Below are 72,089 nucleotides of genomic sequence, written 5' to 3'. Positions count from 1 at the left end.
GGCCAACCACTAGAGTTATGGCCAAGAGGATCCAAGAAGACGTTCTTTTACATGTTCAAATGCCATAAACTCTAATGTAGATTAGATTTTAATTTCTTGTCAAAATTAGCATAGGAACTTTATTTGTAATTTTTCTTAGAATTAATTTTGGCACCTAAAACACCAACCTAGGTAAACTTAGAGTTTCTAAAAACCTCTGAATTTACCTAGGCCGGTCTAGAAAGCCCATGGAGGGGGTGAGCATACAAACTAGACACACCCCTCCCCATGTGCTCATTTAGGCTCCACTTTTGGGAGGGAATTCATTTGAATTTCCCTCCACTTTCTTTTGAATTTCTAGCCCTCTAAACACTATAAATTAGAGGGTTTGGCTCATGTATTTGCAAAATTAATATACTTAGTGAATTGCTGTCAAATTGTGCCAATTTCACTTCTTGCCCAAAACCTCCTAGGTTAGGCTTTTAATCTTCACAAATTTCCCTTTTCCAAGTAGAGTTGGCCTCACCACTCTCAATCCCTACCTCTCATGCACCTTCAAGGTCACCACCATTCTTAGGAGGACCTTGCTTCATCTTCAATCCATGATGCTTCCGCCATTCACCAACAAAATTCGAAAACTATGAAGGCACATCTCCATTATTTGGTATTTAGAGCCATGGTCTTCAAGAGCTAAGTGCCTTATTTTGTTTTAATTTTTGTGTTCATCTTGTTTTCGTGTTGTTTTTCAATTTTCCATATTTTCTTGCTGTTTTTTTACATTTTAATTTGATTTAGGTGTTGTTTGGAGAAATCCAATCGGTACATTGTGTTCAAATTGTTCTTGAGCTTCTAATTGTCAAATTTGTGTAGGATACTACATAGATTTGTGTTGCTGTTTTGTTTTTGGTTTATTTGAGTCTTATTTGCAATTCTAATCGGTTCATATTGTGTGTTTTGAGTCATTTTAATTTTTGAATCCAATTGTGTTTTGTCTAAGTCATGTTTCTCCTAAATTGTCATCAATTCCATGTAGTGCTGTTTTTGATAATTTTGGTTTCTGGATTTGATTTGAGTCCAGTTTTATTCTGAGTTTGTTTGATCCTTTGGTGCATTTTTCTTTTTAGATTTGAGTTAATATTTGTGTGTTAGATCCATACAAATTCATATACATCCATTCCTTTGTGTTTTTGAAGTTTCTTCAAAGTGTTTTTAATTCCATAATTAAGATTACTCTGTTTTTCAATTCTGTGCTGGCTATTTTTTATTATGAAATTAAAATATGTTGAAGAAAAATTATGAAAATTTGGATGTATTAGAAAATCAATAAAAAAAGAATCAGATCAAAAGACAAAATAGAAAAAAATGATAAATCAAACAAAAAAAGTGAACATCCTGGCGCCAACAGAAACGGTAATTTGACAAGAATTTTGAAAAATTTATCACAATTATTTGGTGCATAATTTTGGTGTGAATCCAGCGCCAAAAGTTTGCTAAGATCTTGAATTGTTTGTGGTACAAATTGCAGAATTAGATTTCAAATAGCCAGCTCAGCATAAATTTTATAAGTCACGCTTTTTGTACCTAAAATTTCCAATTGTACTGTTTTGTTTTTTTTTAATCAATTCTAGTGCCATTCTCTAGGTTCAATTTGTGTGCCACCTTTTGTTGTGTGCCTATTTGATTGCTTGTCAAATTTATTCAATATTCCTTCTAGTTGTGTCCGATAAATTAATCCATTTTCTATTGTCCTAATTTTTTAAATTTGCATTGTTCTTTGCTTTCATTTCTTGACCTCTAATTGTTGGTGAACAAAATTCAAATTGGTGCTTGTTAAGTTGGAATTAACCTTGTGGTGAGTCCATCCATACTTAGTAGGTACTGTTTTGAAGATTTTAATTGGCTAACCAGAAGAGGTTAAGGCAAGGAGCTGCAGCAAATATAAATACAAACACATACACATTATAGAACACATCAAGGAAGATCAACCACAAGCCAAGGAGTGCATAGTTTAGGAAATATGAATTTTACTTTTGTAATTCAATTTCTATTGTATTTCTTTTTGAATTGTAATTACATTCAACTTTGATTAATTAGTGGAATAATTACGTATTGGACGATGAGTGTGTCTTCAATGACTCTAAGTGTCTAGAAGCCTTACCTTAGGATTCGTCTAGTTTTAAACCTTTTTAGTTAGTAATCTTTAATTGTGCTTAGTAAATTGTTTTGCTTTAATTACTTGTTTTGTATTGTTAATTTTTTGCATTATTTTTCTTGCATAAACAAGTGTTTTTTATTCTTTATTGTGATATAAGTAAATTACTTAGAAAAAGATTTGTGAAAAGTCTTGAGGGATAGATTTTGGCAAGGAAAGACTTAGTACTTAAGAGATCCTAGTGATCCACCTCTCTTTCCTGGAAAGCTACCTTCATTACTCTCCTTGTCTTTTTTGGGATAAATTACTTTTAACACAAAGCTTTAACCATGTCTTCTCATTCTTGTCATTCTAATGAAAGTGAGGGAACATCTATCAAATCTCTTTTGGAAAAAATAGCACAAGATGTTCAAGCACTTTCATATAGACAAATACAATATGAGGCCCAACTTAAAGAAAGTGATACTCATTTTTCTTTGATGCAAGAAGAGTTGAAAATGGTTAAAGAAAGGAATGAATACAAAAAATCAAAAAGAAGTTATCATGCATCTAGCTCTAAGGTAGACAAAACTTTTGGGGAACAAAGCTTTAGAATTAATGAATATTATCAACCACCCCCTAGGAGAGCTAGAAAAGAAAGAAAAGAAAGAAAAGAAAGCACTAAGGAGGTTAGGGTAGATCTACCTTATTTCCATGGGAAAGAAAATGTAGAAGCCTATCTAGATTGGGAAATGAAGGTAGAATAATTGTTTGCTTGCCATAGAGTATGTGAGGAAAGAAAGGTACCCTTAGCCACCCTAAGTTTTCAAGATAATGCTATGTATTGGTGGAATGCCCTTGAGAGAAAAAGGCACCTTCATAAGGACCCTCCCATAGAGTATTGGAATGATCTTAGGGGAGCTTTAAGACGCCGCCATATTCCCTCCTACCACAATAGGAAGTCAATGGACAAACTCCAAGGACTTCATCAAAAAAATCTAAGTGTAGAAGAATATTGGCAAAAGATGATGCTATATATAATAAGGGCAGGGATTAATGAAGACAACCATACCACCATATCTAGGTTTTTAAGTGGTCTCAAACTAGAGATAAGAAACAAAGTTGAACTTTTACCCTATAAAGATTTAAATGACTTGATTCAACTTAGCATTAAAGTTGAAAAACAAATTTTGAGAAAACAATCAAGTCAAAATTAAAGTTCAAACTCTGTATCTTATGACAAGGAAGAGGTCCAAAGAGGGGAAGAGCATATAAAAGAAACATCTCTAGAACCTTCCCAAAACCTACCCAAATACGAGCATATCTCACACACTCAAACTAGAGAAATTCCATGTTTTAAATGTTTTGGTAATGATCATTTAGCATCTCAGTGTTCCAATGAAAGATCTATGATCTTAAGGGAGAAAGATAACAATAATAGCCAAGACAAAGAAACTAATGAGAGTGAAGAAAATATGAAAATAGAAAATAATCAACAAGTGAAGGTCGAGTTATCTATAGGCACCTACAAAGATAAATTTTTATGTGATGCAGTGCCTAAAGAAACTTGTCATGTCTTATTGAGACGACCATTGCAAAGTATTAAAAATTCCATGCTCCATGGTCGTACCAACGAGACTACCTTCACACATAAAAAAGAAATTTTTCATGAAGGAGAACTTTTGGGTCAATTTGGAGTTGATAAAACTCTAGAGCTTTTAAAAAGAAAATTCTTTTGGCCACCCATGAGGAAAGATGTTCAAAGACATTACCCTAGATGCATTTCTTGTTTTAAAACTAACTCTAAGGCAATGTCTCATGAACTCTATACTCCTTTACCTTTTGCAAATGTTCCATGGGAAGACATAAGCCTAGATTTTATATTAGAGCTTCCTAGGACAATAAAAGGTTTTGACTCCATTTTTATGGTTGTGGACAGGCTCTTCTTTAGAGAAGCGATAAGATGTCATGGATTACCTAAAAGCATAGTTTTGGATAGAGGTCCAAAAGTTATAGGCCATTTTTTTGAGGACTCTTTTGGAAAAATTTGGAACTAAGTTGAAAAATTCAATTTCTAGTCATCCTCAAACGAATGGTCAAAACAAAGTTGAAAATATAGCTTTTTCTACTATGCCTAGGGTAATCATGAGAGACAACCACATGAGTATCTTTTCCATATTGAGTCTGCATACAATAGAGTAGTTCACAAGACTACCAATATTTCCCCATTTGAAGTTGTATATAGATTTAACCCTCTTACTCCTTTAGATTTGTTACCCCTTCCTAACCCACAAACTTTTTTGCATAAGGAAGGCGCTACCAAAGCTGAATTTGTTAAAAAAATGCATGAGAGGATTAAAGAACAAATACAACAACAAATAGAGAAATATTATGACAAGTTGCCAAAAACAATAGAAAAACAAAAAGAATGTCAACTTAATAGAATTGATTTTTATACAACTTCTCAAACTAACTCATTTGCTTTGTTTGATGACTCCCATAGATGAACATTTGATCCAGGAGGACGAGCATAGTTGTTAACGCAAGAATAAGGTTGTTATTCAAGATCGACCCTATAGATCTGAGGATAGATCCTCTCAAGAAGGAGGAGATGATGGACACCATCCAGCCGCATACATCCCCCTAACAATGAAGAAGAAGAAGCATTGGATTTGAGGACAAATCCTTTTCAAGAGGGAGGGGATGATGGAAGAGGCCCAAGCACAAACCCACATGCAAGCCCACCAAAGGGTAGATTTGGGCCAACCACTAGAGTTATGGCCAAGAGGATCCAAGAAGACGTTCGTTTACATGTTCAAATGCCATAAACTCTAGTGTAGATTAGATTTTAATTTCTTGTCAAAATTAGCATAGGAACTTTATTTGTAATTTTTATTAGAATTAATTTTGGCACCTAAAACACCAACCTAGGTAAACTTAGAGTTTCTAAAAACCTCTAAATTTACCTAGGCTGGTCTAGAAAGCTCATGGAGGGGGTGAGCATACAAACTAGACACACCCCTCCCCATGTGCTCATTTAGGCTCCACTTTTGGGAGGGAATTCATTTGAATTTCCCTCCACTTTCTTTTGAATTTCCAGCCCTCTAAACACTATAAATAAGAGGGCTTGGCTCATGTATTTGCAAGATTAATATACTTAGTGAATTGCTGCCAAATTGTGCCAATTTCACTTCTTGCCCAAAACCTCCTAGGTTAGGCTTTTAATCTTCACGAATTTCCCTTTTCCAAGTAGAGTTGGCCTCACCACTCTCAATCCCTACCTCTCATGCTCCTTCAAGGTCACCACCACTCTTAGGAGGACCTTGCTTCATCTTTAATCCATGATGCTTCCGCCATTCACCAACAAAATTCGAAAACTATGAAGGCACATCTCCATTAGTAGCTCTACCTGGTCTCCCGCAAAACCATACAGATAGCCATCGTAAGGCCTCAACCGGTCAGGAGACAACTACAGCTTGTTGAAGGTCGACCAAAACATCACATCGGCTGAGCTTCCTTGGTCGACGAGGACGCGTTGTACCTTTCTGCCCACCGTCACCACTGTGATCACTACTGGGTCATTGTCGTGTGGGACCACATCCTGCAAGTCGGTCTTGGTGAAGACGAGGTCGGGTTCGGGTGTCTGGTCCGACTTCTGCGCTTCTACTGTCATCACTCCTCTGGCATATTTCTTGCGTTAGGAGGCGGTGCACCCTTGATATGAGTTGGATTGACACTAACTAGATACACAACATTTAAGGAGGCTTAAGGTCATCTTAATGGAGGATAATGCCATCCAAAAGAGAGGCCAAACTCATTGAACAATGAGTGCCATGTTCTTATCACAAACACTTGGCGGAATTGAAAGGAAAACAAGAACAAATCAAGAACACAAATAGAGACACATTTGAAATATGTAATTAACTAAAACTGGACAGAGTTGAAAGAGGAAACATATCTACCGATTAAAATCATCCGAAGAACACAATGAACCGATTAGAACACATTGAAGAACAAGAATTAAAAGCTGAAACTACCGAATGAAAACAGCAAAGGAGATGAAAAGGATTGTGACTTAGATGGTTGAGGACTGACTGGAATGGAATTGGAGAATGATCACGCCACTTGGTAATGGAGTTCCAAGATGAGTGAAGGAAGCCGCCACTTGTAGCTCTCCAAAGGCACACAAGATGAGACTATGGTAAGGAGATCAAAATCTCACAAAATGCTCTCTCAAAATGAGTAGAGTTTCTCTATATCAATTATCCAAATCTAAATTTTACAAGAGCACACACCTCTATTTATAGCCTAAGAGGTGCTGAAATGTAAAGCTAATGAAATTCAAATTTCCCTCTAATTACACTAAATTTCGGCGCCAACTAGACCATGAGGAAGGTGTGACCTCGTTTCTAGTTTTGGCACCTCCTATGATGGAAACCAAGTAGAGGATGCTCAAGGCCATGAAGCCCAAGCCCAACAAGGGGCCCAAGCCCATCAAGGGGTCCAAGCCCAACAAGGGGCCCAAGCCCAACAAATTACTAGGAGCATGGCAAGAGCTTTGGGACAAGAGTATAATAAAATGGCTCTTCTTATTTCTTTTGTAGAATAGGGGTGTGAATGTAATAAAAAGGTGTAAGTAGTAAGGGAGTCTAGGGGGGAGTGTAGATAGGAACCTAGGGGGTGCCAATCTAGGAAGGAAAGTCACACTTCCTTCATTGTCTAGATTGGCGCCGAATTTCATTGCATTTGTGTGCCATTTAGCTTGCATTTTCAGCACCTCTAGGCTATAAATAAAGGTGCTTAGCTTGTACAATTCAGATTGGAATTTTATAGTAGAGAGACTATACTCAATTTTGGAGAGAATTTGTGAGTTTTGGGTCTTCCTCTTCTTTGCCTTATCTTGTGAGCTATGGTGAGCTTCAAGTGGTGGCACTCCATCACTTATCTTGGGTCAAGGTTCCAAGTGGCGTGAATGGCTTCTTCCAATCCTCAAAATCCAGCAAGCATCTTCCTATAAGTGTTCTTCTTCCCTTTTCTTCAATTTTCCATTCGGTAGTTTTGATTCCTAGAGTTTTACTTCTTTTTCTACCGTTTAATTTTGTGTTTCCAGCATTGTGTTCTTAATTCTGTTTGGTTCAGTAGCTAGCTTTTAAATTCTGTCCAGTTTTAATTCTTGTTCTTCTTTCCTTGTGTTATGGTTCAATTTGACAATACATGGACTTCCATATGAGTCTTGGTTGGTGCTAAGTTTTGGTGAGTTCTTGAATTTAGAACATTGATCCAATTCTAAAGTAAAGTGCCTTTCAAATCCAGCTCAAGTTGTTCCTAAGAATGTCAAGAATCATGTGTTCTTGTAGTTACATTCACATCATCCTATAATACACCTACACCTTGCCCCTAAGTAACATGGACAATGTGACTTTATTTTATACATTCACACCTATTTATTTAATATCACACCTCCTACAACTATACAAGAGTAATTCAAATGATTCTCTTTTATTTAATGTTTGGCCTTGCCCCTCATGGGATGGACTTGGGCTTCTTGGGCTTGGGCCTCCATATTAAGAATACTAATAAGAACTTCAAGTAGTGGTCCTTGACCATTCCTCCTATTAATATCATCTTTTTTATTCCTCCTGAGAATCCTCCAGATGGTGCTGATCTCTCCGTGGATGGGCACCTCGTGCCCCTATCTCCTGCTGGTATTCCTTCAAGAAATCATTCCTTACCAGTTCATCTAATTGGAATCCCAACGCCAAACAGTTGCGCAGGTCGTCGCCAAAGGCCTGGTGGAACTCACACCAGGTTGGGCCCTAGCCTCTTGTCAGTCTTCGATGGAGACTTCAGTCTGTCTGCCATGTTAGGGATGGCGATCAACCCTTTGAGGTCCATCTGAAAATTGTACCTGGTGGGGGCGTTCTCCCTCGCACGTGCCCGGGTTTGATCTTCCTTCCTTCATATGGCGGTTGTTTCCCCAGGGCTCTCTTCTTTGTCGTGGTCGCATGTACCCTTAGGGGCTGAGGACGACCAATTTCTCGAGGTTCGACTGGGCCGATGCTTCCGCGCTTCTCTGTGACCTCTTCTTCTGCAACGATGTGGGCGACGACTCTGTGGTGGATCTTTCTGAACGTGTTTGGGCGACACCTTATCAGTGAATCACTAAGGCTTTGTTTGGATTAGAGGGTGTGGGGGAGTGGAAAGTTGAGGGTGTGGGGGAGTGGAAGTGTGAAGAAAGTTGAAGTTGTTTGGATTGAGGTAGGTTAGAGTGGACGTGTGAAGAAAGTTTATTGAAATATGTGAGTGATTTGATGGTTGTAAGGATATTTTGAATTATTTTTAATTGTATAAATTGTAAGATTACAAATTTACCCTTGTGTATAAAAAAATAAAAATAAATGATAATTACTTTATACACATTTTATTTAATTAAAATAATTTAAAATTTTAACTATAAATAAAAGAATAAAATAATGTAGAATTTAAATAAATAAATAAAATATAAAATTTAATTCTAATTAAATTATTTTTCAATTTATTATTTTAATATTTATATTGTTAATATTAATAATACTTTTTTTTATTATAAATATATTTATGTTTTAAGGTATATAAGTATTTTTTATTAAAAATATATTTAATATTTTTTTATTATGAATATATTAATATTTTTTGGATATTTACAGTTTACTTGAAATAAAATTTTCTATCAAAATGGAATTCTATTATTTATATTTTTAGAATTTAAATATTTAAATGGATTTTGTATTTTCATTAATAAATCAAAATCTAGATTATTATAATATATAATTGAATTCTATTATTTATACTTTTAGAATTTAAATATTTAAATGTATTTTTTATTCTTATTAAGGGTAAAAATGTAAATGCTCAAAAGCCTATGTGGTTTTCTCTTCTCTCATTGCACTTTCTCTTCATACATGAGAGGCACCAAAAAAGCTCTATCTTCTCCTTTCCACACACCTCCCCCCTCACCAATCACTAGAAACAAACGTGGGGTGCACTCTCACATCTATCCGCGTGAATAGTGCACCCCTCAATGCAAACAGGGGCTAAAAGGTCCCGGAAACACCCCTCGTCTGAAGCCGTGTACTGTCATATCTTCATCTTTGGAGTGCAACTTCACCACCAAGGCCCCGAACCTGGTTAAGAAGTCCTTCAAAGGCTTTCCATGGTATTGCTTTACGTCAAAGAGATTGTAAGAGACAGGAGGGGGAGCCTGGTTGACGATGAATTGTTCCCTGAATAACGTTGAGAACTAGTCGAAAGAGGTGATGTGTCCATTAGGGAGACTGACGAACCAGACCAACGCTGTGCCTGAGAACGTAGTCATAAACAGCTTACAGTGCATAGCGTCGCTGCCTCCCGAAACCATCATCTGGGTGTGGAAAGCCGTGATGTGGGCTTCTGTGTCCTCTACACCTATGAAGGTGATCTTTGGACCTATGAAGTTGGCTGGTATCATAGTGTCCATGATTGCTTGTGAGAACGGCATGGGGCGAGCCCTAACTGGTACGGGCGGGGTTCGCTCACCAGTTGTGCGCTCACCCATGCACTGCAAATCTCTGCGTAATTCTTCACTGGTTGCATGCGACGCTGCCAAGTCGTTTTGGTAGCGGTTTTGGCTAGCCGCCTGCTCGACTCGCACTTCAGCCAAAATCCTATCCTGGTCAGCTTTGGACGTCGCTACAGTCTGCTGGAGAGCGTGAATGGTCTCCATCAGTTGTTGTATGGAGACGCTATCTCCTCCTTCTAGTGCAGATGCACCTTGCCTCGTACTCCTCATGTTGCTGGGTGGCTCTCAACACGATTGTGAATGAGACCTAGTTTTATCGGGCCTCACGGTGGGCGCCAAATGTTCTCGCCGGTTGACTCAGTCGATGTTGACTTGAAAGGCAGATGGTGGCTCCTCCTATCTCCTGGTGGTTTCCGCTCTCTCTCTGGGTAGCTGAGAGTGGCTCCGTTGAAACAGAGGGGGGAGCTACCTGTTGATTGCACTTCGACGATCAAGTCACTACTGGGCTAAGAAACAGTAAGTATGTAAAGCAGTTTCAGTCTTAGAAATGGCGTACCTTTTCTAGGGTTCTTACCACCCTTTATATAGGTTGTATCTAGGTCAACTCCCTGTCCCACGAGGATCTTTCCTTTAGTGGAATTAGGGTTACTAGCGAGGCATCCTGCGACGCGTTGCACAATCTTAGCACAGTAAAGTGGGATTGCAATACTTAGAACTCTTCTTTTTCAATTATATAATGCTCACTCTTCTTTACAAAATATTCAAAAACCAAACTTTGTGATGTTGTTACGTACCTTGGAAAATAAACAACACAAAGTGAACAAAAATATTTTTGAAAGGGGTCTTATGTTATTTTTTAAAAGGATTTTTAAAGATTAAATTTTGTTTAGTTTTCTCATGTTTGTTTGATGTTTACTGTAGATTGACATTTGATCCTGGAGGACGAGCCTAGTTTTCAAAGCAGGAATAAAGCTGTTGTTCGAGATCAAACCTGTAGATCTCAAGAAGGAGGGGGTGATGGAAACCATCCAGTCACACACAACCCCCATATTAATGAAGAAGAAGAAGCATTGGATTTGAGGACAAATCCTTTTCAAGAGAGAGGGGATGATGGCAGAGGCCTAAGCCCAAGCCCAAATACAAGTTCAAGCTTTAGCTCAAGCCCAACACATAGAAGATCTGGGCTAACTAAGCATCATTGGATGTCTCTTGTTGTGATTACTTTTGAGTAGTTTTTAGTAGAACATAAAGGGAGGTGTATATATAGATATAAGAGGTGCAAATGTATAAAGATAAGTCATACCTTCCATGTGACATAAAGAAGGTGTAGGTGTAGATTTAGGAGGTGCCAAAGAAAGAAACCAAGTCACACTTCCTTGTGACTAGGAATTGGCGCCAAATTCAAATGCTTCTCATTTGAATTTTCCCACTTTAATTTCAGCCCTCTCACACTATAAATAAGAGGGTTTGGTTCATGTAATTGAAGATTAATCAATGAGTGAATTGTTGCCAAATTTGTGCCAATTACACTCTTGTTTCCTACCCTCCCTAGGATAGATGTTTGATCTTTAATTTTCCACTAGACCAAGTGATTAGGCCTCACCTATCACTCTTGTTCTAGCCGGTTGACCTGGGTTGTCTTTATGCGTGGCTTGTTCTAATGAGCTAGGGCACCTTCGTTCTGCCTCGTCTATGTGTACCTGAAAAAGAAGAACAAAGGGGCGCCCTCGCGGCCGTTTGCACTCCGACGATCAAGTCAGCTAGCAAGAAACACCAAAGTAACTAGAAACTGTATAATAATCTCAATGACTGAAACTGTGTGGCTAAAACTGTGTTGCCCTAATTGTCTTGTGCTCTCAGCGGATGCACCGTCAAGAACAATTAGGGGTTGTGCTCTGTATGTCTATCTGAGAACTAGGTTAAAACTCATGTAACTGTGAAAAACGTACCTCTCTAGGGCTTATTCGTGCCCTATATATAGGTGAAAAACTAGGGTTTACCTCTGCGTTGCTTGCTATTATCTAGGGTTCCTTGGAGAAGGTCCTTGCGCCGCTATCTTTAGGATCTTAGCGTATCTGGCCCATGGACTTCCCTTATCTGGAGTGCAATGTATAACCTTATGGCCCCTTGGGCTCTAACTTGAGCGTTGTATTCATCGCGCCATCGTACTGTTCGAGTGCCCTAATTAAACACGTGTCATGCATGCAGCCTTCCCTGGATACCTTTAGTGAGCACGTGGGCATTGCCACGTGCCCTTTTGACTTGATCATTTATTCTGTGCATAGGGACCCACAGTGCCGCCACCCAACTTAGGGTTATCCCATCGTGTGGGCCCCCCTCTCTGTGAAATGCTTACGTCATGCGGGTTGACTCTTCGAGCGATGTCTTACTCAGGCGATGTCTTACTTAGGCGACGTCTTACTCGGCGACGTCTTACTTCTGCGTGATGCTTCTCTTGGGCGATGGGCGATGATCCATCTTGGTGGTGACACATCTCGGCGATAACCGTTTATTTATATTGTAGAACGCCGCTTTTACATACGGCGACTACGTTGACTTCTTGACTACCTACCTTTCTCTTATCCACGTCATCACACCCGATGACCTGGTCGGTACACAAGCCCCCCAGTCTTGAGCTGATAACTTGCTTTCAGCGAAAAGACTAAAGCTTGCCCCCTACTGCCCTTGCGGCGTTTTGATGACATGTCATCCTCCGATCGATTGACGTGACATTTCTGTATCACCGGCGCAACGTACCCTCAAGGACTCTGACGATGTGATATTCTCTGAGTGAGACAGATGACACTTTAATCCGTACTTTTACCTCGCGACACGTGGCCCACTCATGAGGCGCTTGCTTTACCGCTTCAATCATGAGGCTCGAATCTTGAAAACCCCGCATCTCAACTTATTGACTCTACTTCTTTCGTATCTTCCTTGCACTATTCATCTTCTTCCCAAGAACTCCTTGCTCCACGTTCTTTCTTTGCGACCTTTCCTTTTGTTGCGTTACTGAACCCTTGACCTCCAGTTTCCTTACTGTCAGCACACACTAAGATGTCCACCAACCCATCTTCCTCCCGAGTGAGTCACAAGGACCTTTATCCCTGGGCTTCGAGTGAACTCCTCGACGAGTACTCTTGCTTACTTTCTACTAGGGCCCTGAGGGAACACGTGGGGGAAGCGTGTTCCTATGACCATCGTGCCTTCGCAAAGAGGCACGATGATGACATCGTCGTGCTCCCTTGTTCCATGGGGGAGCCGGTGTGCGGGGATGAACGATCCAATAACGGGGTCCCCTTTTTCTATTTTTACCAAGTAGTTTTTAAGTGCGTTGGCGTACGCCTTCCCTTTTCCAGGTTCGAGAAGGAGCTGTTAACGGAGATGAACACCGCTCCAGCCCAACTGTACCCTAACAGTTGGGCCTTCGTGAAGGCCTTTGACATTTTGTTTGGCTTCCTTGGATGTGCGCCTTCTGTGGACATCTTTCTTCACTTCTTTGAGGTGAAGAGGCAGAGAAACAATCTTTGGGTAACTCTTAGCAATGTCCCTGGTAGGATTCTGTTGACTCCTTTTCAGCAAGCCTTCACAGGGTTGAAAGGCAGGTTCTTTAAGGTATGCTGTTCCAGCTTGGTGCCTTCTGCTCTGGACGGCTTTCCTTTGTACTGGACAAAGGACGCCGGAGCCTTGAAATCTAAACCCCTTAAGAAACTGTCTTCAAGGGATCAGGAAGCTTGCAAGATCCTGGCGGGTGTTGGAGGATTTGATGCGGCTGCTTTAATAAGCTTGGAGTATAATGCCGAGCTTTTGGAAAGATATATATGTGCGTGAGGCTTTTCTCATGACCTTCCCACTTCTTGTTGGATCTCTTGTATGATTTCGCTTAGAAATACTTTGTTTCACATATGTCTCTTACTATACTTTACCCCTTTCTTTCACGTAGGTTCAAAGATAAACGATCATCAGAGGACGCTTCTGACTTGGGCTTTGCGGTTCGGAGATGGGGCCTTTTCGTCGTATTGCTCGAAGCCTGGGGCCACTGATGAGTGATGTGTTCTTGCTTTTTGTGCAGATATTAGGATGTGTATAGGACTATAATTCCATTTTGCAAATGTTACAAACTTCGTCTGTAACCCTAACATTGGTTCTACGCTTTTCTTTATGTCGAATGCTGTTCAAATTATCTTGCATGCTTGCGTTCTTTGCCATGCCGCGCGCGTCACTTCGATATTGCCTTTATGCTCGGCGTGAATTTCTTAGATAGCATTTGTTTGTTTCCCATTCCTTAAACATCCTGTTTCTGGTTGCCTTGTTTATGGCTCTGCTGGGCCTTCGCTTTTGTGAGGGATACCTTTCCGTTTGAGCTTTCCTATTCGAACCTTCAGCATTATCGCGCCCGAGCTCATTGGAATGGTTGGCGACGTACTGCTTGTAGCGATGTCAGACCGCCTAGTCTTTCGTTTGACGACGACCCCGTCGGCGGTCGTGTACATTTTGCAGACTGCCCCTTCACACTACCTGATCACGTCATCGCCCTTGGTGACTCGAGGAGGATAACTTAAACTTCGGCGATCTACGTGGCCTCGCGCGCTAATGCGCACACCGGTTACTGATTTGACACTTCACCAACCCCCTCCCATCAAATGACATGTGGATTCATCGATGGTTGTTATTTCGTGTCGTTTGCGCTTCCCGTAACCTTCGAAACTCTAAACTTCTCGCGCCACTCCACTGTTACATTATCTTTCTGCTCCACTTTCAAACTTTCGACACGCTCTGGTGAACGCTTCGTCTCCCTAATCATCATTTCCTCGCGCGCTCCTTCGATCATAAGAAAGGTAAACCTTTTATCACTTTGTTGGTGCTCACCGCATTTTGATCGACTTGCATCATCCCTAAACTGCTTGACGCATACGTTGTGGGCTGTTTGTTCTCTGTTTTGCTTTTTCCTGCGTTTTTAGGTTTTTCTTTCCTACGACCCCCGTTGTTCATGCTGATTTCCCTTCCTATTTTTCGAATCGAATCGTTCTTTTTAGCGACCCTCCGCTTTCCTTTTCTTACTTTCCTTTCGTCTTTCCTGCAGTTCTCGATGGCTCGTACAGGTGCCACCCCTGCCCCCTCTCGAAACCCTCCTTCAAAATCTCGCAAACAACCTTCGTCAGGAAACCCCTCCACGTCTCGTAACCCACCTAGGGATCCTGGCATCCTTTCAAACCGGGCTCAGAGGCCTGCGCCTTCTCATCCCAACCAATCGCAATCAACTCCCCCACAAACTAGCGCCACCGCCCGCCCCATTCCTGATTACAAACTGTTGTACTCATGGGCTTCTCCAGCTCTGCTGAACGAGGCTTCCTTGATTAACTCTGAGGCCGATATTCTTCGCTTGAGAGATAAGACCCATCTCACATTCCATAAGGAGCATGATGACAAGGTTGTTATTCGTCCTAGTCCTCCCGGGGAACCTGTTTGTACTGATAACGATGGCAACGATGGTCACCCTTTCTGCTTTGTTTATGCAACCGTGTTTAAGAAGGTTAAGCTCCGGTTCCCCTTTACTCGCTTTGAGAGGGAGCTCCTGACCGAGCTTGATATTGCCCTTGCTCAGCTGCATCCCAACGGTTGGGCGTTTGTCAGGGCATATCAAATTGTTTGTGCACATCTAGGCCATCCAGCCTCTGTAGACGTGTTCTTATTTCTGTTTGAGGCCAAAAACCCGGGGGACCGCCTATAGGTAAGCTTCAATGGGATTGCTGGGAGATCCATCCTTTCCATCTTCCAACAATCTTATAAAGATTGGAAAGGTAAGTTCGTTCGTGTTTGCTATAATGATCAGAGTCCCACACTTCTCGATGGGTTCCCCTTGTACTGGGTTAACTAGGGAAAAAAGGATTCCCAGGATCATTTTCGGAAAGCTAGGAGTCCAGAGAAGATGGGGGAGCTCGATAGAGACTTGTGCAACTTCTGGAAGGAAGTTGCCTCCACCAATACTACCTTACCCACCTCCTCAATCATCAAGTTCGAATTCTGTGAGGATCAACTAGACTTTTACATAGGTCTGTCCCTCCACTCCACCTGGATTTTTCTTCCTGTGCCAAGTCTGTTTTACTTTTTTATCAAATTTGTTCGCATTACACTGTCCTGCGCTTACCCTTGCACTGCTAATTACCTGTATCTGTAATTGGATTGATTTGTGAACATTGATCACTTCGTGCAGACACAATGCTGGGAAAAGATCATATGGCCAGACTGCGTTCTATAGTCAAACGCCACAAACTCGCTGCGGGTTCTCAAACCGTCCCGAATTCTGTAGCGGAAGCCGCCGTTGCCCGAGGCGAGCTTCCTCCCGTGGGCTCATCTTCCCTTATCGCCCCTCCTGCCCCTGCGAGAAAGAAGCTGCCGCCGAAGAGGGCCAAGAGGAAGAATCCCACAATGGTGTCGGATGAGGAGGATGACGAGAGCACTGAAGATGGACTTATCTGTAAAAGGAACAGGGCAACCGTCATCGAGCTACCCACAAACGAGAGTACGGGCCCAGATTACGCAGAGAATCCCCCCAGCGTCTCTACACCCTTTGAGAGCGCTGGGGATGCTCTACCATCAAACACCTCAGCTGCTGGAGGCGTTCTGGAGCAAACTGCGGACATTCAGTGGTCTCCCCAGCCTGTAGAGGAGCCAGACGTGTCGCCGCCATGTCCTGATGTTCCCCTGGTCATCCACGTCCATACTTATGAAGGTGGCGGCGAGAACCAACCCCCGACTCCTCTTCCAATCCCTGCTCTTCCAGCCCCTGTCGAGGAGGTCTTGAAAGCCCACGCCGCTTACCTTAGCGCTATGACTACCGAGTGCGTAGAGAAACGCCTTTACCAGATGATGGGCGAGGCTTTAAGGAACTCCTTGAGCCAATATGAATCCGAAGCCAGTGTTGCGAAGGACCAAGTCCAACAACTTAAGCGTGATCTTACGATGCGGGGATTGGAGTTTTCGCGATTAGAGAATGCTCTGAAGGAAGAGTTGCAGAGCGAACATAAAAACAACGCTGAACTAGACCAAAAGCTCAACGCCAAACTCTTAGAGGTCACCGAACTCGAGGGCAGACTCGTGCATCAGCAGGAGAATATAGCGGACCTTGAGGAGACTCTCAAGGCCAAAGGGGCCTACGCGGATGAGATCGAGGCCAAGTCAATTGAGAGGGAGGATCTGCTGGGTAAAGTCAAAGCTGACATGGATCAAAAGGTCAAGGAACTGAGCGAGAAAGATAAGGAGCTGAACGAATCTGCAGCAAAGCTTGCCCAGGCGCTTGGGGAGAACGAAAAGCTGAAGAAACAAAGTGAAGAACTCGACCTCAGCGCCGCAAACGTTCTGACTTCCGGGTTCGGTGCGGCCTTGGAGCAGTTCGCTTGTGCTTACCCCGACTTGGACCTCTCCCAGTTCTCAATTTGCCATGAAGTGGTAGACGACAAAATTGTACCCTCCGATTAACGTTTTCATTTGACGTCTTGTTTAGAAACATTCTGAAAGACTTACATATTCGACCTCTGTCTATGTACAACGAATCTGTTTGTAATGACTTCTTTATTCGGACCGTGTTAACACATGCACATGGTTTATCTTTGATCTGTTGTGCGATCACTTGATAATTTGGTGGGCTCTCACTTAACCCAATTAACTTAGCGCAAACTAATGCTTAATTTTCTGGCAATCAACTTATTTTAAACAAACGGTTAGTCTATAGCAATAACATTTGTCACGAAATTACTTACTGAGCAGTAGGCGAGAGTCGTTTTTAGTATCTGAAATCTCGCTTGCCTGATCTGCCAAGTGACATGTGTATTTCAAGGTCATCGCCTAAACTGGGCTGGCCTGATTCTGCACTGAGGACTTTCGAACTTGCCTCAACTTGCTTAAGCAAAGAGGTCTTGTACTCTGTTCTTGCCTGAACTCACTCTGAGGTGAGAAGGACTTTATCTGGCCTGAACTCGCTCGCGGGCGAGAAGGACTTTATCTGGCCTGATCTCGCTCGACGGCGAGAAGGACTTTATCTTTCATGAACTCGCTCGACGGCGAGAAGGACTTTATCTGGAGCCTCAACTTGCCCAGGGGCTACCTTTTCCCTGAATGCACTGAGGACTTTTAATCTCATCTTGCCTGAACTCACTCGAAGGTGAGGAGGACTTTCTCTGGTACCGGGGCTAGCTATTCATACTTGAGGAGGGGGCGTCCCGAAGGAATCCTTTCACCCCTGCTCAAGGACTAGGCACCCGGATTTGAACTGTTATCTGGTACCGGGGCTAGCTATTCATACTTGAGGAGTGGGCGTCCCGAAGGAATCCTTTCACCCCTGCTCAAGGACTAGGCACCCGGATTTGAACTGTTATCTGGTACCAGGGCTAGCTATTCATACTTGAGGAGGGGGCGTCCTGAAGGAATCCCTTAACCCCTGCTCAAGGACTAGGTGCCCGGATTTGAACTGTTATCTGGTACCGGGGCTAGCTATTCATACTTGAGGAGGGGGCGTCCCGAAGGAATCCCTTAACCCCTGCTCAAGGACTAGGCGCCCGGATTTGAACTGTTATCTGGTACCGGGGCTAGCTATTCATACTTGAGGAGGGGGCGTCCCAAAGGAATCCCTTAGCCCCTGCTCAAGGACTAGGCGCCCGGATTTGAACTGTTATCTGGTACCGGGGCTAGCTATTCATACTTGAGGAGGGGGCGTCCCGAAGGAATCCCTTAACCCCTGCTCAAGGACTAGGCGCCCGGATTTGAACTCATACTGTACATATCTGTCATCTTGTACTGTACATATCTGTCATCTTGCTCTGAACTCTCGCCTATACTCGTTCTTGGCGAGTAGGACTTCTTAATCTGTTCTCGCCTAAACTCGTTCTAGGCGAGTAGGACTTCTGATCTGTTCTCGCCTATACTCGCTCTAGGCGAGTAGGACTTTTTATTTTGTTCTCGCCTATACTCGTTCTAGGCGAGTAGGACTTAAAACTTAACTTTCACCTCCGATTGCCAGGTGGTGGCAAGGATTCGAAAACTTTATACCTTTGCCTATGATCGCCAGGTGGTGATGAGGGTTACAACTTAACTTGTGCCTCCAATCGCCAAGCAGCGACGAGGACCCAAAACTTATCTTTCACCTCCGATCGCCAACTGGCGATGAGGGTTTACAACTTTATACTGGTGTCTCTGGTCGCCAAGCGGCGATGAGGACTTTAAAAAACTTTATACCGAATGCATGCGATCTGAATCTGCCCTAAGTCTTTTGTTTTAAAATTTAAAATGATAATCATACAAACTCAATAACTGGGAAAACTTGATAGACTCAAACTTTTCTTTATTGGGTGGCCTCATTAAAAAACCCTTCTTAGGGAAAAAGAGCGCCACCTTGAAAAATTGTTTTCACTTAATTGTTCGAGTTAACTGCTACTTACAATGCTTCAACTGTAATAAAACTTGAGATGGGTAGCGTTCCAAGTGCGAGGAATCGCCCCTCCCTCCAGTGTTTCCAAACGGTAGGCGCCGTTCCCGAGTGCTTCAGTTATTCTAAACGGTCCCGTCCATTTGGGTGACAATTTATTCTGCATCTCGTACAGGTGGGCCTTCCTCATTACCAGGTCGCCATCTCTGAACTGCCTTGGCCTTGCCCTAGAATTGTACTTGCGCTTGACTCTTCTCCTTATTGCTTCAGCCTTTACCCTTGCCTCCTCCCTGACCTCATCCAACAAATCTAAGTTCATCCTCCTTTCTGCATTCGAGTCTTCTGCCACGAAGTTCTGGAATCTCGGCGAGCTTTCCTGGATTTCAATTGGGATCATCGCATCGCACCCGTACACCAAGCTAAACGGGGTTTCGTGGGTTTCTGACTGTTCAGTGGTATGATATGCCCATATTATACGGGGAACTTCCTCAGCCCAAGATCCTTTGGCCTTCTCCAATCTCCTCTTCAAACCTCTTAGTAAAACCCGATTAGCCGACTCCACCTGCCTATTCGTTTGTGGGTGTTCCACAGAAGCGAACACCTGTTGAGTTCCAACATCCTCGCACAGCTTCTTCAGCAGGTGACTTGCGAACTGAGTCCCGTTATCCGATACCAAACGCTTGGGCACACCGAAACGACACACAATATTCTTCCATACGAAATTCTAAATCTTGTGCGTGGTGATCTGGGCTACTGGTTCTGCTTCAATCCACTTCGTGAAGTATTCGACTGCCACAACCAAATACTTCATCTGCCTAATCGCCAATGGGAAGGGTCGCAAGATATCGATTCCCCATGTGTGGAAAGGCCAGGGACTGTAGATTGATCTTAACTCTTCCGGAGGCGCCTTGTGCCAATCGGCGTGCTCCTGGCACTGCTTGCAACGTTGGGCATATCTCTTGCAGTCTTCCCTCATTGTCAGCCAATAATAACCTGCACGGATGGTTCTTGTCGCCAAGGCTCGACCTCCGATGTGACCCCCGCAAATCCCCTCATGGAGCTCGGCCATAATTCTCGTGCTCCTCTCTCCATGCACACATACTAAAAGGGGGTGTGTGAACCCAAACCTGTATAACTCGCCATCGATGAGGGTGAACTTGCTGGAGTTCTTTTTTACCTTCCTAGCTTCCGTCGGGTCCATTGGGAGTACGCCATCTGCCATGTAGCGCTGGTATGGCGTTATCCATGTGTCCGGCTCGTGGATGGCGCAAACTTGTGTCATCTTTGTCTCTCCTACTGGGTGCGCTCTAACCCTTGGCGTCCTCAAGGTCTCCTGAGATAGAGACTTATGACCCCTCGCCATCCCTTCCCTTGACTTGCAGACTTGGAGAACTTGGTGGTCCGCCACGAACGCTCGAGGTGTCTTCAGGGTTTCTTGTATGACGGTCCTCTGCCTGCCCCCCTTGCCCGAACTGGCGAGCTTTGCTAGCAAGTCAGCTCGGGCGTTCTGCTCTCTTGGCATATGCACTACTTCGAACGAAACAAAAGACTTCCTCAACTCCTGCACATACTCCAGATAAGCTGCCATCTGCGGATCTTTAGCCTGGAACTCGCCAGTTACTTGGCCTGTGATTAGCAATGAATCGCTCTTGGCCATCAGCACCCTTGCTCCCATCTCCTTTGCCAACAAGACACCAGCGATCAAAGCCTCATATTCCGCTTGGTTATTGCTGGCTTTAAAGGCAAACTTTAGGGACTGTTCTATCAACACGCCGTTGGGTCCTTCCAGAATTATCCCGGCCCCACTGCCCAACTGGTTAGAGGACCCATCCACTGAGAGCACCCAACGAAAACCATCTCCGGCGTTTTGCACTGTTTCAGAAGATAGTTCGACCACGAAGTCAGCGAAGATTTATCCCTTGATCGGTCCCCGGGGCTCATACTTGATGTCGAACTCCGACATCTCTACCGCCCATTTTACCATTCTTCCAGCCACATCTGGTTTCTTTAGAACCTTCTGGATAGGTAAGTCGGTCATCACCAACACTGTAAAACTCTGGAAGTAATGGCGCAACCTCCTCGCCGAAAACACTACTGCCAGTGCTGCTTTCTCCAAAGCCTGATATCTCACTTCTGGGCCCTGCAACACCTTGTTGACAAAATAAACGGGTTTCTGAATTTGATCTTGGTCCTGGACGAGCACCGCACTCAGCGCCTTCTCGGTTACGGCGAAGTATAACCTGAGGGGCGCTCCCATTTGAGGTTTGCACAGAACCGGTGGGCTCGCCAAGTACTCTTTGAGTTTCACGAAAGCCTCTTCACACTCCTTCGTCCAGACAAACCTATTATTCCTTTTCAAGCACTGGAAATATGGGTGACCCCTCTCTCCACTGGCAGACACAAATCGCGACAGGGCGGCCATCCGACCCGTGAGCTGCTGCACCTCCTTAACCGTAGCAGGGCTCCTCATCGCCAAAATGGCCGCACACTTGTCAGGGTTTGCTTCGATCCCTCTTTCGGTCAAGAGAAAATGCACTTCTCAGGGTTCAGCTTCAGTTTGTATTTGGCTATCGTAACGAACAGCTCCTCCAAGTCGGCTATATGCTGGTTCTTTTCCAGGGATGTTACGACCATATCGTCAACGTAAGCTTGCACGTTCCTCCCAAGCATAGGTGCAAGCACTTTATCCATCAGTCTCTGGTACGTGGCTCCCGCGTTCTCAGCTCAAAAGGCATCACCTTGTAGCAATAACACGACTTCTCTGTCATGAAGGCAGTTTTTTCCTCGTCCATGGGGTGCATCTTAATTTGGTTGTACCCCGAGAACGCGTCTAAGAAACTTAACAACTTACACCCTGCTGCGCTGTCCACTAAGGCGTCTATACTTGACAAAGGATAGGAATCCTTTGGACAGGCTTTGTTTAGATCTGTGAAGTCGACACACATTCGCCATTTCCCATTGCTCTTCTTTACCAATACAACATTGGCGAGCCATTCCGGATACTGTATCTCCTTGATGTGGCCCGCCTCGAGGAGATTTTGCGTTTCATCTCTGATCGCCTGTCTCCTTTCTTCATTGAATTTTCTTCTTCTTTGTCGGACTGGTCTGACTTGAGGGTCCATTGCTAGACGATGACATAAAAAATCGGGGTCGATTCCTGGCATATCCGAGGCAGACCACGCGAACGCGTCTAGATGCCTGCCTATCACCTTGGCGATCTGTTCCTGTGTCTCGCCGTCTAAAGTTTTCCCCAACTTAAAAGTTTTGCCGCCGATCTCCCTCTCGAGCCAACCTCCAACTGAGCGAGGCCTCCTTTCACTAGCGAGCAATGCTCTCACAATGCTTGACTCCCTGGCGGCTTCCGGGCAGCTTTCCTCTTCCTCTACTCCAGTGTTGCTCTCAGGCTTCGGCTCGACATCTTCCATGGTTACGTCGCCCTTGGTGGCTGCTTCCGATGCCACATCCATACCCACGTCGCATTCGGCGGTCCCCTCTGGCGCTGCATCCATAGCCCATCGGCTTTCCTGCGCATTCCCCGCACCAAGAGGTGGTGTTGTGGTCACATGGCACACTGGTCGCCTGTTCTTGAGGCTCTTTTCGTAACATCTCTTTGCCTCCTCTTGGTCAGATCGGATGGTGACGATCACCCCTTCCATTGAAGATAATTTGACCTTCATGTGCCTCGTGGAGGGTACAGCTCCTATCCTATTGAGTGTTGGCCTTCCCAATAGGATATTATATGCTGAGGGGGCGTTCACGACAAGGTATTTGATTTTCTCTGTGCGCGAGGCGGCCCCATCTGTGAACGTTGTTCTTAACTCAATGTATCCCCTGACTTCGACTTGATCGCCCGCAAAACCGTATAAGCAGCCCCCATATGGCCTCAACTGGTCTGTAGATAGTTGTAGCCTTTCGAAGGTCGGCCAGAACATCACATCTGCCGAGCTCCCTTGATCGACCAAGACCCGATGAACCGTTCTTCCTTCCGTGACGAGCGAGATCACAATGGGATCGTTGTCATGCGGCACAACATCCCTGAGGTCTTCCTTAGTGAACGTGATGTCCACATCGGGCGAATGGTCCTCAAAAACTTCTACTGACATTACGGACCTCGCATACCTCTTACGCTGCGACGTTGTACACCCGCCACCCGAGAACCCACCAGCTATGGTGTGGATTTCACCGAGGACGGGCGCCTCGTGCTGCTGCCCCTCACTGCCCCCCGGTTGCGAGCCTGACGGTCGTCTCGCCTGTTTCTCCATCAAGTAATCTTTCAGGAAACCATTCTTCACGAGCTCATCCAACTGATAGCCAAGCGCTAGACAGTTGTTAATATGGTGCTCGAATGCTTCGTGGAATTCGCACCATGACTCCTTGCGAGGCCCCAGCACCTTGTCAGCTTTAATCGGCGGCCTCAACCTGTCGGCTATGCTGGGTATCGCAATCAGATCTTTGAGTTCCATCACGAAGTTGTGCCTCGGCGGCTTGCTTGCTTCTCTCCCTTCCTCTACTCGACTCTTAGGTTGGGTCCTTCGTGGCTCGTAAGCGCGTTTCCTGTCAAAGTGTTTCCTTTCTGTGACGGCTTGGTGAACCCGAACAGATTGCGTGCGTATCTGTGCCTTGGGGCGTGCTGGCACACTGGTTGTGCATTTCTCGTACGTTTCACCTTCCGAGGCAATATGTTCTACCGCTTGTCGCCTTATCTCGGCGAAGGTTTTGGGGCGACTGCGGTTAAGCGTTTTACTGAAAGATCCGGGACGCACCCCCTTCTTGAATGCGTATACAATCATGGGTTCCTCCTTGGTGCCTACTTTCACTACCTGTGCCCCAAAGCGGCTTATGTACTCTTTTAGAGTTTCGCCTTGGAACTGCTTGACGTCGAAAAGATCGTACGAGACTGGGGCGGGAGTTCTGTTGGCTAGGTACTGTTCTCTAAATAGTTGTGAAAGTTGGGCGAAGGACGTGACGTGGCCCTTTGGGAGGCTGATGAACCAGTCCATGGCCATCCCTGTCAGGGTGCTCATGAAAAGCTTGCACCTAATGGCGTCTAAACCACCTACCAGCAACATCTGTGTGTGGAACGCCGTGAGGTGTGCTTCGGGATCCTCCATTCCCGTGAAGGTCGCTTTGGGTCCTGTGAACGTATTGGGAATTGCCGTCTCCAAGATTGCCTGTGAAAATGGTGTTGTGAATTCCCTGGGTGGGGATGCAGCCTCCGGTTCGTCTCTGCCACGCCATCTATGGCGTAACTCCTCGTTGGTGCGGTGGAGTTCCTCGCTTCTTGCTTGAGAAGCTATCAGGTCCGCCTGCATGCGTTCCTGTTCTACTTTCGAGGCTGCCACTGCGTCTTGTACCCCGTGCACCATGCCCATGAGCTGTTGTAGGGTCATCTCTTCACTCCTAGCGCGTGTTGGTCAGGTGGTCATGGCTCTCTGGGGATCCTCTAGACTTATCTAAGTGTTGGAATCTGGAACTGAAAGCTTGTGTGGTGGAATCGATGTTTATATTGGCACCACGGTGGGCGCCAGATGTTCTGGCCGGTTGACCTGGGTCGTCTTTATGCGTGGCTTGTTCTAATAAGCTAGGGCACCTTCGTTCTGCCTCGTCTATGTGTACCTGAAAAAGAAGAACAAAGGGGCGCCCTCGCGGCCGTTTGCACTCCGACGATCAAGTCAGCTAGCAAGAAACACCAAAGTAACTAGAAACTGTATAATAATCTCAATGACTGAAACTGTGTGGCTAAAACTGTGTTGCCCTAATTGTCTTGTGCTCTCAGCGGATGTGCCGTCAAGAACAATTAGGGGTTGTGCTCTGTATGTCTATCTGAGAACTAGGTTAAAACTCATGTAATTGTGAAAAAAGTACCTCTCTAGGGCTTATTCGTGCCCTATATATAGGTGAAAAACTAGGGTTTACCTCTGCGTTGCTTGCTATTATCTAGGGTTCCTTGGAGAAGGTCCTTGCGCCGCTATCTTTAGGATCTTAGCGTATCTGGCCCATGGACTTCCCTTATCTGGAGTGCAATGTATAACCTTATGGCCCTTGGGCTCTAACTTGAGCGCTGTATTCATCGTGCCATCGTACTGTTCGAGTGCCCTAATTAAACACGTGTCATGCATGCAGCCTTCCCTGGATACCTTTAGTGAGCACGTGGGCATTGCCACGTGCCCTTTTGACTTGATCATTTATTCTGTGCATAGGGACCCACAGTGTCGCCACCCAACTTAGGGTTATCCCATCGTGTGGGCCCCCCTCTCTGTGAAATGCTTACGTCATGCGGGTTGACTCTTCGGGCGATGTCTTACTCAGGCGATGTCTTACTTAGGCGACGTCTTACTCGGCGACGTCTTACTTCTGCGCGATGCTTCTCTTGGGCGATGGGCGATGATCCATCTTGGTGGTGACACATCTCGGCGATAACCGTTTATTTATACTGCAGAACGCCGCTTTTACATACGGCGACTACGTTGACTTCTTGACTACCTACCTTTCTCTTATCCACGTCATCACACCCGATGACCTGGTCGGTACAACTCTCCATACCTTACCTTCACCTTCAAGGAATTCGCAAGCTCTACGTGAGCTCCTTATCCGCTGCAATCCATGAAGCTTCCGCCAATCCACCAAAGAAATCTCAACGGATGAAGGCACTCTTCCATCAGGTATAATCTTTCGCATATAAGGCCTGGTAGGTCTGAAAGTGTGTTAAATGGGCCTAGGGGTGCATATAGTGCATTTGGGTCTAGTATAAGTAAAACGTACTCTGTCAACTTAAGTCCAAGTGCGTTAGGGTTTAATAAAACATCGACATATAGGATACGTAATGGCATATGCAAGGTACAGTAACACGTTAAAGCATGTAAATGTGCTTTAAAACAAATTTGATCCTGGGGAACGATACCCAAGTGGGTATCCAGGTGATTATTTTGTTAAGATTTGATACACTCCTAGGAGATAAGATTTTATGCAACTGTGCTGTTAAGACTACACACACTGAAGCGGGATCTTCTCCCATTGAATATGTCCTTACTCGAGATAAGATTCTCGTAATAGAAGTTGTTACCGTAAGAGGTAACCTAGCGGCACTCTATAAAAGGGACTCAAGATCCCTGATTACAGTATAGTGTTTCTAACACTTGGCTAACACTTTACTAAGCACTAAATTAGATACTTCTTGTTTATTATAGCCTTGTACTGACTTGACCATCAAAGTGCGACCGACCATCAGGGTGCCTTTTTTCTTAACAGGAACAACATCCAGACATTAGGAAAGCACGAGTTCCACCATGAGGCAGACGGAGTTTGAGCTCGCCTGCAAAAGTCTACCGGCAACCAAGTCAACCGGCAGGAACAACTTTCATAAGATACAAATCACATGAATTTAAGAATTTGAAAATTCAAATTTTTTATTTAAAATTTAAAAATTATCTGTCCCGACCAGTCCTCGGTCATCGACCCAGAGACTGACCTCAGACATCGCGCACTGATGCTTGGCGATGGAAGGGGGCCACGTGAGGTGGGCCCTAGACTCACCTACCAAAGAATTGGTTAAACTTTGATATCCACATCCTAAGCCCCGATGTTCGAGATCGAGATCGAACCCCACTAGTAGGGGAAGAGGATCGGACATCGTTCGTCAGGACGTTGTAGAGGGCCACGAAAGGTGGGTCGTTTCATTCAGATAACAGTTAAAGACAAGAGGTGTATGGGAAGCCTAAGTCGCGAGGGATCCATGCACGAGGTGTGTATGATACATGAAGGCGCAACACGTGTGGACAATCCTAGGAGGCGTTAAGGCCCATTAGGGTTAGGGTCTCCAGGGAAATCTGCATGCATGGCACGTGAATACTTAGTGATAGAGATGTGCCTTCTTATTTTCGGATTTATTGATGAGTTGCGGAAGCTTCACGGATTGAAGATGGAACAAGGTCCTCATAGGAGTGGTGGTGACCTTGAAGGTGCATGAGAGGTAGGATTTGAGAGTGGTGAGGCCAACTTTACTTGGAAAGGGAAAGTTTGTGAAGATTAAAAGCCTAACCTAGAAGGCTTTGGGCAAGAAGTGAAATTGGCACAATTTTAGCAGCAATTCACTAATGTATTAATCTTGAATTTACATGACCCAAGCTCCTCATTATATAGCAAGTGAGGGCTGGATTTGAACAGGAGAATTGAAGGGAAATTCAAATGCAAAAGAAATTGAAATTGGCGCCTATTTTACACTTAGCACATGGAGAACATGAAGCATATTTAACATGTGATGGAAAACGTTTAGCACATGTTAAATATGGAATATGTGGAAAATGTGTCTTGGTTAAACATAACCGGCCTTGGCTAAAATTAGGTGTTTTAGAAATCCTAATTTAACCAAGGTTGGTTTTTAGGTGCCAAATTTCATCTAAGGAAAAATTACAAATAAAATTCCTAATCAAATTTTGACAAGAAATTAAAGTCTACTCTACACTAGAGTTTATGGCATTTGAACATGTAAAAGAACGTCTTCTTGGATCCTCTTGGCCATAACTCTAGGGTTGACCCAAATCTACCCTTTGGTGGGCTTGCATGTGGGCTTTGTGCTTGGGCCTCTTCCATCATCCCCTCCCTCTTGAAAAGGATTTGTCCTCAAATCCAATGTTTCTTCTTTTTCAATGTTAGGGGGATGAATGTGGCTGGATGGTGTCCATTATCTCCTCCTTCTTGAGAAGATCTATCCTCAGATCTACAGGGTTGATCTCGAATAACAACCTTTTTATTGCTTTGACAACTATGCTCTTCCTCCTGGATCAAATGTCAATCTACAATAAACATCAAACAAACATAAGATAAATTTCTTTCTTAAAAGAAAATTAAAACAAAAGAAAGCTATACAAAAATAAGGTCCTTTATCTTTAAATTTCTTTTGAAAGAAAAACATAAGGCCCCTTTCAAAAATATTTTTATTCACTTTGTGTTGTTTATTGCCCAAGCTAGGAAACAACATCACAAAGTTTGTTTTTTGAGATTTTTGTAAAGAAGAATGAACATTATATAATTGAAAAGAAGAGTTCAAAGTATTGCAATCCCCCTTTAAGGATTTTTTCTCAGCCATGCTTTGAGGGAGTGTCACAAAAGACTCTTCTTCTTTGTGGGTTTCCTCTTCTTCTTCCTTTTCATTCAAACATTCTTCTGTATTTTTGGTGGAGGCAATATTTATATCTATATCTGGTTCAGCTCCAAACATAGATTTTTCTTCAAGCACATCCTCACAAGGTTTTTCTAGAGAAGATAAAATGTTATTGATATCTAATTCAACTTCAGAAAAAGAGTTTTTTTGTACTTTCCTTTTCTATCATCTTTTTCTCTCTCTTTTCTTTCTCTTCTCTAGCTTTCCTTTCGTCTTCCTCTCTTTCCCTTTTTTCTTCTCTTCATCCCTCTTTTGTTTCATTTGTACTTGATCTCTTACCACTTGTGAATGTGGTAAATGATTGAGTATAAACTTCTTTTCATTATGGGTGAGGGTAATCTCGTTGGTTAGACCATTGTGCATAGTTTTCTTGTCAAATTGCCAAGGTCTACCCAATAAGATGTGACCAGCTTCCATGGGTACTACATCACATAAAACGTTATCTTTGTAATTACCCACAGAAAACTCGACTTTTACTTGTTTGTCTACAATTAGTTCCCCATCTTCATTGATCCATTGAAGTTTGTAAGGTTTTGGATGAGGGACTACTTGTAGTTGTAGCTTTTCAACCATCCTAGTGCTACAACAATTGCAGCAAGAACCACTATCCACAATGAGAGAACATATGTTTTCAAAAACTTTGCATCTTGTATGAAAGATGTTCTCCCTTTGTGTTTCTTGGTTCACACTAGTTTGTTGAGGGTCCTCCTAATCATCATTAATTCCCCCTCATAAGGATATACTCTCTCATTTTTCTCCTCCTCTTCTTTCCCACTAGGTGCATCATCACAAGTACTATACTCATCTACCCCCTTTAAAAACAAAGTTCTTTGGTTTGGGCATTGAGCTTGTACATGACCTCTTCCATAACATTTAAAGTACTTGACATCCCTAGCGTGAATAGGTGGAGTGAGCATATCTTTTCCTACATTTTTGGGAGTTTCTCTTGGTTTTTCTTTAGATACACTTTCCTCCCCTTGATACTCCTCTTTGGGATAAGAGTTAGAGTTTGAGCTTTCCCTATGACTTGAAGTTTTCCTCAAAATTTGTTGTTCCACTTTGATACATAATTGAATCAAATCATTCAAGTCTTGGTAAGGCAAAAGTTCAACTCTATCTCTAATCTCAAGGTTAAGCCCACTTAAAAATCTTGCAATGGTAATGGATTCGGATTCCCTAATGGAGGCTCTTATCATATATAATTCCATTTTCTGTCTATATTCCTCTACACTCATGGTCTTTTGTTGGAGTTTTTAAGTACCAAGTCTTTCCTTGCCAAAAACTATCCCTCAAAACTTGTCTCACACCTTTTTTTCTAAGTAAACTACGTGAGTCACAAGTAGAATGAAAACACAATTTTATGCAAAGAAAACAATGCAAAGCAATTAACAATACAAAACAAGTAATTAAAGAAAAAAAATTACTAAGCACAAATTAAAGATTGCTAACTAAAAAGCTTTAAACTAGATGATTCCTAAGGTGAGGCTTCTAGACACTTGGAGCCATTGAAGACACATTCACCGTCTACACGTAATTATTCCACTAATTAATCAAAGTTGAATGTAGTTACAACTCAAAGGAAATACAAAGAAATTGAATTACACAAAATAAAATTCAGATTTCCTAAACTATGCACTCCTTGGCTTGTGATTGATCTTCCTTGTTGTGTTCTACATTTGTATTTGTATTTGCTGCAGCTCCTTGCCTTAACCTCTTATGGTTGGCCAATTAAAATCTTCAAAACAGTACCTACTAAGTAGTTATGGACTCACCACAAGGTTAATTTCCACTTAACAAGCGCCAATTTGAATTTTGTTCACCAACAATTTAGAGGTCAAGAAATGAAAGCAAAGAACAATTCAAATTTAAAATTAGGACAACAACAAATGGATTTGATTTATAGGACACAACTAGAAGGAATATTGAATAATATTGGACAAGCAATAAAAATAGGCACTCAACAAAAGGTGACACACAAATTGAACGTAGAGATTGACACTAGAATTGATTAGAAAAACCAAAACCGTACTACTGGAAATTTTAGGTCCAAAAAGCGTGACTTATAAAATTATGCTGAGCTGGCTATTTGAAATCTGATTCTGAAAATTGAACCACAAACAATTCAAGGTCTTAGCAAACTTTTGGCGCTGGAATGAACACCAAAATTATGCACCAAATAATTGTGATAAATTTTTCAAAATTCTTGTCCAATTACCGTTTCTTTTGGCGCCAGGATGCACACTTTTTTTGTTTGATTTATCATTTTTTCTGTTTTGTCTTTTGATCTGATTTTTTTTTCTTGATTTTCTAATACATCAATCTGTATAGATCCAGATTTTCATAATTTTTATCCAACGTATTTTAATTTCATAACAAAAAACAGCCAGCACAGAATTTGAAAAATAGAGTATTCCTAATTCTGGAATTAAAAACAAATTGAAGAAACTTCAAAAACACAATGGAGTGGATGTATATGAATTTGTATGGATCTAACACACAAATATGAACTCAAACTAAAAAGAAAAATGCACCAAAGGATCAACAAACACAGAATTATAAATCTGGACTAAAATCAAATCAAGAAACCAAAATTATCAACAAAATCAGCACTACATGGAATTGATGACAATTTAGGAAAAACATGACTTAGACAAAACACAAATGGATTCAAAAATTAAAAAGACTCAAGACACACAATATGAACCGAATAGAATTGCAAATAAGACTCAAATAAACTAAAAACAGAACAACAACACAATTCTATATGGATTCCTACACAAATTTGAAAATTAGAAGCTCAAGAACAATTTGAAAACAATGCACCGATTGGATTTCTCCAAACAGCACCTAAATCAAATTAAAATGTAAAAAACAGCAAGACAATATGGAGAATTGAAGAACAACACGGAAACAAGATGAACACAAAAATTAAAACAAAAGAAGGCACTTAGCTCTTGAAGAACCATAGCTCATGATACCAAATGATGGAGATGTGCCTTCTTATTTTCGGATTTGTTGATGAGTTGCGGAAGCTTCACGGATTGAAGATGGAACAAGGTCCTCATAGGAGTGGTGGTGACCTTGAAGGTGCATGAGAGGTAGGATTTGAGAGTGGTGAGGCCAACTCTACTTGGAAAGGGAAAGTTTGTGAAGATTAAAAGCCTAGTTGGGCAAGAAGTGAAATTGGCACAATTTTTGCAACAATTCACTAATGTATTAATCTTGAATTTACATGACCCAAGCTCCTCATTATATAGCAAGTGAGGGCTGGATTTGAACAAGAGAATTGGAGGGAAATTCAAATGCAAAAGAAATTGAAATTGGCGCCTATTTTACACTTAGCACATGGAGAACATGAAGCATATTTAACATGTGATGGAAAACGTTTAGCACATGTTAAATATGGAATATGTGGAAAATGTGCCTTGGTTAAACATAACCGGCCTTGGTTAAAATTAGGTGTTTTAGAAATCCTAATTTAACCAAGGTTGGTTTTTAGGTGCCAAATTTCATCTAAGGAAAAATTACAAATAAAATTCCTAATCTAATTTTGACAAGAAATTAAAGTCTACTCTACACTAGAGTTTATGGCATTTGAACATGTAAAAGAACGTCTTCTTGGATCCTCTTGGCCATAACTCTAGGGTTGACCCAATCTACCCTTTGGTGGGCTTGCATGTGGGCTTTGTGCTTGGGCCTCTTCCATCACTTAGGACACCCACGAAGCAGATGATGCTAGAGAATGGGTGCACAAGTTGGTACCCAAGGGGCCACTCTGTCATTCGTTGCACTCCAGTTTAGGGAAGTTCATGTGCCAGATACGCTAAGATTATATGAATAGTGGCGTAAGGACATTCTCTAAGGAACCCTAGTCAATGGCAACAACGCAAAGGTAAACCCTAGTTTCAGCCTATATAAAGGGTGCCAAGAACCCTAGTAAGGGATGCAGTTTCTAAGACTGAAGCTAATACACACACTTGGTGTTTCTTTGCCCTAATAATGACTTGAGCGTCGAAGTGCGAACAACCGCTAGGGCGTCCCTTTGTCTTTACAGGTGAGAGGTTTCTTGATCAAGAAGGCACGATTCTCAGACAAGATCGAAGGGCCAAAGCAGCTGTTAGAGTCAACCGACGAAGGGAGTCAACCGGTAGGAACACCCTCAATTAAAACTGGATTGAATAGCAAAATCTAGGAAAAGATAACATTTTGTCTCTTACTGAAAAAATGACAATGTAATTTCTTCTATTTATAATTTTCCTTTTTTTTAATGTGACATTATTGTGACTAATAGTATTATTTAAATAAATGATTGTTGTAACACTCCAGAAAAAAAAATCTAACTATTACAATATAAGTTCTACCGATTCCTATATAAATTTGTAGTTTTTCAAAACATTCCTATTACAAAATTATGGCTTATAATATTTACAATATAAGGTTCAAAAAACATCCTAAAGCCCTCCAGAACCTCCGACACCTTGTGTACATAATACCGTCGTTGTGGTTTACAACACACCAAGAAAAAGCAAGAGTAAGCTAGTGAAGATAAAATTTTATAATATACATAATTAAATCAAAAGAGAAAACCAAATTACATGGACCAATTTCTCAATTATTCAATCATCTTTAAATTCTAACACAAAACAATCACATGGATTTACACATCCCGGATATTCAACAAGCATAATAACAATTGACACCTTCCAGAAAACTTGTATTAAGTAAGTCCTACCAGAGACTAACACCTAATCTAAAGATTATCAATGAATCCAAGAGAAAGGATCAGGGTAAGTTCAATACAACCCAAGTCGTGCATCTCATATCACTACAAAAAAAACGCGAATTATATACAGATTATTACATACAGATTCGGTATGTAAACCAAATAAACTTTAAGACAATTTTTTAGTATTATTATGATTTTTATATACTTATTTTTATTAATAATATTAATAATATTAATAATATGAATAATATTAATAATATGAATAATATTAATAATATGAATAATATGAATAATATTAATAATATTAATAATATTAATAATATTAATAATATGAATATAATATTAAATAATATGAATATAATATTAATAATATGAATATAATTTTAATAATATGAATATAATATTAATAATATAAATATAACATTAATAATATGAATATAATTTATATTATTAATATAATTTTTATATTATTATTATTATTAATATGATTTATATTATTAATATTAATATAATTTATATTATTATTATTAATATAATTTATATTATTATTATTAATATAATTTATATTATTAATACTAGCGAGCACACAGGCACTCTCGCGCCTATGTATTCGCATTTTTTTTATCATTTATATATATATATATATATATATATATATTTAATATTAAAATTCAAATAAATAATGTTATTATTCGCACACTTATATTAACAATATAAATTTATAGTACATTATGAATAAAAAATATCATTATCATCATCATTATGTAAAATCATTGTTTCTCTCTCCAGTTTTCTCTTTTTTTCTTACTAATATATCAATTTTTTCACAACATGTAAAGAGTATGGTAATAAAGAATGTGGAAAGTAGGTACGTGAAGGAAAGAGAGAGAAAGTGTGAAAGTAAGGTAAGTGGTTGATGTGTACTGGAGAATCATAACAACGGTTTCTTAAATAAGTTTTAAAACTGCTACAATAGTGGAGAGTAATTAGGAATAATAAATGTAATGCACATCTCAAACAATTCTTTCAAATTTAATATTAATTATTTTTTTAATTTTAAATTTAAGTAATTATAAAATGACGAAATAACCAAAATAAAATAATAAAATAAAATATTGATATAAAGATAAAATAGACAGATAAATTTATAAAACCAAAAACAGTTATAATGAGAGGGTATATAGTATAGATAACTAAAATAAATTAATAAAATAAAATATTTGTTAATATTTGTTGCTAGATAACTTAATAATTTATTTTTTAAATAAGATTATATAATATTTTAATACTATTTTTTAATAAGATTACAGTAAAAAAAAGAAGTTAATTAAAAATAAGATAAACAAAATCAAGTGAGAAACATAAGATGTTAAAATATAAATATACTGAGATTGAATAATAAATTGTTATAAATTAAAAGTGCTTAATTTTATAATAATTACTTTTAAAAATATATTAAAATTGTAAAACTATTAACTAAATTTAGGATTTTTTTTTCCTTTTCTTATATATTTTCCATCTTTCATTGTTAAGATTTTGAATGTTTATATCACATTAATATTTTAAAAATTAAAAAAAATTAATTAGGATTAGTTATATAATTTTTCTTTAAATTATTATATATGTCACAATTGTTATCATTCAATTTTTTTTTTCACATTTTGCAATCATAAATACACTCTTTAATAATTATATAAATATTAGTCTTTGCCTAACTAAATACAATTTAAACATTATAAAAATAAAATATTTATATTTACTTTTAATTAAACAATTTAAAAATTGTAAATAATTTTTTTTAAATAATATTATATAACTTTTTAATACTATTTTTTGATAAAAGTAATTAAAGTAAAAAAAAAGTAAGTTAATTAATAATAAGATAAAAATAGAAGGGTATTGATATATTAATTTCAAGTAAATTTTATATTTGTTAGCAATATTAATTTATCTGCAAAGGAACTTATGTGATATTTTTTTATTATAAAATTTAAGAAAAAAAGAGAAAATATTCAAAATATGAAATTGATCAATTTTAAATGCAAATGATAACATTATAAAATGCTTTTTTTTAAGTGATTTTATAAGATTGTTATTGTCTTTAAAAACTCACATATTACTACACAATAAAAATTAAAAATTTATAATTATTAATAAAACATGAAAAACATGGGTAAATTTCCTATCTAGCACCATTTACACTTTTATTTCCCTATCTAGCACTCTTTTGTTTTTATTTTCCTATCTAGCACCCTTTTGTTTTTATTTCCCTATCTAGCATCCTTTTATTTTTTATTTCCCTATCTAGCACCATTTCAAAAATAAATAAAATAATAATAAATTAAAAAAAATTGATAATTTTAATTTTGAATGCATTAAAAGATAAATATTTTTAATGTTTAAAATAGTTAGAAATATAATTAATGAATAAAGAAATGACTTTTTTACAAAATAAAAATAAAAAAGTAATAAATTTAAAATGTTTAGTTTAAAACTGTTTTTTTTAGAATGAAGAAAATAAAAAATTAAACCCCACAACAACATAAAAGTTGAATCTATAAACATAAATTAATATTTATTTTTATTATTAGTGATGATGCAATCATGCTAATTTCAAGTAAAAAATACAGAACATAATTATAAAATACCCAAAGTCAATTAGTATTAATTAATAGTGGACACACAAATAATATTGAAGTGTCTACCCTAAATGCAAAATCCTAAAAAAAAACTAATGCAAATGTTACATTTAATGCTGAAAAATGAGAAGAAAAAAATGCAAAAATAAATAAGTCTAGAAAATAAAAACAACAACAATAAAATAAAAACAAAAAATAGAAATAAATAAAGAATGACTGGAAAAAAATAATAACTAAAAACATAAAAGATATAAAATAAAAGCAAAACAAAATAAGGTAAAGATAAAATATAAAAAAAAAAATCCAAACAAGATAAAGATAACAGATATGAGGCGATACTAAATAAATATATATGTTGATCATAAAAATGAAAATAAATGAAAGATGATCATTCATTTAATATTTTTTTAATGGTACATTAAATAGTTTGTGTGAAATGAAACCCAATTAATGACAAGAAGTGCACAATCCAGTAATGTTGGGACAGATTCTTTATGTGTGTCCTGGTGTTTGACAATATGAACATTTTTTTTGTTCGATCATGTTGTTCTCTTATGTCCATATCAGTCCTTATTCAACTTGGTTTTTTTATAATTATGTCCTATATTTTTTACTTGAAATTAACATGATTACATCATCAATAATAAAAATAAATACTAATTTATGTTTATAGATTAAACTTTTATGTTGTTGTAGAGTTTAATTTTTTATTTTCTTCATTCTTAAAAAAAAATTTAAACTAAAAATTTTAAATTTATTACTTTTTTATTTTTATTTTGTAAAAACTCATTTCTTTATTCATTAATTATATTTCTAACTATTTTAAACATTAAAAATATTTATTTTTTAATGCATTCAAAATTAAAATTATAAAAAAAAATAATTATTTATTATTTATTTATTTATTTTTGAAATGGTGCTAGATAGAGAAATAAAAAATAAAAGGGTGTTAGATAGAGAAATAAAAAGAAAAGGGTGCTAGATAAGGAAATAAAAACAAAAGGGTGCTAGTTGGGGAAATAAAAGTGTAAATGGTGCTAGATAGGGAATTTACCCTGAAAAACATACTATCAATTTATTCCTCTTTCTAGTTTTCTCTTTTTTTCTTATTAATTTTATTATTATCCGTTTTTCAAAAAATGTGGGAAGTATGGTAAAAAAAAGAATGTGGAAAGTAGGTACGTGGGAAGGAAAGGGGGAGAAAGTGGGAAGTAGGGTAAGTGGTTTATATGTTGTGGAGAATCATAAAAACGATTTCTTAAATAAATTTTAAAACTGCTACAATAGTGGAGAGTAATTAGGAATACAGAGTTAATCAACAATAGTTTTTGCAGTACTTTATATTTAAGTAAGAGAGTCTAAGAAAATATAAGAAATATAGTAGGAATAAAAACTTAATTATCCACCAGTAATATGTATGCAAACTTTAGAATAACATGAAATGGGAATTCAACCTTTTTCCAATATTAAAAAAAAAAAGTATGAGATTCAAAATCATGAGAATTAAAAGAAAAGAATATCATTATTGTGGAATACTTTTATACTATATTTAATCCTCTCCACTCATCACCCTAAAAAAATCAGACCAAACATTCCACGAATACGAAAATACATTAGTCAACAGTGGTTGGTGGTGCCTCATTGTCAAAATGGTCAATCACCGGTTCTTCAAATGCTTCATCATTAGTAGCCAGTGTTTTAGAAACAGGATGTTTTAGATGTTTCAGACTTGCTAGATCATTCTTGGGCAGAGCATCAACACCAACAGCTGGATCAACTTTAATATGAGGAGTCACCACCATCATGCCTAACACCTAGAAGACAAAAGATACTAATTAGGAACCAAGGTCCAATTGTCTTCTCTTCCATGTAATTTGCTAACTATCATAATTGAGAAGCAGTAATATACTAAATATAAAATAAGATAATAATAATAATTTAATATGACAACAAAAGTGATTACAAATCTAATGGAGACATTCTCTCTAAACTCATCCAAAAAAACGCTAAATATCGAAATAATTGTTTTACCTTACATACACTGGAAAAAAATAACTTCCTGCCAAAACTCAAACAAAACACATGAATAAGCAAACAAACAAATTAGTGTTACGTTAATAATCATTTTTCCCAAATTAATGGGGGTGGAGATGAAAGAATATAGTAAAATGAGAAAAAGAAGAATAAAAGTGAAACCTCCTCCTAGAGGGTTCAAGCAAGTGAGGTCAGAATCGACCTGGTTGAGATTAGTGAAAGGGTTCGCGAAAGGTTGGGGAGAACAATTGATTCTCCTTCACCTAGATCAGCTTCTCCATTTTCTACTTCTTCTGCCTCCACTTGCTCTTCCAACAATTAAATAATCGAAATTATATATAGGCTTCTTTTGTGCTTCTTTTATACTCTCGTAAGAGAGCATTGAGAAAGAGTGGAGGATGATGAAAAGGCGAAATGGATGTAGTGGATGGGACGATTACTTTAGATTTTTTATAATAGTTGGTTATTGTAAATGATTGTGTTTGGCCACTACTTACTCACGTTTCTTAATATTTTTTTTTCTCTCTCATAATTTGAACCGACACTCTCTCTTTAAGCAATTAGCAATTGATTTCCAAAATAAACCATATTTTTTAATTCAAAACCGCTCCTCCATTTATTCCAAATATTTTTAAAACGAAAGAAATGACACAATACCCAAAATAATAAAATAAAACTAAATATTAATTTAAGGATAAAATAGAAAAAAATTGAGAGTAGTTAAAGAGGGAATCCCCTTTATATATAGGTATAGATAATTTATATTATTATTATTATTAATATAATTATTATTAATAATAATAAGTATAAATTATATTAATAATAAGTATAATAAAAATCATAATATGACTAAAGAATATTGGGACCACATTCAAATATTCTAGCTTAGGGTGTTAAAAAAATTAAAGTTAGTTTCCCAATTACATGCTTTCTAAGCAACCTCTAAAATTTTATCCTCTCAATTTGGATAAGTTTCAAGATTTAAAGGCTCAATGCAAGTTATCTAAACATAACAGAAATTCAGTACTAGTAAAATAAGTTTGAGAGATTATTCTTCTCAACTGAATAAATGATCTTTATAGAAAAATAAACTTAAAATAGATGATGTATGAAGAGAAAAGAGAGAGGCTTGGAAAGATTGAGAAAAAAAGAAGAATGTCACGTGGGGGGCTTTGCCATGAAATTATGAAATGAACTAACCTAAATTTTGATGAATCTTTTGATGAAATTGATGTACTTGACGGGTTAAAATTACTGCCCCATTTGAACTTTTAATAGGTAAAAAGGAATTTCAAATATTTTTAGCAGGAATCGTTAATAAGTAAAAATAATATCATATTATAATTTAAAATAAAAAAAATATTTAGCTTCATTTGTTATGCATATCAATTCTCTTTGTATATAACTTCCGTTTTGGTATTTATCATTGTTTACACACCTAAGGAATTATTTAACATGATCATAAAGTTTGGAAAATTTAAGTATAAGTTTTGAGTCTCAAATTACTAGAAATAAAAAAGTTGAGTAATAAGCTTATAATTTTTAAATTTTAGGTTGTATGTGATTTGATAGTTGATTATATAGATTAATTTATAACTCTTATTCTCTCTTTGAACATATACATCCAATAGATACATAAATTGATATCATGTCTTTGATAGAACCCCATTGAAGTCAAACTAAGTAATTCTTAAAAGCTATCACGTTCTTATTGGGATTGCTCTTAACAATTTATTTTTTCATAAATAAAACTACACACACCATGGTATCACACATAACAAGATTTCTCAATCCTTAAGATATTTATCAAACCAATCTATCATGATTCGATGAGCCTTCTCAGCAGCCTTCACAGCTTTTGGATCATTAGGATCGTACCTCACAGTCCAACCATGTCCGACGTTAGGAAATATTTTTACCTCACTACGAACCTGCACAAAACAAAAATGGGTCACGAGTGATAAATTTTTCCATTTTTTTCTCAACAATGAATAAATATAATTAAGTGAAATCCTTGACGTGTTCCAATATTTTTTTATCGGGAAAAAAAAGAGTAATAAATATAAGTCACTTTAAGGGTAATTCAACCCTTATGTATAATGACAACCTTAATCACTCTCAGTATACATACTTTCATGTATGTCTATACAAAACACTCCTAACTTAATCCAAAGAAAGTCACCTGACATACTGAGTAAATATCTCATAAGATCATCCCCATACAAACCATCAAGTCTATGCATCAATCAGAAAATGAAAAAAAACGTAGACTGTGACTTGGATGAAACCCAAGACCAAGTTTAATTGGACCAACGCAAAAGCCTCTAGTACATCTACTACTCCCCTTTAAAGATAACCTTATTTTTGTGCTTCCAAACCTCATTAACTACTGCGATCCAAATCCCTCCCCAAACCTCATCCACCAAAGTCGACGCATTGCCCATCCTAAACTGGGAAAAGTTTAACAATGGGACATTATGAAACGCCCATGCACACCCAGTCATACACAACAATGGTTCCACAATAACCAAGCAAATCTGCACTTGGAGAACATATGGGTACTAGTCTCCTCCTCCCTCCTGTACAGGCTGCAAGTAGAACTTGCAACCATAATCCCGCGTCCAACCAGGTTAGCCTTAGTGGCCAACTTGTTTTCCAAAACCCTCCAAGTCGTAACTAGTGCAGTAGGTACAACTTTACTCACCCAAAAAATTTTAAACACCGTCCCGAGCTTAGGCGGAGGTAAGGGGATTTAACCGTATACCCGAGCTTCTCCCCTTCCTTCAACTCCCACCTATCCTCCTTATCTAAGTCAAAACTCGCACCTTGGACTGCCTGAGAAAATAGAACCACTATTTGCTTCTCACATTCAAACAAATTCCTTCTCCAGACAAAATTCCAATCTCACTTTCCGTTATTCCATCCCCCGAAAGCTGCCACCGCAAAATCTTTTGATAGACTCAGGAAAAACAACCTCGGGAAGACATTCTTCAAAGCCCCACTCCCCACCCAATTATCTTCCCAAAACAAAACTTCCTTTCCAAATCCCACCTTCCAATTAATGGAATCTTCCCCAACCCTCCGAATTCCAGACTTTCCTCAAATCTTTCCACCATATAGATTCCTTATTGTCTTTCCCTTCCTCTCTTAAGCTTCTCCAACCCTCGTACTTGAAAACAATAATCTCCTTCCACAGGCCACCCTTGTCCGCTCCAAGCACCATACCCATTTACCGAGTAGCGCCAAATTAAAAGTCCTTAAATCGATAATCCCAAGACCCCGTCCTCACGAGCTTCACACACCTTTTTCCAGGAGGCCCATACTACCTTTCTTCCCTCGGAACCCCACCCCCATAGAAAATTCCTTTGGATTTTCACAAGCTCGTTTACCACCGCCTCCGACATTTTGAATAAAGATAAATAAAACAATAAAATAGATGACAATACTGACTTTATCAAACAAATCCTCCCTGCTAGAGACAAAAATCTAAATTTCCACCTACTTAAACTTGTTTTCATTCTACCAACCACTTCATCCCAAAATACCCTCCTTTTATGGCACCCTCCTACCGACAACTCCAAATATACAAAAAGAGTCACCATTACTCCACCCCAAACCACCTAACTTGCTCTTCATGAAGTTTGAGGTGTCCCAATATGACTCGAATTCCATTTTCTGCACAATCTGCAAAAAGATAACCTTCTCCATCTGGTGACAAAACCTATAAATTTTCCCACACAGAACATAAAAAGAAATGCTGATAACTAAATTTGGTGAAGTTTATGTGTATGGAAAGTTTATCCTAAACATGTATAGCAAGAAACAAAATGCAAAATATGATTCATCAGACCTTAGGTTTAGCATCTTGTAGGATTTGTTTAAATTGTTTTATAAGATTTGGAGGAGTAATTGTATCATTCTGACCACCGAGAATAGCAATAGGAGTCTTTATACCTGAAAATAAAGATGAATAATTTTTCCTTAGAAGTACAAAAGGAACCCTAAACAAAATAATAATCAAGAAATAATCTAAACATTGAAAACTCATACCACGGATGTCATTCACTTCGACATATGCTGGATGTAATAGCACAGCAGCTTCTACATGTTTGGATTTCCCAAGGTCGGTAACGGTCTTACCTGGGAGAAACAAAAACAGAAACATATTACACATTGTTTATATCAGAGGGTGAGCTGAAATTGCAACATTAAAGAGACTTCCTTTTTAAAAGAAGAAATTGGATAATGGACTATAATGTTATCAAAGATTCCATTTATACGACACATCTTTGCTGAGTGAAGTAGGGAAAATGAGCACTACAAACAAAAACTACTAAATGAAGATATTTTGGTGAGTAAATAATGAGTACTATCATAGCAATAAAAGTCTTACTCAGCGAAATTATTATGTTACCGAATTCCTTCAAAACTAACAATCCGTTGAATAGGTTTATTTGGTTTAATACATTCATTTCTATTTTTTAACACTACAATAAAAATTCAATTTATCTATGGAAGAAATCTATAGGTAACCGTCAAAATCCGTAGGTAAATCAATATTACTTACGGATTACCTATGAAAAAAATCCGTATATAATGTGGGCGTTGGTAATTTACTTACGGATAATGTGTCCGTGTGGATAACGAAAACAGCAGTTACCCACCAACTACAGTCCGTAGGTAATATCCACTAGGGATGGCAAAGCGGGGCGGGCCGTGCGGGCCGACCCGCAGCCCGCTGCTAAAAACGCAGGGCGGGCTGACCTTTTCAACCCGCTAACCCGCATTAGCCCGTCCCGCGCGGGCCAGTAGCGGGGCGAGGCGGGCTGAACCGCTAACCCGCAAGAAAAAAAATGGATGAAAGTTTTTCTAAGGCGGCATCCAATGTTATTGAAATTGAAGAATGTCAATAATGTTTATGTTTAATGTTTTTGAATTAATGTTTGCTTATGTTTAATGTTTTAGAATTAGGTATTTTTAATATTTTGAAAGTGGAAGAATAGTGATATTTGATATTTATCTTAATGTTTAATGTTTTGATGTTTGACTACGTTTGAAAAGGAAGAAAAAAAATAGGTTTGATAGTAACAAATATATAGGTTTAATTTGACAATTTTCTAAGAACAAAATGTAAAAAAAAAAAAAGAATGCGGGCTGACCCGCAAACCCGCAAGCCAGCTCTTATGCGGGGCGGGTCGGGAATTTTAGCCCGCAATAATTTTGCGGGGCGGGCCAACCCGTCCCGCATTTTTGCGGGCCAAGCGCGGGGCGGGCCAATGCGGGACGGACTGACCCGCTTTGCCACCCCTAATACCCACTGATTCCAAGTCCGTAGGTAATGTTAATATATTTTATTTTTAAAATTTTAATTATTATTTGATTTTTATTTTTTATTTTCAATTATTATTTATATATATTATTTTTACCAATTTTTATGATTATTTTTAAAATGAGCACTACCAACAAAAACTACTAAATGAAAACTACTAAATTAAGATATTTTGCTGAGTAAATAATGAGTAGTATCAGAGCAATAAAAGTCTTACTCAGCGAAATTATTATGTTACCGAATTCCTTCAAAACTAACAATCCGTTGAACAGGTTTATTTGGTTTAATGCATTCATTTCTATTTTTTATAAAATTTTGTAGATGTACTTAAAAGGAGTTTTTTTATATTTAATGTATTATTTTTACTTTAAATTTAAGTAAAAAAGTTCCCTGTTAACATTGCAAAAAGATAGCATTAATTAAGACTGGACATAAGTTTCCTTAGTCGATATTAGAAAAAAAATCATAAATTAACTTTTACAAAAAAATAGCCCAGTGTTATTGAATGAAAAATATTCATGTATATGTGGATAAAAAAACTCTAAAATAAATTTCAATTGAAACAAAAATATTTTTGTTAACGTTGATCGATAAGATTTTCACTAATAACAAGTACGAAATAATTTTGGCTAATAATATCAAGAATAATGTTAAAAAAAAAACAATATTAATTATTGATGTTTTTTGAAAAACTCTAATTTATAATCATCAAAGCATCACTTTAATAGAAAAAAATGTTCTTCACATTAAAAAAAATAATCTTACCAATATTGGTTGAGAAACTTCTAACTATTGTTAGCTGAACAATAACTTTAAGTAACATTAATTGAAAATAATCCTACTTAGTACTCCAAAACAAAATAGATTTGACATAAATCTTAAAGAATTTGCCTACATCAATGAATATATAATATTGACATCAGGATAATCTTCACGTAAAAAATCTTAATTGACATTAGTTAAAAAAAATAAAATTCAACAATATTTTAATTGACATCGTTCCGATCGATACTCAAGTTAACAACGTCCCAATTGAGATTCAAACCAACAACATCCCAATCGATATTAAGTAAATAATATCCAAAAAAGAATATAAAGATAAAAGACTAAATGTGAGAGAAAAAAAGTATTTGCCTACATCAGTGAATACATGATCTTGACATCGTAATGAACTTTGACACAAAAGAATCTTAATTGATAAGTTGAAAAAAGGATACGGAGTCAACAATGTTCTAATTGACATTGAGATTAAACCAAAGACATCTCGATTGAGATCAAGTTGATTACGTTCTGATTGACACTCAAGCTAAAAACATCTGAGTTGATACTCAAGCCAACAACATCTCAATCGATATTGAGTAAATAATGTCAAAAAAAAAAAGAGTATAAAGATGAAAAACGTAAATGTAAGAGAAAAAAAAGTAAAATATAAATATAAATTTTTTACATTAGATGAAATTTGAAATATATAATTTTAAGTAACTAAATTAATCTCATCAATTTTAATTTCTTTTGAAACTCTCTTTTTAATTAATATATTTTATTATAAATCCTTTTAAATTTTCTAAAAAAAAATACTCTCTAAAAATTTCTTAACCTATACTATTTAAAAAAAAAACTAAAAACTATAAAAAAAGATCATATTTATGATATACTTTTACTTTCATTCCTACAACATTAGTTGAAAATTGTCTTTATTATTTTCCTAGTCAAATTCTTAAGTTTAGATAATAATTTTGTACAAATTATCTTAATACTGTGCCAGTTCCATAGAAAATTATATACTACTCAGAGCATTCTCAATGAAAATTTCTTATATGATTTTTTTATTAATAAAAACAATATTTTAATAATTTCACAAACATGATTTTCTTCCATTTAAAGAGTTAAACAAATTTCTTCCATTTAAAGAAGTACATCTTTGTGAGATACATATTAAAATATTACTAGTATTGATAAAATACCTCATAGAGATGCTCTTAAAAACATTTTATACAAGACATTTTTTATACCATGGATCATGAACATTATATTGTTAAGAATGATTAAATTTTGTTTGATTGGTGAAAAATATTTCAAGAAATATTCATATCAGTTTTTTAAGAATCAAAAGATAATATATTATTTTTATCAAAATCTTTAATTTACTACCGCATTTAATAATTTATTAAGAGTAACATGTTTTTCATAAAAAAATTACTTAAAAATATGATCCACTTCAAGGTACTTTACTTCAGAAAAATTAGTGCATCATCTCTATGAAAATGTTTTTTTTTAAGAAAGTAAACTAAAATTTATTCTTAATAAATCATATATTATTTTTTAAAGAGTAAACCAAACACGAAGAAAGATGCTATTTCAACTACACATTTCCAAAAGTTTTAAAAAAAAATCCAAAATTACTACTTCTAATAATTGATCCATGAGTAGTTACAAAAGGAGAGGAGATAAAGATCATAAATAAATTAGTGAAAAACACTCACCTCCCCAACAAAAACCAGCAACTCCAACAGCAGAAAAACCTTTACTTTTTAAGGCTTCAATAACAGGTTTTGCAGCTTCAAAACCTTCTTCCTACAAATTTAACATGCATGCATATACATCAGAATGTATTACAATTTACAAACAGTTCACACTTCTTATAAATCTGAAATGAAACAAATAACAGTAATAGTATACAAATCAGAAACCACCAAATTGCAGATGTCAAACATCTGAATCCTCTTCCAAATCAATTGAGAAAATTCAAATAAAGACAGCAATTTTGAAAAAAGAAAGCACCACATTTTTTCTTGCTAAATCAACCATAAACAAGCAAGTATCGTTAAGTAAGAAATTAACCGGTTCATGATCTTGTAACCAAACAGGTAAGGGTCTGTTCACATTATCAGGATCAAAAGGGTCGTCATAGAAGAAATCAGGAACTACAACATAAAACCCAGCAGCTGCAACCTTGTCTGCAAGCTTCCTTCACAATATATACGACAAATATTATTACTTGTGAGGGGAACACGTTACAGAAAGCATCATAGAAAGAGAATAAGCATAGAAAGTTAACAGACATACCTGAAAAGTGGTGCTTTATATCCTATAACACAAAGCATATGAACTTAAATAAAGATATTGGCTTAAGGTAAATATATAACTGAAACACTAGATACACCAAATTGTTTCTAACATTCTTTTTTGAAATTCTTTATCATTTAAAATCAAGTAATTAGCAAAGAGTTTAATGTTAGGAATTTCAATAAATTATATAAGCAAAATACTAATGTTGTTAATTTTTGGAAGGTAATTAATTGAATACCAAAAACATCGGAAACAAGAAGAATGGCGAGGATGGCGAGAGGGGAAGCAGTGACATAGGAATTAAGACCACCAATATTGGTAACATGGCCAGCACCACTTGATGCATTCAGGACTGGAGAGTTTGAATGACCTTGGTTTCCTGCCATTTTTCTTACTCTTTTTTTCTTATGCTGTGCTTTCTGTGCTGCTCCTTATATTTATAATCAAAATTGTGCATTTCAACTATCTAAACTTTTCCTTTTCTTTTCTAACACTAACAAAAACTATGTATAATAAGGATATTTAATTAAATATCAATTCATTTTTAATCTTCATTTCTTTTCCAAGTTTAATGTGTTTCCTAGTTATAATTTAAAAAAATTTAAATATATTTTTCTTTCTATAATACAAAATTGATTTATATTAGAAAGATATGGGTATTTATAATAAAGAAACTATTGAAATGAGTCATTGCCCGGTCTACACTACAAGAAAATAATCGAATAGAAACCAATTTTTATAGATCAAAATAATTAGTTGCAATAGTAACTAAATTAGAAACCATTTTAGAAACTAAAAAAAATTTGTTTTCTAAATTAATTTATATTATTGTTAAATAGTTTCTAAATTGGTATCTAATTAGCTATCAAAGTTTTAACTATCAATTATTTAGTTTCTAAATTTGGTAGCAAAAACCTTAATTGCTAATTAGATATCAATTTAGAAACCATCTAACAATAATAGAAACTAATTTAGAAATCAAAAATTTATTTAGTCCCTAAAATGGTCTCTAATTTAGTCACTATAGCAATTAATATTAATTATTTTTTGTTTGGTTTCTATTTCATGATTTTCTTGTAGTGGTATTTTTACATAACAAAAATTTTCAATGTCAACTAGGATTTAAAATATTTCGTGCTGAGTCGTTGTTGACCTAAATGTTAAAATTCGTTTGTTACATAAAAAAAATAGCAATAAAAGTTCATTCCAATAACTTTCTTAATAAGAACGGTTTAGTCTGAAAGTATAAAAAAAAGTATTTAATTCTTAAAAAAATTTGAGATTTTATAAAAAAAAAAAAATTTCTCCCCGTCTATTCTATTCCATGCATCTTTGCACTTTTCTTCACTTATTGTATATGAAATGATTTTCTCTTCATTTCTTCTAATTTCTGATTGTGTTCTTCATTTATTTGAGATGAAATAAACAGTGAAATACTTTTTCTTCGTTTCTTTCGTAATTCTTTAGCGTTAAACCATTTGTAAATTCCAATATCAACTCTCTTCCATGCAATTCTTCTAATTTTTAATTTATTTCATCTCAAGAAAACTTATCTTTATTAGTCCTATAATCAAAGACTAAATTACCTTTTTTTTATACAGTTTTTATTTTATTTGATGTCTTAAATACAAATTCAATTAAGTTTCCAAGTTAAAAAATTGATGTGACTATTTTGGGTTCAATTAAGTCTTTTAATTTTTTTAAGAATACAATAATATGATTCTTCAATATATTAAAATTTACATAAATTTTATAAAATTTGTATCATTCTGGTAATAATTTGTCATTATTTGTAAATTAAGACCGTTAATATTTATTTATTAATTATTTTAATGTTAATTATTTATTTTATTGTATTTAAAAAATGAGGAGATTTAATTTAACCTTTTATAAAGAAAAAATTGAATAAAATTAGGAAAAGTAGGTAATTAAAACTTAATTTGTTATCAGAATTAACACTTAAGATTGATTTTTTTTTATATAAAAACTTTTATGTTAGGCATTACTATTGTACCGCCCTGGTGGTCGGGAGTGATGACGTGGCACCCTGCTACAGTATAGGCGTGTTGGCAAGGCACCAGGTTGGCAAAAGGGAAGGAAGTCGGGGGGCTCGTGAAGCCGCCAGTTATTAAGTTGGCGTGTTCCGATCTCCAGCATATCAGAATAGGCGAGAAGGTCGCCAGATGGGTTAAATACGAAGTCGCCAGATGTGAACTCGGGCGACCAAGCAGTTGGAGATCGCCGGAGAAAGCACATCGCCGAAGATGAAGGAGAAGTAAGTTATGAAGGCGGCCGGCGAGACCACAGGGAAGGTGTATGAGGACACCCTAACTCGCCAACTCCAGTAGAGATCGCACTCCCAAGTTAGCTATGCACTGGGCAGTACCATGCATAAGTAACTTAGCCAAAATGAGAGTAGAAGCAGCGTCAAGTTAAGGAGGCTCCAGATGATGGCACGTGTACGACTGGATGCAAGCCACGTGTCCAGGTCTGTAACTGCCAGGAGAGAGAAAACAACCAGGTATATAAGAGTTCTCAACAGACTTTCTGAGGTACGCATGTTCAGTTTATACTCTTTACGCTTGCGAGTTGTAGAGCTGACTGTGAGAGAGGATTTGCACGGTTCTTGTTCTCTTAGTATTTGGTGATACCGTCACTGACTTGGGCGTTGGAGTGTGATCGGCCGCAGCGGCGCCGCTCTGTTTCTTTGCAGGTTCTTGAGGTGGATCTCGAAGAGGAACGGAGGTTCGAAGCGGTGCACACGTCGATCCTTTGACGAGGCAGTCTCCAGCGTTCTGGTCAACAGGCAGGATCATCAGGCGCCCACCGTGGGGCCGTGTAAAACTTGCTCCCATCCACAGCGTGAGTTCTTGGAGGTTTTCGAAGTTTTCTGCGTGGTTGTGTGCTGGTGCAACCATCGCTCGCTGTTTGCTTGAGTTTCGTTCGGTGAGTTCGCGTTTTATACCGTTCGTTTGGGTTTTCGATCGGTGAGGTGAGGTTTTACTGCTGTTTGCGCGTAATTTGTTTGGTGGAGTTCGAAGTTCTTTCGCTCGTTTGGTTGTCCGTGGGGAAGCGTTGGTTTCTGGTGAAGTCGTGGTTTTCTTTGAAGGTTTACGGTGTTCTTGAGTTCTCTTGCGCAGTTTCGCACAGTTTTCTCCGACTGATCGCTGAATCGATCGTGGTTGAGGTGTCGTTCGCTGCATTCTGTGATTCGCTGAGTTTCATGAGAAAAATGAGAAGCAATCGCTCAAGTCCAGTTGCGCCCGTCGCTGCCGAAGGCGCCGCTGCCATGACCATGGCGCAGATGGCAGAGATGATGCGTTCGTTGCAGGCAACTGTGGAAGCCTCACGCGTAGAGCAGGCGAGAATGCATGAGGACCTGGTCGCCTCTCGCGCCAGGAACGAGGAGCTCAGCAAGGTGACTGAGGAGCTGCGTCAAGCTCTTCGGGAGCAGCAAGGGCGTTCTTCTGCTGAAGAGGTGGCGCCGTCATCGCCACCTCGTGTTTTCCCTATGCCTTTTGTTCAGGCGATTACTGACACGCCTATTCCCACGAGCGTGGTTCCGGTTAAGGCTGTCTTTACCGGCGTGGAGGATCCAGAGGCTCATCTAACCACGTTCCATACGCAGATGATGCTGTCGGGAGGGTCAGACGCCGTCTACTGCAAGATGTTCGTGAGTACGCTCCAGGGAACGGCGATGGAGTGGTTTGTGAGCCTGCCTAACGGCCACATAACCAATTTTCAACAGTTCTCGAAGATTTTTGTTAAGCAGTACATCGTGAATAAGGCACCGCCTAGGGTGTCTTATGATCTGTTCGATATAAGGCAGTACCAGGGGGAGTCCCTCAGAGACTACCTGAATCGCTTTGGGGCGCAGATGGTCAGATCGCCGGCCAAGGATGAAGAAATGCTGGTCTATGCCTTCAAGAAGGGCGTGCTGCCAGGACCATTCTGCGAGGCCTTGATCAGGGCTCACCCCGCGACGTTTGCTGAAGTCAGGCGACTTGCGGTGGCTCACATCGCCGATGAAAGTGAGGTCGCTGAGAAGAGAGGGAGCCTGGCTCCCGCTAGGCCACGCGCCCAGACCAGAATCCAGCCGCAAAGGGTGCTGGAAACAGCGGCGGCGGCCAGGAAGGACCAGAGGACTCGCCATCCTTACGATAGGAGAAACAAGGGAAGGAGCCAAGCACGCCAGCAACCAGCACGCCGGGAATACAATCGCCCGCCTAAGCACAAGTTTGTCATGGGACTAGCGGATCTGATCGCCATTCCTAACATATCTGCTAGGTTGAAAGCGCCTGAGAAGGTGGGCGACAAGGTGCTGGGGTCAAAGCCAGATGCCTGGTGTGAGTTTCACCAAGGCTTTGGACGCTTTGGACTCGTGTTTGTCTTTGGGATATCAGCTCGACGATCTGGTTAAGAGCGGGTTCCTAAATGACTATCTGCTGGACAGGAGGACGGGGGGAGCGTCGAGTTCCCAGCCCGCAGGTGGAGAAGCCTAGCAACACGAGATGCCTATCCACGGGGAGATCCACACCATTGCAGGGGGCTTCTCAGGTGGTGGATGCACCGCATCGCAGAGGAAGAAGTACGCGCGATCGGTTATGACAGTGGATATGTTTGAAGATCACTCGCCGGAAGTGGACATTACGTTCACCAAACAGGATCTTCGGGACGTTGTGCCCCATGACAACGATCCCATAGTCATTTCGTTGGTTACGGCGGGAAGGAAGGTCCACAGAGTTCTGGTGGACCAAGGGAGCTCGGCAGACGTGATGTTCTGGCCGACTTTCACGCAGCTGGAGTTGCCCCTTGACCAGCTAAGGCCCTATGGAGGGTGCCTATATGGGTTCGCTGGTGACCAGGTGGAGGTCAGGGGGTACATTGAGCTGAGAACCACGTTTACAGATGAGGCTGGGTCGAGGACGGAGAAAATCAAGTACCTCATTGTGAACGCTCCTTCAGCATACAACATCCTGTTGGGAAGGCCCACGCTTAACAGGATAGGCGCCATCCCGTCGACTCGGCACATGAAGGTAAAGTTGCCGTCCATGGAAGGGGTGGTGATCACGATCAAGTCTGATAAAAAAGAAGCGAAAAAGTGCTATGAGAATAGCCTGAAAAACAAGAGATCGGTGAGTTATGTAACAACCACCCCACCTCCCGGTGTGAAGCCCAGATCGACGGTAACAGAGGAGGCCGCCGGAAGAGATGTGGAGATGGTGGACGCTGAGCTGGGGGAGAAGAATGCTGGTCTGGAGGAGGAAGAGGAGCGGAATCGCCCTGAGGAAGCGAGGGAGCAGGGAATCGCCAGGGCGGTGATCGCCAGAGAATCCAGGCCAAAACCTGTCGAGCAGTGGCTCGAAAAGGAGATCGGAGGAAAGATCTTCAAGCTGGGAAGATCTCTGGAGGTCGAGCTCCAAGACCAGATCGCCAAGGTGATTGAGCGGCATCTGGACGCGTTTGCATGGTCCGCTTCGGACATGCCCGGGATTGATCCCGACTTCTTGTGCCATCATCTGGCGATGGACAACTTGATGAAACCAGTGCGACAAAGGAGAAGAAAGTTCAACGAGGAGAGGAGGCAAGCGATCAGGGACGAAACACAGAAACTCCTCGCTGCAGGCCACATCAGGGAAGTCCAGTACCCTGAATGGCTGGCAAATGTCGTGCTGGTAAAGAAGAGTAACGGGAAATGGCGCATGTGCGTCGATTTCACCGACCTGAACAAAGCTTGCCCAAAGGATTCGTATCCTTTACCAAGCATTGATGCCCTGGTCGATAGTGCGGCAGGGTGCAAGTTGCTGAGTTTCCTGGATGCCTTCTCGGGATACAATCAGATCAAGATGCATCCCATGGATGAAGAGAAGACAGCCTTCATGACGAAGAGATCGTGCTACTGCTATAAGGTGATGCCGTTTGGGCTGAAGAACGCGGGGGCCACGTACCAGAGGCTGATGGATCGAGTACTTGCACCAATGCTGGGAAGGAACGTGCAAGCTTACGTCGATGATATGGTTGTGACCTCGCCGGAAAAAAGCAAGCACGTTGCAGACTTGGAAGAATTGTTCACGACGATCGCCAAGTTCAAGTTAAAGCTCAATCCGGAGAAATGCATTTTCGGCGTGGAGGCTGGAAAGTTTTTGGGTTTCCTCTTGACTGAAAGAGGAATAAAAGCCAACCCAGACAAGTGTGCCGCCATCTTGGCGATGAGGAGCCCAGCTACGGTGAAAGAAGTCCAGCAGCTAACAGGTCGGATGACAGCCCTATCTCGCTTCGTGCCAGCTAGCGGAGAAAAGGGGCATCCCTATTTTCAGTGTCTGCGGCGCAATAATAAGTTCGTTTGGACGAAAGAGTGCGAGGAAGCTTTCGTCAAACTGAAGGAGTATCTGGCGAGCCCGCCGGTTCTGTGCAAACCGCTGGTGGGAATCCCTCTCAGGTTGTATTTTGCTGTGACTGAGAGGGCGGTGAGTGCGGTGCTCGCCCAGGATCAAGATCAGGCTCAGAAGCCTATTTATTTTGTGAGCAAGGTGTTGCAGGGCCCAGAAACGAGATATCAGGCCCTGGAGAAGGCTGCACTGGCCGTGGTATTTTCGGCGAGGAGGTTGCGCCACTACTTCCATAGTTTCACAATACTGGTGATGACTGACCTGCCCATCCAAAAGGTCTTGAAGAAACCTGACGTTGCGGGAAGGATGGTGAAGTGGGCCGTAGAGTTGTTAGAGTTTGATATCAAATATGAGCCCCGAGGCCCGATCAAGGGGCAAATCTTTGCAGATTTCGTGGTTAAGCTCTCATCAGAGGCGACGCGGGTTGAAGGAGACGATTTCCGTTGGGTACTTTCAGTGGATGGATCGTCGAACCAGCAGGGCAGCGGTGCTGGAGTCATATTGGAGGGACCCAACGGCGTGCTGATCGAACAATCTTTGAGATTTGCCTTCAAGGCCAGTAACAATCAAGCAGAGTATGAGGCGCTGATCGCCGGAATTTTGCTGGCCAAGGAGATGGGAGCTAGGGTGCTGATGGCTAAGAGTGACTCGCTGCTGGTCACGGGGCAAGTAACAGGCGAGTTCCAGGCTAAAGATCCACAAATGGCGGCTTACTTGGCATATGTGCAGGAATTGAGGAGTTCCTTTGCCTCCTTTGAAGTAGTACATGTGCCCAGAGAGCAGAATGCCCGAGCTGACTTGCTTGCTAAGCTCGCCAGCTCAGGCAAGGGGGGTAGGCAGAGGACGGTGATTCAAGAAACTCTGAAGACGCCAAGGGCATTTGTAGCAGATCACCTGGTCCTTCAGATAAGCAAGTCGACGAAGAAAGCAGCGAGAAGCCATAAGTCCTTGACGCAAGAAACTCTGAGATCGCCGAGAATTAGAGCATGTCGAGGAGAGAAGGTGAATGTGATGCAGGTCTGCGCCACCCATGAGCCAGACACTTGGATAACACAGTACAAGCGGTGCCTGGCAGATGGCCTCCTCCCACTGGATCCGACAGAAGCTAGGAAGGTAAAGAAAAATTCCAGCAAGTACACATTGATTGATGGCGATCTATACAGGTTTGGGTTCACTCACCCGCTCCTGGAATGCGTACACGGCGAGAAGTGCACGAGGATCATGGCAGAGCTCCACGAGGGTATATGCGGAAGCCACGTTGGGGGTCGAGCCCTGGCCGCGAGGACTCTCCGTGCAGGCTACTACTGGCCATCGATGAGAGAAGATTGCAAGAAGTATGCCCAGTGTTGCAAACAATGCCAACAGCACGCCGATTGGCACAAGGCACCTCCCGAGGAGTTGAAGTCGATCTATAGCCCTTGGCCGTTTCATACTTGGGGAATCGACATCCTGGGACCTTTCCCGCTGGCGATCAGGCAGATGAAGTATTTGGTGGTGGCGATTGAGTATTTCACCAAGTGGATTGAAGCAGAACCAGTGGCCCAGATCACCGCACACAAGATCGAAGGTTTCGTGTGGAAGAACATCGTGTGCCGGTTTGGAGTGCCTAAACGCCTGGTGTCGGATAATGGGACGCAGTTTGCAAGCCACCTGTTGAAGAAGCTTTGCGAAGGGGTGGGAATTCAACAAGTGTTTGCATCCGTCGAGCACCCTCAGACAAATGGCCAGGTGGAGTCAGCTAATCGGGTGTTGTTGAGAGGTTTGAAGAGAAGGCTTGAGAAAGCCAAGGGAAGTTGGGCTGAGGAGGTGCCCCGTATAGTCTGGGCGTACCACACCACCGAGCAGTCAGGAACCCATGAGACCCCGTTTAGCTTGGTCTATGAGTGTGATGCCATGATTCCGGTGGAGATCCAGGAGAGCTCGCCGAGATTCCAGAACTTCGTAGAGGAAGACTCGAATGAAGAGAGAAGGCTGAACCTGGATCTACTGGATGAGGTCAGGGAAGAGGCGAGGTTGAAGGCTGAAGCCGTGAAGAGAAGGGTTGAACGAAGATACAACTCGAAGGTGATGCCAAGGCAGTTTAGAGAAGGCGACTTGGTGATGAGGAAGGCCCACCAGTACGAGATGGAGAATAAACTGTCACCCAAGTGGACTGGACCGTTCAGAATAACCGAGGCGCTCGGGAACGGCGCCTACCGCTTAGAGACGCTGGAAGGAGGGGCGATTCCTCGCACCTGGAACGCCACACACCTGAAGTTGTACTATAGTTAAGAGCTTTGTAAGTAAAGACAAACACAAAGTCATATTACAATGTCTCTGATGAAACAGTTTGAAGGGGGCACTCTTTTTTCCCTAAGGAGGGTTTTTAACGAGGCCACCCAATAAAAGAAAAGTTTTCGAAGTACAAGGTGTTTTCAGATTGCATGTGTGCTATTTTCCAAAAGTTTTGAAGAAAGACCTTGTCACTTGTACGTGATTTAAGGCGAGTAAAGATATATCGCGTGCTTTCTAAAAAGTTTTTAAGTCCTCATCGTTTTTCGGCGATTGGAGGCACCAGTAAAAGCTTTTAAATCCTCATCGTTTTTCGGCGATTGGAGGCATCAGTTAAAGTTTTTAAGTCCTCATCGTTTTTCGGCGATTGGAGGCACCAGTAAAAGTTTTTAAGTCCTCATCGTTTTTCGGCGATTAGAGGCATCAGTTAAAGTTTTTAAATCCTCATCGTCTTTCGGCGATCGGAGGCACCAGATGAAAGACCTCAACGCCCTCGCGCGTTCTGAGGCAAGATAAAGACCTCCTCGCCGTCGAGCGAGTGCAGGCGAGGAAGAGTAAAAAGTCCTCAGTGTTTCTGGGGGCGAGAAGATGTAACCCCTGGGGCAATGTAGAGGCACCAGTAAAAAGTCCTCCGTGTTTCTGGGGGCGAGAAGATGTAACCCCTGGGGCAATGTAGAGGCGCCAGTAAAAAGTCCTCCGTGTTTCTGGGGGCGAGAAGATGTAACCCCTGGGGCAATGTAGAGGCGCCAGTAAAAAGTCCTCCGTGTTTCTGGGGGCGAGAAGATGTAACCCCTGGGGCAATGTAGAGGCGAGTTAAAGACCTTCTCGCCGATGAGCGAGTTCAGGCAAGTTAAAGACCTTCTCGCCGATGAGCGAGTTCAGGCGAGTTAAAGACCTTCTCGTCGATGAGCGAGTTCAGGCGAGTTAAAGACCTTCTCGCTTACATGCGAGCTTAGGCAAGATAAAATCCTTCTCGTCTCGAACGAGTTCAGGTATGGTGCAGAGGGTGGAAGAAGTTTGGAAGGTGGCTAAGGTAGGTTCGAAGAGAACGCCTAGTCAACCGGTCTTTTGTTCTGAAGTTCAGGGAGGCAAAGAAGGATCCCAAAAGGCGTTTCTACCCCCAGACAAAGAAACAATGGCTAAAGCATGAGGCTAGAAAGAAGCTGATATCACCAACAGTCTTTGGCGATCAGGAAGAGCTCGAACAGCGGCGGGAAGGTTAAAAGACCTGTTTGATGAAGCAGGTCGAGTGGAGCGGTGTTTAAGCCAGCAACTGAGTTACAGTTCATTGCTTGAAGGATATTTTTACGATAAGGTTAATTGCCTTAAGGTTACGAATTGTTAAGTGTTTGTTGCTTAGGGCTGAAGTGATCCGAAGCAGTTAAGTCAAAGGTTGTACCTACAGTTTTCCTAAGTCATTCCTTTGAAATTAAACAAGCAAGGAAAGTTGAAGCGAGTGAAGAAGTTATAAAAGCAAAAACGTAAACCTTTGTCATTAACAGATAGCAGTGAATAACAGTTCGGAACATATATGCGAGGGGACATAAAAGTTTATTACAAGTTATAATACAAGGGAAAGCACAAAGGTAGCAGATGAAGAAGAGTTGATTAATCTTCAGCAGGAACGACTTTTCCATCCACCACCTCATTGTTCAGCGACACCATGCTGAGATCCAGGTCGGGGAATAGGCAAGCAAATTGTTCCCGCGCAGCTTCGAATCCAGCAGCCAGAATTTGAGCAGAGTTTAGCTTGAGTTCTTCAATTTGCCTCTGAAGTTCCTCAATCCGCTTCTTGAGGTCTTCAGTTTGCTCTTTCAGCTCTTTATTCTATTGCTCAAGCTCTTCAACCTGTTTTTTGAGTTGTTCGTTGGTCTCTTGAGCCTGGAGAAGGTCTTCAGTGACCTTCTTGGATTCCGCTTGTGCTTGGGCCAATTCAGCAGCCACCTTTCCCTTCTCTTTGTTGGCCTCGGCAAGATCAGCTATGGCGTCGTCCCTCGCCTTTTCCACTTGCCCAAGGAATTTCTCTCGGTCGACTGACCTCTGCTCCAATTTTTGCACCTTAGCGGCGTCAGCTTTCATGAGAGCCTCCAGGTCAACCACCCTGACGCGAAGAGGCACGATCTTGCTCTCCAGTTCGACCTTCTCTTGAGCAAGTTGATGCACCTTGTGGCGAAGGTCAGTGGCCTCTTTGCGCGCCAGCCTGAGCTCGGTGTTCATTGCATCCTCCACTCGAGAGTGTTCGATTTCTGCGAGCGTCAGGCTGAAAGACAACTTCTCCACCTCGACCCTCATGGTGTTGTTTTCGGTTTTGAGGTTGAAGAGGTCGTCTTGGAGCCTCCTGGTTGAGCCCTCCACAGCTCTGGTTATGATCGCCGGGATATCTTCCGCTATGGTTTTCAGCTTGGCAGTTAGAGGCTCCCACATCCTTGTGACCTCCAAAGGGAGGTTTGCTGCTTGTAGAGGCACCAAGTGAGCCTGTTGTTGGTTCTCGCCGCCACCTTCCTTAGCAGGTTCTTCAGTGGGCGCTTCCTGGCGTGGCGACGGAATCGGGGATTCGGTGATCAGAATCGGAGAGGCATGAGCAACCTCATCCCCGATTGGAGCAGCTTCTGCAGCTGAGGCGTTTGAAGGGGGACCCCCTCCAGCTGACACATATGGTGTAGAGGCGCTTGGGGGGTCCTCCATGAAGTTTGGCTCTTGGGCCTCAACTGCAGGTGGCGCAGTGGCCAGTGGGACCGCTTGGACTGGTGAGGCAGGAGCCCGTGGGGGTGGCGATGATGGAGGAGGAGCAGGCGTTGATGGAGGTGTTGAGCTTGGAAGAGGGGGTGGAGCAGGCGGTGAAGAAGGTGCCACCCTCTTCCTCTTTGAGACCAAACCATCTTCGGTGGCTTCGTCATCTTCTTCCTCTTCCTCGTGGATCACCTGAGGGGCTTTCCTTTTAGGTCTCTTGAGGACCAATTTCTTGCGTTGGGTAGGTTCCTTGGGAGGTGATCGCCCTTGGACGATGGCTGTCTCCACCACCGAGTTGGGCACCGTTTGAGAACCTGTCGCCAACCCGTGGTTTCGGGCGAGCGCCTTCAGTTCAGCGAGCATGCCTTTGCCCAACATGTTATCTGCATGGAACAAAAGTGCATGGGTTAACTCAAGGAAAAAATAAGTGCATAAGGTAGTACACGGCAAAGCAGATGATATGTGCAGGAAAGATAAAACCAAAGTCTTGCGCATAACGCACAAGACGCCCAGAAACAGCTAAACAGAAACAGTATTAAAACAACAGTTTTTAATGTCCTAACCTATTCGAATTTCTAGCTGGTCTTCGTAAAATTCGAAGCAGATCAAGGTGGTGGTAAGGAAAGTGATGTTGGCGTCCGCCACCCTTTTCCAGAAGAGACAGAGATCTCTGTCCAATGCTCCCATGCTGTCAGGACTTCTGGGTCTCCTGAAACAACTCTTGGACTCTTTCTTCCCCTTGTCCACCCAGTACAAGGGGAAGCCGTCGAGAAGGGAGGCGTCCTTGTCATTCGCGCGCACTTGGACGAACTTCCCCTTCCAGTCCTTGTAGGATTGCTGGAAGATAGCAAAGATGGACCTCCCAGCAATCGCGTTCAAGCTAACCCACAGGCGGTCTCCTGGGTGCTTGGCTTCGAAGAGGAATAGGAACACGTCCACCGATGCAGGCAACCCCAGGTGGTCGCACATCACTTGAAAAGCTCGAACAAACGCCCAGCTGTTGGGGTGAAGCTGGGCAGCGACAATGTTGAGCTCGGTAAGAAGTTCCCTCTCGAATCGGGTGAAAGGGAACTTGAGCTTCACCTTCTTGAATAAGGTCGTGTAGACAAAGCAGAAGGGCCCATCGGCGCTTACTTTGTCATCGGCACAAACAGGCAGATCGGGGGGGCAAGGCAGCACCATCATCTTCTCGTCGTGCTCCTTGTGAAATGATTGATGAAGCTCGTCCCCCTTAGTCAGCCGCAAAACTGCTCCCGCAGTGTTCACAGAGGATGTCTCCCTCAGAAGGGTCGAGTTGGCCCAGGGATACAAGGTTTTGAAGTCTGGCAGGGGAACGGGGGCTCCTCCAGCGATAAGTGGAGTCGCCTGGGCCAGGACAGGACGGGAAGACGCAGGCCTCTCAGCCTGCGAAGATGAAGCGCCACGAACTCGTGGTGGGTCGTGTGCTTGTGAAGGGAGGTTTCGTGATGAAGGAGGAGGATTCGGGGTGATCTTTGTGCGAGTCATGGTAGCAGCTGCAAAGGAAGAAGAAAGGAAAAATGATCAGGGGTTACAGAGGCTGACTCGATCATAGAAGGAAGGTGAAAAACGAACGAATGTAGGTTCGTTGCGACGATTGACGAAGCCCTAAGTTACGCAGAAGGAGAAATGGAAAAACAACGCACAGCGTATGCACCAGGCAGTTACAGGATGATGCGAATCGGTTAAAATGCAAGGAAAACCAGCAGAAGAAGGAAAGTAGGTACCTTTTGATGATCAGGAAGACGATGAAGGTTGATGGTGATTCAGAATGCTGGAGAGCGCTGAGAGTTTTTCGCAGAAGGAAGTTAGAGCGTTCGTGAATGCGAGGGAAAGTGATGGAACAGTGTTGAGTGAAAATGGATTTAAGGGTTTTCTCGAAATGGGTGTAGGAAGCGCAAACGGCAACTGAAGAGAGCCGTTGATGAAGCCACGCGTCGAGCGATGAGTGAAGGGTTTGGTGGAGCGTCAGAGCAGCAGAAGGTACAACTGCTTGGAATTCTGCGTCAGTGCCACGTAGATCGGTGTTGACGTGGCTCTTTCAGTCTTTTCGCTAGACAAGTCTTCGCTTAAGACTGGGGGGCTTGTGTACCGCCCTGGTGGTCGGGAGTGATGACGTGGCACCCTGCTACAGTATAGGCGTGTTGGCAAGGCGCCAGGTTGGCAAAAGGGAAGGAAGTCGGGGGGCTCGTGAAGCCGCCAGTTATTAAGTTGGCGTGTTCCGATCTCCAGCATATCAGAATAGGCGAGAAGGTCGCCAGATGGGTTAAATACGAAGTCGGCAGATGTGAACTCGGGCGACCAAGCAGTTGGAGATCGCCGGAGAAAGCACATCGCCGAAGATGAAGGAGAAGTAAGTTATGAAGGCGGCCGGCGAGACCACAGGGAAGGTGTATGAGGACACCCTAACTCGCCAACTCCAGTAGAGATCGCACTCCCAAGTTAGCTATGCACTGGGCAGTACCATGCATAAGTAACTTAGCCAAAATGAGAGTAGAAGCAGCGTCAAGTTAAGGAGGCTCCAGATGATGGCACGTGTACGACTGGATGCAAGCCACGTGTCCAGGTCTGTAACTGCCAGGAGAGAGAAAACAACCAGGTATATAAGAGTTCTCAACAGACTTTCTGAGGTACGCATGTTCAGTTTATACTCTGTACGCTTGCGAGTTGTAGAGCTGACTGTGAGAGAGGATTTGCACGGTTCTTGTTCTCTTAGTATTTGGTGATACCGTCACTGACTAGGCCGTTGGAGTGCGATCGGCCGCAGCGGCGCCGCTCTGTTTCTTTGCAGGTTCTTGAGGTGGATCTCGAAGAGGAACGGAGGTTCGAAGCGGTGCACACGTCGATCCTTTGACGAGGCAGTCTCCAGCGTTCTGGTCAACAGGCAGGATCAACTATGCAAATTGACATCTCAACTAGGTTGACACCTCAAGCAACAACAATCATCTGTCATCACATATAAAAAGTATTATTAAAAAAATATAAAAATATGGGAGGACTATACCAAAACTCATATGCTAACAAAAATGATACATAGGTAGACTATACATATTCATAAAGAATTCTAAGAATAAACTAGATGGAAGCCTACTATACCAATGAAATAGTTCTCTATGAATAAATCCTAAATTAGCCAACTTATCAGCACATGCATTTCTAGATGGAAGCCTATTATGACTCACCTTTCCGTTTTCTTGACATAATTGGGAGGTTACTTGCCACAATTAATTGTCATCAAATGGAGGTTTCTTACTACAATTAATTATCATCAAAGGGAGATTAATTACCATTAATTGTATTTATTATTGTTGTCTCCTAGAACCACTATATATAGTGGCTTCCTTCGAGCAATGTAACACACAACAAACAGCAACACACACACTTGCTTTCTCTCTCTTTTCATATACTCTATATTTCTTCTCTTGGGTGTAAGTGTTTGACCCATATAGAGAGAATTTGTTTTGGGGCTATTTATCTATTAGCCTTGTACTCCCAGTACCATTATAGTGGAAGTTTTGGCTCTCTCGCCGGTGCTTTTTTACCTCTATTCAAAGGGGTTTTCCACCTAAAAATTTATGGTATCATTCTCATTTTACTTGTTACTTTAATTTCTCACAATCTTTGGTTGAAATTATCACGCTTCCGCACACGATATCCCTACAAATTGGCATCAGAGCTTTTCAATAATTCAACCAAGATCTATTGTTCAATAATGTCAAAATTGGATATTGAGAAATTTGATGGTAAAATCTGCTTTGCTATCTGGCGAGTCCAGATGCTAGCTGTTCTCACCCAGAATGGTTTAAAGAAAGTTTTGATAGGTAAAATTGATGGAAGAGGCCCAAGCCCATGATAGAAAAAGCCTAAGCCCAAGCCCAAATACAAGTTCAAGTTTCAGCTCAAGCCCAACAAATAGAAGATATGGGCCAACTAAGCATCATTGGATGTCTTTCTTTTGTAATTACTTTTGAGTATTTTTAGTAGAATATAAAGGGAGGTGTAGATATAAATATAAGAGGTGCAAATGTAAAAAGCTAAGCCACACCTTCCATGTGACATAAAAAGAAGGTGTAGGTATAGATTTAGGAGGTGCCAAAAATAGAAACCAAGTCACACTGTCCTTGTGACTAGGAATTGGCTCCAAATTCAAATGCTTCTCAATTGAATTTCCCTCCACTTTCTTTTGAATTTCCAGCCCTCTAAACACTATAAATAAGAGGGCTTGGCTCATGTATTTGCAAGACTATTTTGAGTAATGAAATGCTGCTCAAGTGCCATTCAAATTACTCCTCTGCCAAATTCTCTCTAGAATTAGGTTTTTAGTGTTCAAACTTCACCCCCAAATGGAGATGGCTGAACCACTCCAACCCTCACTACCTCTCATGCACCTTCAAGGTCACCACACCTCTTAGGAGGACCTTGTTCCACTCTCATCCACTAAGCTTCCGCACCATCATCAACAAAAATCCAAGAAGAGCTCATAGGAATGCCATCATTTGGTATCATGAGCTATGGTTCTTCAAAGATGAGTATCTCTTTGCAATTTTCTTTTTGAGTTCTTCTTATTTCCAAGCTGTTAATCTTGTGTTCATCTTGTCTTGCTGTTTTTATGATTTTTAATATGATTTGAATGCTTTTCTATTCAATTCAATCGGTAGTTTTTGTTCAAATTGTGCTTGAACATCTTATTTCAATTTTGTGTAGGATTCTTGATATTTTGTGTTGCTGTTTTTATTTTTAGGCATTTAAGTCTTGATTGCAATTTTTATTCGGTTCATATTAATATGCTTGAGTCATTTTATTTTCTGAATCTATAAGTTTTGTCAAGTCTTGTGTTTCCATATTTGTCATCAAATCATAGTAGTACTTTTTTTGGCTTATTTGTTTCTTGTTTTTGGTATAAATGCTTGATCGGAAATCTGCTGTGTTTTTGATCCTTTGGTGCTTTTTATTTTTAGTTTGAGTTCATATTTGTGTGTTAGATCCACACAAATTCCTTACACTAATTCCATTGTGTTTCTTTTGGTATATCATTCTGTTTTTATTTCCAGATTTACAGAATCCTCTGTTTTCCACCATTCTGTTTTGGCTGATTTTGCTTATGAAAATTAATTTCCACATAAGAAAATTCTGAGCCTCTGGATTTTACAAGATTGAGGTGTTAGAGAAAGGACAAAAAAAGAATCAGTTCAAAAAAAGAAATATAAAAAAATGATAAATATTACAAAAACAGTGTGCAATCTTGACGCTACAACTGGCGAATCTGAGCACTGATTTTAGAAAATTTATTAAAAACAAATGGTGCATGCGTTTGGAGTGAAACCAACGCCAAAAATTTGTTGAGATCTTTATATATTTGAATATAAATTTTCAGAACTAAATATTAAAAGGCCAGCTCAGCATAAATCTGTGAAAATCACACATTCTGGACCACAACAATTTGTTTCAGTGGTGCTGTTTTTTATTTATTTTGAAATCAAATCTAGTGCTATTCCATAGGTTCCATTTTGTGTGCCATCCTTTCTTTGAGTACCTTTTTATTTGCTTGTCTAATATTTCATTGAAACTCTTTCTAGTTGTCACATTTAATTCCATTTGTGTGGTACTGTTTTTCAAATTAATTTGTTTCTTGCTTTATTTCTTTGACCTCTAAGCTTGGTGGTGGATTAATTATCAATTGGTACTTGTTTGAGTGGAAATTGACTTGAGAGGAGTCTAGTTTGCTTAATAGGTGCTGGATTGAAGAATTAATTACCTAATTCCAAGAGGAACAAAGGCAAGGGGCAGAAACAAACACATTCTAAATACACCACATACATTGGAAGGCCCAACAAAGAAGAGACAATAAAGGAAGTGCAAATAGAAAATCAACAAAGGGAGTTCCATCTAATTTCTTTGCAACTTAACTCTTGTTAATTACTTGTTAATTACGCATTTAGACGGTGAGTGTGTCTTCAAGGGCTCCAAGTGTCCAAGAAGCCTCACCTAGGGCCGACTAGCTTAGAACTATCTAGCTTAGCATTTGTTAATTGTTTTAATTACATCATTTGCTTTAATTAGCTACGCTTATTAATTGTTTTTGTCTTGTTTAAGCTTTGTTAATTTTGCTTGGGTTGTTAGATAGTTTGCATTGTTTCTTGCATTAAAAATTTGATTTCTCCAACCTCATTGTGTTTTAAGTGGTTACCAAGAGAAAGATTTGTGGAAGATCTTGAGGGATAGTTTTTGGCTAAGGCACGACTTGGTATTTAAGTAGTCCATTGTGACTCACCTCTCTTACCTGGAAAACTACCTTCTTTAATTTCCCTCATTTTTCTCAAAGTAAAACATATTTCTAGACACAAAGTTCTAGTCATGTCTTCTCATTCTTCAAAGTATATGGAAAGTGATGTGAAATCCATCAAATCCCTTTTGAAACAACTTTCCAAGGATGTTCAATTAATTTCATATAAACAATTGGAGAATGAGGCCAAAACTAATGTATTGACTAAAGCAAAGGATGAGAATTCTCAAAAATAAAAAAAATTACATTCTCATGCATCTAGCTCTAAAAATCATGATTCTCTTGGGGAGGAAAGTCTTAGAATAAATTAATATTATCAACCACCCCCTAGGAGGAATAGAAGGAGAGAGCAAGAAAGCCCAAGAGAGGTTAGGGTAGACCTACCCCATTTCCATGGAAAAGAAAATATAGAAGCTTGCCTAGATTGGGAAATGAGGGTAGAACAATTGTTTGCTTCCCATAAAGTAAGAAAGGAAAGAAAGATGCAAGAGAAAAGATCAAAAGAGGAAGACGAAAGGAAAACTAGTGAGAGTGAAGAAAATGAGAAAAAGAAGAAGAAAGAAATAGAAAAGCCAAGTGAGGGGTTGTGTGAATCTAGAAAAAATGAGGAATATCTTATAACATCCCTTGCAAGCCTAGTGAAAAAGGAATCCTTAGAGAAGGATTGCCTAGACAAAAAGGTAGTAAATTATTTTGAATATGTACTAAGATATCACCAACAAGTGAAGGTCAAGTTATCTATGGGCATCTACAAAGATAAATTTTTATGTGAGGTAATGCCTAAAGAAACTTGTTATGTCTTATTGAGACAACCATTGCAAAGTGTTAAAATTTCCATGATCAATGGTTGTACCAACGAGACTACCTTCACAAATAAAAGAGAAATTCTTCATGAAGGAGAACTCATGGGCCAATTTAGAGTTGATAAAATTCTAGAGCTTTTAAAAAGAAAATTCTTTTGGTCACCCATGAGAAACGATGTTCAAAGACATTACCCTAGATGCATTTCTTGTTTTAAAACTAAAAGTAAGGCAATGTCTCATGAACTCTATACTCCTTCACCTTTTGTAAATGATCCATGGGAAGATATAAAGCTAGATTTTATATTAGAGCTTCCTTGGACCACAAAAGGTATTGATTCCATTTTTATGGATAAGCTCTTCTCCAGAGAAGTGATAAGACTTTATGGTTTATCTCCAAGCATAGTGTTAGATAAAGAACCAAAATGTGAAAACCATTTTTGAGGATTCTTTTGTAAAACCTTGGAACTAAGTTGAACTTTTCAATTTCTTATCATCCTCAAACAAATGGCCAAAATGAAGTTGAAAATATCATTCTTTCTACTATGCTTAGAGTAATCATGAGAGATAATCACAAATCTAGGGATAATTATAAAGTAGTTCACAAGACTACTAACATTTCTTCATTTGAAGTTGTATATGGGTTTGATCCTCTTATTCCTTTAGATTTATTGCCCCTTCCTAATACACATACCTTTGTGCATAAGGAAGGAGTTACAAAAGCAGAATTTGATAAAAAAATGCATGAGAGGATTCAAGAACAAGTACAACAACAAATAGAGAAATATTATGAGAAGTTGCCAAAAATAAAAGGAATGGCAACTTCCTAAAGATGATTTTTATACAGCTACTCCAACTAACTCATTTGATTTGTTTGATGACTCACAGAGATGGACATTTGATCCTAGAGGAGGAGCCTAGTTTTCAAAATAAGAATAAGGCTGTTGTTCGAGATCAAACCTGTAGATCTGAGGACAGATCCTCTCAAGAAGGAGGGGATGATGGAAACCATCCAGCCACATACATCCACATAATGATGATGAAGAAGAAGCATTGGATTTGAGGACAAATCCTTTTCAAGAGGGAGGGGATGATGGAAGAGGCCAAAGCCCATGATAGAAAAAGCCCAAGCCCAAGCCCAAATACAAGTTCAAGCTTCAGCTCAAGCCCAATAAATAGAAGATATGGGCCAACTAAGCATCATTGGATGTCTTTCTTTTGTAATTACTTTTGAGTATTTTTAGTAGAACATAAAGGGAGGTGTAGATATAAATATAAGAGGTGCAAATGTAAAAAGCTAAGCCACACCTTCCATGTGACATAAAAAGAAGGTGTAGGTATAGATTTAGGAGGTGCCAAAAATAGAAACCAAGTCACACTATCCTTGTGACTAGGAATTGGCTCCAAATTCAAATGCTTCTCATTTGAATTTCCCTCCACTTTCTTTTGAATTTCCAGCCCTCTAAACACTATAAATAAGAGGGCTTGGCTCATGTATTTGCAAGACTATTTTGAGTAATAAAATGCTGCCCAAGTGCCATTCAAATTACTCCCTTGCCAAATTCTCTCTAGAATTAGGTTTTTAGTCTTCAAACTTCACCCCCAAATGGAGATGGCCGAACCACTCCAACCTTCACTACCTCTCATGCACCTTCAAGGTCACCACACCTCTTAGGAGGACCTTGTTCCACTCTCATCCATTAAGCTTCCGCACCATCATCAACAAAAATCCAAGAAGAGCTCATAAGAATGCCATAAAAAATGATGAGACCAACCACTATGACGGAGGAGCAGTGGGATGAGATGGATGAAAAGACATTGTCTGCAATCTAGTTATGCTTGTCCCGTGAGGTGTTGCGTGAGGTCATCAACGAGAAAACTACAACATGCATATAGAGTAAATTGGAGTCTCTATACGTGACCAAAAGTCTTGCAAACAAACTCCGGTTAAAGGAGCGACTCTTTACACTCCGAATGTCTGAAGGTACTCTCATCCAATCTCACCTTGATGAATTTAATTCCATCATAATTGATTTGGAAAATTTGGATGTTAAAATTGATGATGAGGATAAAACCGTTCTACTTATTGTTTCTCTACCACCCTCGCATCGACAATTCAAAGAAATTATGTTATACGGTAATTATCTTACCTTAAGCTTTGATGATGTCAAGACTAATTTACTAGCCAAAGAAAAATTTGATACTTAAATTCATTCTGAAAGTTCTGGTGAAGGATTAGTAGTTAGAGGGAGAAACCAAGAGAAAGGCAGGAACAATAAACATAAATCTAGGTCAAAATCTAGAGGCAAGAACTCCAAATATTGTCGTTATTGCAAGAAAAAGGGACACGAGATCTCTGAATGTTATCAATTGAAAAATAAGCAAGATAGAGAAGATAAGGGAAATGGTAAACAACCAGAAAAATTTGTCGAAGCTAGTATTGTTGAAACTGAATCTGATGGGGATTGTTTTGTAGCTTCCAACACTGAACAAAGGTCTAAAAATGAATGGATTCTTGATTTTGGTTGTACTCTTCACATGTCTCACAATAGAGATTGGTTTACCACATATGAACCGTCAAAAGTTCCCTCCAAAGGTAAATGTCGTTATATGATGACAATTATTGATGATTTCTCTCGAAAACAGTGGGTGTATTTTCTCAAACATAAGAATGAAGCATTTTCCACTTTTAAAGAGTGGAAATTATTGATTGAGAATCAGACTGGCAAGAAGATAAAGAGGTTAAGGACAGACAATGACCTTGAGTTCTATTTGAATGAATTCAATGACTTCTGCAAGAAAGAAGGCATTTCCAGACACCTCACCATCCCAGGGACTCCACAACAGAACGGGGTTGCAGAAAGAATGAATAGAACTATCTTGGAGAGAGTTCGTTGCATGTTCTCCCATTCTGGTTTGAGCAAATCTTTTTGGGCTGAAGCGGCTTCAACGATATGTTATCTGATAAATCGCTCTCCTAACATATCAATTGATTGCAACATTCCAGAAGAAGTTTGGTCAAGTAATCCTGTTGATTATTCTAATCTTAAAATATTTGGTTACCCTGCTTATTCTCATGTAAACGAGGGAAAATTAGAACCTCGTGCTAAGAAGTTCATTTTCTTGGGTTATGGCTCAAGGGTTAAAGGCTATCGTTTGTATGACCCAGAATCTCACAAAATAATTCACAGTCGGAATGTGACCTTTAATAAAAATGTTATGCTCTCTTCTGTAAAAGATACTGTCATTTCCTCAATTGATATAGGTGGCCAGGAAGAGGCTCGAGAGAAGGTGGAGTTTGAGATTAAAACACCCGCTCATGAGGAAGACATTCCCAATTCCTCCAGTACTCAAGATGATCAAGTCACTGCTATTGATGGTACAAATGAACATTTGAGTCCACATGAGCAATGTCCACCTAAACGACGAGGGTTACCACAACCGTGGTCTATGGCTCAAGAACTTCCACAACAGAGACTAAGAAAACCAACTCAAAGATTAATTGCAGAATCTGCCAACATTGCTTATGCTTTAACTATTGCACAAGAGATGGGTGAAGAAGGTGAACCCAAGAATTACTCTGAAGTTATCTCTAATGACGACTCAACAAAGTGGATTGCTGCTATGCAAGAAGAAGTTGAGAGTCTTCTCAAAAACGAAACATGGGAATTGGTGAAGTTACCAGAAGGAAAACGAGTCATTAGTTGCAAGTGGACCTTTAAGAGAAAAGAAGGGATCCCTGGTGTCGAGAGTACAAGGAATAAAGAAAGATTTGTTGTAAGAGGTTTTGATCAAGAGAAAGGTATTGAATTTAATGAAGTATTTTCTCCTGTTGTTCGTCATACTTCAATACGTATATTACTTGCTTTAGTTGCCTTGTATGATTTGGAGCTGGAACAGTTAGATGTGAAAATTGTTTTTCTTCATGGTAATCTTGAGGAAGAGATTTACATCCAGTAGCCTGAGGGGTTCGTTGTTCCTGGAAAGGAGGACCATGTATGTCGTTTGAAGAAATCTCTCTACGGCTTGAAGCAATCACCAAGATAATGGTATAAGAGGTTTGATTCTTTCATGATTGGACATGGATACTCCAGAAGTAGCTATGATAACTGTGTTTATTTTCAAAAGACATCTGATGGGTCATTTATATACTTGTTGTTATATGTTGATGACATGTTGATTGCCGCAAGAGATAAATCTTTAGTTAACAAGTTAAAGACCCAACTTAGCAGTGAATTTGATATGAAGGACTTAGGTCCTGCCAATAAAATTTTGGGAATGGAGATCAACAGAGATCGTCAAGCTGGAAAACTTTTTCTATCACAAAAGAAGTATGTTCTTAAGATGCTTGACAAATTTGGAATGCGAGATTGCAAAGTTGTTAATACTCCAATTGCCGCCCACTTCAAGTTGTCATCGGATCAGTGTCCAAAATCAGACGAGGACAAAAGACGCATGTCACATGTCTTGTATTCAAATGCAATTGGAAGTCTCATGTATGTTATGGTATGCACTAGACCTGATTTAGCTTATGTTGTTAGCATTGTTAACAGGTTCATGCATAATTCAGGCAAGGCACACTGGGAAGCCGTTAAATGGATACTTCGTTATCTGAAAGGTTCTCCAGATCTTGGTTTGGTATTTGATCAACATAGAGCCGATCCCGGAGGAGCAGTTGGCTATGTTGATGCTGATTATGGTGGTGATTTAGATTGGAGAAGGTCACTTTCAACTTACATCTTTACCCTATGTGGGTCTGCTATCAGCTGGTATTCTTCACTTCAAGCCATTGCGGCTTTGTCCACCACTGAAGCAAAATATATCACTGCTACAGAAGGTATGAAAGAGGTTATATGGCTTCGAGGCTTGGTAAGTGAACTTGGTTTTCAATAAGATGTTCTTGTTATGTTTTGTGATAGTCAGAGTGTTGTCCACTTAACCAGGAACAACAAGTATCACTCAAGGACCAAGCACATTGAAATTAAGCTCCATTTTATCCGAGACATTGTTGATACGGGAGATATAATTGTTGAAAAAATTCATACGGCCGAAAATCCTGCAGACATGTTAACCAAGCCACTTCCATCGGCTAAGTTCGATCATTGCCTGAACTTAGCTGGTATTATCCATACTTAATCAAGGCTTCATGGCGAGAGAGTGTTCCAGTCAAAGGCAAGTCAAGGTGGAGATTTGTGGGTTATGACTCACCTTTCCGTTTTCTTGACATAATTGGGAGGTTACTTGCCACAATTAATTGTCATCAAATGGAGGTTTCTTACTAGAATTAATTGTCATCAAAGGGAGATTAATTACCATTTATTGTATTTATTATTGTTGTCTCCTAGAACCACTATATATAGTGGCTTCTTTCAAGCAATGTAACACACAACAAACAGCAACATACACTTGCTTTCTCTCTCTTTTCATATACTCTCTATTTCTTCTCTTGGGTGTAAGTCTTTAACCCATATAGAGAGAATTTGTTTTGGGGTTATTTATCTATTAGCCTGAAAGGAATTCATTGTACTCCCAGTACCATTATAGTGGATGTTTTGGCTCTCTCGCCGGTGGTTTTTTTATCTCTATTCAAAGGGGTTTTCCACCTAAAAATTTCTGGTATCATTCTCATTTTACTTGTTACTTTAATTTCTCATAATCTTTGGTTGAAATTATCACGCTTCCGAACACGATATCCCTACATCCTACTATACCAATGAAATGGTTCTCTACGAATAAATCTTAAATTAGCCAACTTATCAGCACATGCATTTCCTTTGCGAAAAATATGAGTAACCCTAAATCTGGTTTTCCCATAGTAATTAAGACAAATATTTCATCGAGTACGAAACATCCATGAAACATTAGTCCTATCAGTAAAAACAACACAAACCAAGGCAGAATCACTTTCAAGCCAGACATTAGTAAGCCCTATCTTTTGAGCTTCCTTCATAGCATGTATAACTCAATAAAACTCAACAACCATATCTAGCAGTCAGAACTTCAAGAAACACAGAGAAAACACCAATAAACTCCCTCATATTCCTATGGAAAATACCTCCACAAGTAGCAAGACCTGGATACCCCCTAACAGCCCCATCAGTGTTAATTTTAACCTAGTCTGGTAAAGGAAACTCCCATCTAACAGGAAGAGGACGAAGAACTTTACCACTACGAGTATTAATACCAAAAAACTTAATTATGTTGAAATCCAAAATATTATTCTTCATTGAAGCTTTAAACGAATTTCCCACTAGACAAGTTAAGTCTTTAATTACCAAAATAGCCCTTGAAACCTCAATCATATCCTGAAACCTAGCATAATTCCTCATACGCCATATCATCCAAATAGAAAAAGTTATCACAACAAGCTTAATCAATTTAACTAAAGGACTATCATCACTGTTAATAAAAGAAAGAAGATCATCCTTATTAGAGAAATGAGAAGTAAGAAAAATCTGCCGAACCCAACCCCAAATATGCAAAACATTAGAACATTCAAAAAATAAATGTTGAATAAATTCCTCGTGTTTTTCATAAAGTGTACACATAGAACATATATGCAAACCTTTATTATGAATATGTTGATTTGTAGGAAGTCGCCTATGAAAAACATTCCGGAGTACTAAAGTTTTAGAAAGAGGAATAGATGAAGATCGAATGAATTTACCCCAACCACATGGAACTCCTGGTTCCAAGAAAAAAAGTCCTAGCCGATTTAAGAGTGAAACGACCAAACTCATCTAGAATCCAATTAGGAATATCCTGTTCCTCCCTAACCATGATATGATTAAAAAAATTAGGCATCTGCTGTAAAGATAAGGGAATATTCCAATCACAATTAGTACAAAACTGAGAGACTTTCGGAATGCTCTCACCATCAGATAACCCTACAATATTTGATAAAGAAGTAGTAGAACACCATTTATCATTTTAGAAATTAATAAAAGTACTTGTACCAACAGTCCAAGAAGTATAATCAAGTATAGTAGAATAAAACTATTTAATTCTAGGCCAAAGAGACGAGGATTGTTCCCGCCGGTTGACTTGGGTCGTCTTTATGCGTGGCTTGTCCTCACGAGCTAGGGCACCTTCGTTCCGCTCCATCTGTGAATACCTGAAAAGAGGTGAACAAAGGGGCGCCCTCGCGGCCGTTTGCACTCCGACGATCAAGTCAGCTAGCGAGAAACATCAAAGGGTGACACACCTCCGTATCGGAACACCGTGAAGGGATTCTCTGAAGGTGGTCGAAAATAACTGAGTGGCTAAAACTGTGTTGCCCTAATTGTCTTGTGCGCACAGTGGGTGCGCAGCAAAAAAACTAGGGTTTTTGTGACTCTGTCTAAACTCTGAGAATTAGGTCAAAACTCGGTCCCCTTTCAAATGTCCCAAGGCCCCTTTTTATACACCTCCCGCATTTAAAGCGCGTTAAAGCACATTGAAAGCGTATAAAAATATCCCTTGAAACATTCGAAACTTAACTGAATTAACGCGTACCTTAGCGAACTTTTAGGAAAGCCTTGATGTTTTCAGTGCTTATTGCCACGTGTTCTTCTGACTTGATCGCTGCTCTACG

General features: G+C 39.9%; 1 protein-coding gene across 1 annotated transcript; it reads right to left on the bottom strand.

The window, feature by feature from the left end:
* Positions 1-39,311: 39,311 nt before the first annotated feature.
* LOC137806786 (endo-1,3;1,4-beta-D-glucanase) lies at positions 39,312-46,447 on the bottom strand. The gene is made up of 7 exons (XM_068607068.2): positions 46,264-46,447; positions 46,023-46,044; positions 45,798-45,924; positions 45,440-45,530; positions 41,678-41,767; positions 41,478-41,581; positions 39,312-39,558 (listed from the first exon to the last, which is right to left on the bottom strand). The coding sequence occupies exons 1-7, from the start codon at positions 46,409-46,411 to the stop codon at positions 39,415-39,417; spliced, it is 726 nt and encodes a 241-aa protein (XP_068463169.1). The 5' UTR covers positions 46,412-46,447; the 3' UTR covers positions 39,312-39,414.
* Between the last annotated feature and the right edge of the window lie 25,642 nt (positions 46,448-72,089).

This window comes from Phaseolus vulgaris, chromosome 3, assembly GCF_051622355.1.
Source record: "Phaseolus vulgaris cultivar YP4 chromosome 3, ASM5162235v1, whole genome shotgun sequence".
Taxonomy (NCBI): Eukaryota; Viridiplantae; Streptophyta; class Magnoliopsida; order Fabales; family Fabaceae; genus Phaseolus; species Phaseolus vulgaris.
This window is presented reverse-complemented; position numbering and strand designations above follow the sequence as displayed.

Coding starts and splice junctions, on each gene's coding strand:
- LOC137806786 (XM_068607068.2), bottom strand. CDS start 46,411: ATGGCAGGAAACCAAGGTCATTCAAACTCTCCAGTCCTGAATGCATCA. Junction 45,925..46,022: donor TATAAAGCACCACTTTTCAG/GTATGTCTGTTA, acceptor TATATTGTGAAG/GAAGCTTGCAGACAAGGTTG. Junction 41,582..41,677: donor CGAAGTGAATGACATCCGTG/GTATGAGTTTTC, acceptor CTTTATTTTCAG/GTATAAAGACTCCTATTGCT.